Below are 60,948 nucleotides of genomic sequence, written 5' to 3' on the forward strand. Positions count from 1 at the left end.
ACCAACCAATAAAACAACTTAAGTTTCAAACCAATCAGTTTAAACGTAGGGTTTAGTGCGGACTTTACACTTAAACACCAGAATACGACAAAGCTGGTGCAACAGGCCACATAGCTGTTTTCATTTGACAAATTAGTAATGCCTTGTTGCTACTTATATGTAACCTTTTGCATGGTTAGAGAAAAACACAAAGGAGTAGTCTGAAGAGTTTCATCCTCTCTTCTCTGGCATCTCCTTTTTGTGTGCACTTTAAGAGGAGGAGCGGTTAGGAGGACAAGCCTTTTCAAAGTGGTCTCATTTCTCAGAGAGCTGTCTGACATTTGAGAGAGATGCTATACCTGAGGGATGTGATGACAAAAACACAGACGATCAATTATCCAAACTGCTTCTCGGAACCCCATTTGAACAACCCCGACAAATCCCTGCCTGTCCTCCTGAGGTCCGGCTTGTACTTTAATTCCAGCTCAGCGGCAGTGAGAAGAATCGGAGCTGACACACAGCATACTCTTGGGGATAATGTACACAAGGTGATCCAGTCAGATGTATCTCCTCCCCAGCCTTCACCGCTCTCGAATAGTGGGTGCATTACTGTTCTGTAGCAATATGACACATTTAAGAGATGACCTCCTGAGCCATTCAAGCCTGAGCTGCACTCTTGAATGGTCTTGACATTTTACGCTGGCACTTAGTGTGATTTACACACCTTGGATAAATTAAGGAACAGAAATGTCTCTGCCGCCTGCAGCCCTGAATCAGTCTGTTTGATGAGCTCTAAATCAGCAGAGTGGAAAGGAGCATGTCAGGAAAAACATGTTACTGTGATGCCTACATACCCGAAGAATTAGTTCAAGTCGAGTTACCTAAACGGACAGAGACTGCAGAGACAGAGCCTGCAGAGACTTAATTGCAGACAAACTTGACTTATTCAAAGAAGACATACAAACATTTTAGAGTCAAGGGAAACAATTTACCATCTAACATCACAAAATGTGCCAAAAGTAAGGCAAGCCCTTCAATGTCCACCTGGTGCTCATGTTAAATCATGTTTTTATCAGTGTGTCTCAGGCTGTGCTGCTATAAATCATTACCACAGGTGACAGCGTTCTCTATCTGTGAATAAACATGTCTTGTGTCACAACAATGGATCCGCAGATAATTGGACTCCAAAGCACAACTCGAGACAGGATATGCAAACAAATTCAAGAAGGGACACGGAGGAGACAAACAAACGGGCAGAAAGAGTAGGGGAAAGATTAAATACTGGAAAGGTTAGACATTGAGACAGAGCTGGAAAAAGTCTGGCAGAAGATGCATAAAGGCGGGATCTGAAATGAGAGGCAATGTGTGCAAAACAAAGTCAGGAAATAAGGAATATAGTATATGCCTACTTGACATCTGTAAATTGTCTTTGCTCTTTCTGCCCCTCCGGCTTCTTTTCACTGTGACAGACATAGGCCGTTAAACAGTCTACTATATGATCAGGAGACTGTATGTATATATATTTTTGATGTTGACAGATGCTCTCTGTGTGTCCTTGTCTGACTTCCTGTCCTGTATTCTGTTTAGCTTGCAGAGGGCTCCGTTGAAAATAAACCCAGTGTGTATTGGAGTGGCTCTGCTGGTCCGCTCCAGAGACGGGCAGCAGCGTGTCGGGCATGGACTATGTGGAAAATGCAGGTAACACTGTTTATCGAATATCAATCTACATGCAACATGCAGAGCAAAAAGCGGCTTCTTGCAAGTTATGACAGCACACATATCACACAGAGGAGAACTAGACCAACATCACCAAACTCTCGTGTCCAGAGTTTGAATCAGAATTACATCAAACATAAGGTATAACCTCTATCATTTTGTTACCCTTCAAAGAGAATAGCATCAAAAGCTTTCTTTTGTGTCACCCTGTTTTACTTCTGTCATGTGGCTGCCATAAAAGCCCCTTAACTCTCAAGGTCCAGCACTTACAAAGCACTCCATCTCCAATGCTTTTACCTGAATAATGCCTGTCAGAGGATGTCTTGAAAGAAAACTTAACTAATCAAAGTGCTGAGTCACTCTGTCGTATTAAATCCTGCCTAATCTGGATTTTGCTGTGATTTTCACACACCTCATTTAAATGCAAGACTAGCTTCTGCACAGCATGCAGCGTCCATGTCGGATTTAGAGCCCAAGAGCGGAGGCAGACTTCAGATATGACATAAGTAATGGGGATCACAGGAGCCTTTTGATCATTGTTAGTTTTCTTAAAAGCTGTGTTAGGGGGATTCAACTCTTTGACCCAAGATTCACAATAGAAAGAGAAACAAGATAAGATGACATAGATCCCGAGGGAAATTCAAAAAGAGTCTCTAATGAGGGACACTTTTTTCAAAATATGGCTTCAAACATGGAGACTAATTGTCCTCCCTTATTTGTTGTTTCCTTAAGATAATCAAAAGTTATCAATGTAATATGTGTCACGTCTGTCTACAAACCCCCCAATTATGAGGAAATTCCATCCTCTCTGTCTTTTGCCTGCTCCACTTTTCAGATAATGTGTGCTTAAAGAGGCCATTTGGATAGTTCCCCTTCATGGCATCACAAAGGGCAGTAACCCCTCCCCCAGGTGGGTGACACTCCCACAGCTAGGTGTTTGTGCTGCCCTCTGAGTCTGCCTTCTCAACGTAAACAATAGGACATGGAGCGAGAAAGCCCGAGACGCCGAAGCCCTTCCAGAGAGGGGGCGTGGTCAGACACAGCTCATTTACATATTTAAAGGTACAGACACAGAAACAGTCTGTTGTGAGCAGGGCTGAAATAGAGGGGTTTATAGGCATGATCAAATGTAGGATCAGAGTGGATTTAGAACAAGAAACTGGTTGAAAAGGAGGAGACTATGTGACCGTTAGATTAAAGATTAAGTTCATTCATTTCCACATTTGCAAACTTTTTTTATAGGCTACATGAGCTTATTGTGCACCAATGTCAAAGTTTTGATGGTGAAATATGAAACTATGCTAAATATATATACATAGGGTACATAAACTATGCTTAACTAAGCATCATGCTGCTCTGTCTGACAAGATAATCAGACATTTTTTATTACTTGGATTATGTTTAACGCCTCTGAAACACCTCAATGAGTGGACAAAGCTCTGACATTCATGTTATCACTCTGCAGGAAATATGTTAGAGACTTCTAGAGTACACAAATCTAACACACATATCAGTAATAGGTGTCAGAGAATGTTCTGAATCTATGCACTTTAATTTATTCTGTGTCAAAGTCCCAAATTATCAGGAAACATTCATTAGGTTTTGATTGTACATAAAGTTCTCGACAAAAAATAGTAATGAATTTCAAAAACGATGAGGATGCTGACGTTCTGCTCTGAACAGAATCCATTGGGGAGAGGCATTTAGTGAAAACAGCCTTCTGGAGTCATGAAAAGAATATGTAATGAATAACTTCTAAAGCAATTATATTAAAAGCATGTTCACGACTTTGCAGACAACAAAAAGCATGAAAATCAGGGTCAGGTTTAGAAGCTTGCCTTTATCATTCATTGGTAATGATTTTTCAGAATCTCAGCCTTTCATCCGTCAAAGGAAATTGAAATAAATGTCACAGAATGGCACTTTAAAGTGCACTGAAATTAAGTGTTTATTGTTTTATTACCAAACAACACATCCATGCTGCATCAGATCGTCTGTGTGCATGCTCACCTCTGATATTTATTTTTCTTGCTCTATCTTTTGTGTTTTAATCAAGAACCAGAAGGTTTTCTACAGAGGCCTGCTGGTTAAAAATGATTGAAGAGACAAAGCAGGAAAGTGTGTAAAGGTGCTTAAGACAAAAGAGTAATGTACCAGCCCACTCCAAAGACTGAAATGGCTCTTTAACGGCCTGTCAGCAGGACCACAGTGGAGAAGATAAGATCATTTAATCAGAGTCCTGTCTGCGAGGGATTTTAGCTGAACAGCGGGGATTCAGGGGTGATGGGTTCAACAGGGGACAGAGAGTAGAAGAGATTGGCAGTTCAAGGGCAGTGCAGCTGTACAGCACAGAGAAGAGAAACACTTCTTTACAATCATAACGTTGAAAAGGTTGAAAACTAAAGGTTCAAATTCGCCTTGGGGCTAGAAAGTCTTGCTTTTGATGCACTTCAGAGTTCACGTCCAAACAATCATTCATATTTGTAGACTGGCTCCTTTAAAGCTCCTGGAGGTGTAGCTTTGAAGAGTAAAGATCAGTGTTGCCAACTCCTCAGTAAGGAAAGTAACTATTGGCTGTCCTAAAAGTCATCCCAAAAGTCTAAATAACGTCATCGACTGCAGCTGGGACTGCTGCGTGAGGCTACTGTGAGACTGACCGCCTGTGAGTGGTTGGGCGGGAGGAGGGGCTCAAGGCAGCACCCACTGCTCGTCGAGGACAGTAACTGCAGAGCGTTACTTGCGTTCACGTCAGAGTCTCCAAAACACCGGAAAAAAGTCATTAGATTTGTAACTAGTAGCTTTTGAGTATAAAACTCGGCAAGAGGATTTGGAAAGTTGCCAGATTTAGCAAGAAAGTTGCCAAGTTGGCAAAACTGGTAACTATGTATATAAATTATAGTCAGAGAGAGAAAGAGATTTACAAAACATCCCCAAGATGTGCTTTATAATAAATAATATAGGTAACACGATCAGGTATTGATTGGCACCCCCCTCAAATCCTAAGAATACACTTATTTTGTAGCATTACTTATTTATAGCATTTATTTATATTTATAGCATCCCATTAATCCAGCCATCCAGATATACCTAATAATTCACTTTTTTTAGTCTACATCTGTAAATGTTGTAATTACTGTACATAGCACTGACTCTTGCACTTTCTGCTTATTTGCACTTCTGGTGAGATGCCAAACCTCATTTCGTTACTCTATACTTGTATATGTGTAATGACAATAAAGTTGAATCTCATCTCATCTCATCTCTGCTCTGCACACAGAGGGTAGAATTCAATTGGAGCTCCACCATTTGTAAATCAACTGGCACATTTACCACTTTTTTTACTTTAAACGCAAAAGGCTGTGTGTGCCTCCATTTGTGAATTAGACAAGTTTCCTCGTTTCCATAGCAAGAGGCCAAGTTTTCCTAAAGTCAATGCACAATTGCTCACTGAAGTACAATTAAAGCACCATAGCACAGACATTCAAAGTAAAAGTTTTAAGCTTTTAAAGCAGTGTTGCTTAACCAAAGAATGTTGTTTTTTTTAACTGTAAAATACTTTAAATAGTTGAAAGACTGCTGTGGTGTTTGGGTTCCAGTGGCTTTAGCATCATGTCCATCCTGCTCCTGTGATGCTTCAAGCTTAAAGCGTGTCTCCATAGAAGCATCTGAGAAGAAACAAAGCGACAATGTTAAAGTGCCCACTGCAGGTTTTATTCATAGACTGGATACAACATACTCCAAAGAACATAGACAGAGTGTAAATGACGTCACCCACTGAGACTGTTTCTGAGATGGAGTCTTTAAGTCAAACAACTGCAGTTGCCATATTGGAAATGCGGACTTAAACTTTGGGTCAATGGAGACACAGGCAGAGAGGAGCGGAGGCCATCCTTTAGCCATCAGCCTCCTGGCAAACATCTATCTGTCAATCTCAATCAATCTTTATTTAGCGCCAATAAATAACAAATGATTTCTCAAGACACTTTACAAGAGCAGGTCAAAGACCTTATTCAATGCTTTATTATCTACCAAACATGAATCCATCATGAGCACTAAGCAACATTTAGAAAGGTTTAGTGACAGTGTTGAGAAAAAACTTCCAGCTACAATGTGTCCACCTATTAGTCTCCTCAGCCACGCCCCTATTTTATGCACAAGACTTGACATAAATATAATCAAAACAGATGAGTTATAAGAAAAAAACGGTACAGTGTGCGCCAATTAAGGCATACCCTATTCAGGGCAAAAAGTGTTGTTTTTTGTACCAGGCTGTAAACACATTCATTTCTGTTGTCAAAATGAGCATTTTGGTATGAGTGTAAATGGGACTTAATTTGCTTTTGGAGCCAGTCTCTGGTAGTGAGTCAAGAACCTGCAGGTTTCAGCACTTCTGCACTGGCTTCATTATTAAACCGGAGGTTGCAGCTCGTTTTTTTTTTTAATTCTTAATTTTTCCAGATTTCTGCTTTATGTCGTGTAGAGCTCTGTTTGCTGTCAGTTCCCTTTGACTCTATTTTTCAGCATGTTTCCCAAAGTCTGTTTTATATGAATAAAATATATTTCTAACACACTGATATTGACTAATAATTCATTTTCTTCAAAGAAACTGCAAACTTGCATATTGCTGTTTTAAATAAAAATGATGTACAGCAGCAGTGTGACGAATGGTTTGAGCTTTGCAGCAGTGTCAGCACTTTTCTGCAGAGACGGAGACAAAATTTGTCACAGTGCAAAGACTCCTGACTGCCTGTGACCGTTCCTGTAGTCACCATTCTCCTGAGCCACTCTGAGGGTGAGAAATGTACTGAACCGATGCAGCTCAATAAGATATGCATTGTGGGAGAAGCCATATTAAAATCTAGTGCATACACATACAATTAATGTATGAGAATACCCCCCCCCCTCCTCTGCCACTGCTCTGGGCGTTTGGCTGTGGTCAGAGTCAATCTGTGCAGGAAGTGGACCATAGCCCCGGGTCTTAGAGTAGAGCCAATAATGAAGTCCCTTAACTCTGAGTTAGTTCTTTGATTTTCCTAATGAGGTTGCTGTTTCCCACTCGGTCACTATAAGTTTCACGCTTAGTCTTATTCTCCATTATAGATTAATGTTCATATACCAGGGTCAAATATGCAACCTTATATTTTATGTTAATCTGAGAGGATTTTGGGACTCCATGATTAACTTGTCTTGTGGTTTGCAACCCCTCCTTCCTTCTTTTCTTTACGTTATTCTTTCAGATGTTATTTGTGCCCCCTCCCCTTTCCTCTAGCAGATGATTCCCTGTCGGCGAGCATTGTTTTGTCAAAGATTGTATTCATCCTTCCTCGTATTTCTATTGCTTTATGTGCATTTTGTACTCCACAATGTTTAGAGTCTTCTTCTAACTGTGAAAGTGAATGACTTATTTAAATATGCTGCATAAATGTTCATTTTATTAGTCATAGCAGCAAGCTTGTTGTGCACTGCAGTTAAAGCTTGATTATGTGGACGGAAAAGCTTATTTTTTCTGTATTTTTATTAAGTCTGTGGATAACCAGAGCAGGCTGGGTATGGAGGTTTTCAGCCGTGCTTATCTCTGCCAGAGAATGAATTATGTCCAGTGAAGAGAATGCTGCTGTCACAGCAGAACTATCACAACAAAAAGCAGAAGACCACTGGTTACATTCATTTGGTAAATTATAGTCCAGAACATATTCAATATAGGAAATAGCAGATTACGAAATATGACTTTGCTAATTTGTAACTGAAAAGTTTTCTTCTTCTTTTTTTTGCTATTTCTGCTACCTTCGTGTAGTAGTAAGATGTTTTTAAAATATGGTGGACTTGCTATTGTTTGTAGCCTGATGTTGTAGTATGTTCAAGTGCCGCTGATCACAGGAAAAATGAATTGTTTACATATGGTTATGAATGAGAGCGCTGAATACAAGCTCTGTAATCTAATGATCAAGCTAACTGTATTAAATATAGGTTAATCTGAATAAGATGACAAATTATTTGGTGTTAAATTTGTTTATTGAAAAGAATGTGACATACAGTGTGTTTTACATTGTATTTCATCTGAGTCCTTTGTCATAGATGACAAACGCTGTTGATATTTAATGTGTAATTTAAAGTTCAAGCATTAATTAGGCTTTTAACTGTTTTTGTTAATGCCGGGGTTTTTTTTGTGAGTTGGAGAAGAAAGATTCCATGATCCCTAGTTGTCTGCAACCTGCTCATCCTCCCTGGAGTGCTGTGGTCGTTTGCAGTCTGGAGAGCCATCCATCCATTTTCGAACCCTGAAAGGAAGGAACAAAGACAAAGATAAGATAGCCAAAGACTACCTGGGGTCTGGGTAGATCGTCTATACAGACAACTTCTACACCAGTCCCCTCCTCTACAGACACCTGAGCCAGCAGGGATTTGGAGCGTAGAGCAGTCGGAGATTTTAGAATGGATTGAAGAATGCATTCACATCCTGGCGAAGAACATGGAGGATAAACATGAAGACATGGACAGGTTAAGCTTGAACTGTTCGGAAACGTCTTCTGAAACTGACAGCATCCCCTCAAAATATGAACAGGTAATGTGCAATAGCTGCCCACTGCTCCTAGTGATGTGTATCATATATAGGATGGGTCAAATGCAGAGAATACATTTTGTTTCAGTGTACGAAAGTACTATGAAATGACAATGACAACATCTTCTTATTCAGGCAAGGAAGAGTTGATGTCCCCTTTTGCCCTCACCAAAAGATCCCCACGAGGCAGTATCCGCTGGATCAGGGACAGGGACCTTCTATTTGTGAAGTGGATGGACACTAGAGAGGTCTCACTGTGCTCCACCATCCACCCAGTGTACATTGGGGACACGGTGCAGCGCTGGCAGAAGATAGGTGATGGGCCAAAACAAAAGATCTCTGTCCCCAGACTCACCACTGTTACAGAGTACAACAAGTACATGGGGGGAGTGGACACCACCGGAAAACCAGGAGATGGCCAACCATCTGGTTGACATCGCCGTGACAAACTCCTTTGTCATCCACAAGACTGGCTCCTTTGTCAGACCCCTGGTAGTAAACACCTACCTGTCCCCACAAGCAGCGACCAGACCAAAGGTCAGAGACCCAGCATGGGGCGACGGCGCTGCAAACTCTGCAAGAGGAGCACTGCCTGGAAGTGTGAGGACTGTGATGTGGGCCTGTGTCTGCAGCCAAACAGGAACCTGTCACTGGCAGTACCACCAAGGCCTTTGAATGTAAAGGGACTGTCAGAGAGGAGAGCATTACCATGTGTGGGGCAAAAAGAATATACTGTATATAGTTTCCATTATATGGCCCCTGTTTTTGCACATAGTAGAGAATAAGAATCATACATTTTATTGTAAATAGTCTTATACATTTTAAAATGTCAAATTAACTTGCAAAATCTGTTATTCATGGACAATTCCAATGTTTCTTATCACTAAAACTGTCAAATCAAAATCCGTTTTTTGTGTTTTTCTTCATTTAAAACTGTTATTACATTCTTATAACATACAGTAAATTGTAAATAACTGCCAGATATTAAAAGTTCCAGTTATGCTGAAAAAAGGGGCAAAGGCTCTTACTCACAGGACATTTTCTCCGACAAAATCTTCGACTGCTCTATTTGTTTATCTATCAGATTAGCAATGATCTCCGTTATATTATAGCTGGTCTCCTCACCACTTGAATCATTCAGCAAACTTTTGGAGCTTTACTCTGGTTCATATTTTGAGGGGATGCTGTCGGTTTCAGAGGATGTTTCCAAACAGTTCAAGCTTAACCTGTCCATGTCTTTATGTTTGTCCTCCATGTTCTTCGCCAGGATGTGTATGCATTCTTTCATCCATTCTAAAATCAGACTCCAGACCCCACAGGTCACTGGATCTGAACCAAACAGAGGCTGAAGAGGGACGCCTTACAGAGCAGCTGCAGGAGGAGAGTGTGCCCTCCAGTGGCCTTAGCAACACACATGAAGAAGAGGAATCTGATCAAGACAATGATGGCTGTGAGTAACATTGTGCCCTTCATGTCTGACACTGAATACACTATTCTGATGCATGTGCCTTGAGAGAAACGTTAGATTATTGATAACACTTTAATGTGATGAATTGCAGGACATGGCGATACGGCAAAGAAAAAAAGCGTTCATGACAAGGTAATGCTGCTGACCAGACTGAAAGAAGAGGAGGTTATTGTAGTTTGTGAAGTCAAGCAGCACTGGGAGTACATGAGGAGTATGATTGACGAGCTTTCATCCCAGCTTTCTGAAGGTATCACCCAGCAAAGTAAGTACAATAAATATTTTTGGGAAATTGCTTGTAGCTTTTTTTTTTTCTTATTTTAAATTCAATTTAATGTCTTATTGTCAGGCAGCACCGAGGAGTTGACGGAGAGAGGACGTGAGGGGCTACTCTGTCTGCTAAAGAGAAGATTGTCCGTAGTTCAAGCGCAGCAGGGTGCAGCACGTACAATATACCTAAGTGTTTTGGGACTTTGTGTTTTCAGTCTCTATGGATGACTCGTCCGCTGATGAAGAAGAAAACTTGGAAAATAGCTCCTCCTCTGATGAAGAACTTTGACTTCCCCCAAAAGGAGTCTACTCTCTCTCTCTTTCTCTGTCGCTCACTGAGTATTTCTCCTCTCTTGATCTCCTTCTCCCCTTGGTTGATCGTTTTTAAGATCAACTTCAGCAGAAAAAGTGGTTCTGTTCTGGTGGGTTGAGTTAAAACTGCACGTGGGTTTCTACAAACTGTCAATTATGCAGAGGTGTTGTTTTTTTTTTGTCTTTTAAAAATAAAATATGTATGGGAATTGTGGACTTGTCTTATGTATCTCAATAATATTATAATAGAAAGCTTTTATGGTCAGTATATAACTGTACAATGAAATTAGAAATGCTTCACCTCAAAGTGCACAAACATAAAGATATCCACAACAAACAACCTGTATTTAGGAGAGACTTACAAAAAATATTTTAGAGCAGATAATGTACATTGCACATGGCATTAATTAGGCTTTGTGCACAGAACATTTAGGTGACTGAAATTGTGCAAAATTTGAAAGTCAACTGAGTAATTAATCAATCTACAACCATAAATATATTTTCTGCTGCAAAAAAAAAAACTGGACAACCATAGACTGTAAATATTACTGGACGAACCCTGACCCGTCTGTGACATAGGCAGAAAATGAGTCCAATCGACGGCCGCATCCATATTGGATTTGCAGTCTCAACCTAACTTCGGATCAACCTAACAACAGCAGTAAGGCGGGACCGGCGGGACTTAACTCCGCCCATTCAGCTCGACGTTAGCAGTCCACTTGACAGCATAGCTAACAGCTAGGCTGCTATCATCCCCTATTCCTGCTCGTCCTGAGAAAACTCTACAAACAGTAAGTTAACATTTAACTTTTCTACAACACAGTTAAAATTAATTATATTCAACACAAATATTTAATTAAAGTCTTAAAACTACACTTTTTTAAATATACAATCATGGTTATTAGTTATTTGTCAGAGAAGTTAGACTTTGTCAGTGTTAGCAGAGCAATACATGAACAAAGTTTTATCCATAGACTGACATCCAGAAGAAATGAATATTACAAAGCATACAGTTCATGTTACTGTTCTGACAAAAAGAGGAATGTCTGTGTCTTATATTTACTGATGTCAACAGCGATGACGGTGAACATGACAATTGAAAAATAATTATTTAGTCTTTATTATAAGACATTTGTTTTCTATTGAACCCCGTGAAGTCATGGAGTCTGTGGACAGTGTCAGCTTCACACCAAAAACTTTAAGTATTAGAAAAAATAGTGTTTAAGACTGGCATCTATTATGATGAGTTGCAGCTACCTTGTTCAATATTATTCCTGCAGATGTGGCTAATAACAAAAAAACAGCCTGAGCTGTCACATGTAGTTAACTGTACATTTTGTCTTGTCTGAGGCATTAATTGAACACCTTTGTATTTCTCCTGTAGACACAGTGTGGATTATTGGTGACTTGTCCGTCGAGGTGCCCAGAGAGCTGCAGAGACAGAGGAAGAAACCTGAGCCTCAACAACATCTGCATTTGTTGGTTCTTCTGGGGTGGACTTCAGTTGCTTCTCTTCAACAGCTCGCTGTGAGGGAGGTCTCCCCCGGATGGACTGAGTGATGACACCCACAGGCTGAGAGCTGGAGCTGAGACGGGTTTTAAACCTCTTGACAAACCGTTACACCCCTGTCAAGCTGGTCAGCTACACGCCTTATTGTGAATAACTCTTATCCTTCATCAAATCAAAACTGATGAGTCATCAAAACATTCACCCCCCGTACAGTATGTGTCCATCGAGACATGAGCTAATCACACCTATTTGTTTGTTTTGTACCAAGCTGTAAACATGTTAATCTCTGCTGTAAAAACAGACTTTTTTTAATGTTGTTTTTCAGATTAAATAAATATTTCTATATAAATGCACTCCTTTATGTCTACTCATGTGTATACATTTCAGATTTGAAATGACAAGACTAAAATGTGCATTAATGCTCAACTCAATAGCTTAGGGAAGGAAGTCTACTTTTACGCAACCTTTTATTCTTTTGATAAATACTAATGTAGTTCATTTCTGAAAGTGGGATGGAACAGAGTCATTGCAAAATGATGACCTTAAACACAGCCCCATTCTTAAATCAAGATACATGGAGAGTAAATAAGATCAATAGCTTGTGAATAAAAACACAGTTAAAAATGATTTAGAAATGTAGTCTTCCCAGATCAATATCACATAATATCAACTTCTCCCATCTAAACTGGACAAAGGTTTTCAAAAAGGAAAGAAAATAGTTTGATTGCAAGTTGTTTGGAGGAGATCTATTTTTATTTGAACAGCTGAAGCATGAATACAGTCTTTCAAGGTGCAAACCCTCCTCCTCCTCCTGAAGCTTGTGGAGCTCGTTGATGTACTGCTGTCTTATCTGCTGGCCATCTTCTCTCACCAGAACTTCGACTGTTGAAATATCATTCAGAAGAAGCTTGAGCATGTGACATGGATCCAGGAGAACATGGACTTTTAGTGAGAGGTCTTCAGGATGACAAAGAAAGAGAGAAAATATCAGTTATTCATTAAATCATTTTGTTTGTTCTCATCTATTTTTCTGTAATCATCTGTGTGTAAGAGCACATTTATAAATCCAACAGTGTACTACCCAGACAACAAAGGTACAGTATTCAGGTAATCAACATCTATTCAAAGTTAAGAAGATAAACATTATTGTAATCATGCTGTTTTCAGCTCTCTCACTCACACAATGATATTCCACATCAAATGGTCTCAGATTTTGTGAGGAAAAATTAAGCAGTTTATTGTGAATAGTACTTCATCTTAACATGAAACAAATACAACCTGAATTATTTAAATCATTAACAGGTCCCAACTCTCTGTGCTTTAGTACAGAACATACAGTAACTCATTTATTATTAACATGAGCTCGGTACATGGCTGTATTCTTCAAACTATTTCTTATACTTTATATCTATGTGCTTTATATCTTATTTTCATACATATTTCATATGTTATTGATATTTCTACGGCTATATTCTGTGTATGAGTTCAGTGAAAATTAATCTGGTTATTAATATAGTTCTTAATGGTTACAGATGCTCTTACAAAGTGCTTTTTTTTATTTGTTAACAGTTTGCACAAATCTTAAGACACTACATCAACCATGTAACATTAATGTCATCCTCTATAACCTACACAGCAGATTAGGTTCAGTTCAGTTTATGTTACTGACGGATAATTACTACACAGTTTGTTTTTTAATGTCGACATTTACGTGGAGTATAACATTCATCATAACGTCAGATAACCACCGAGGTGAACCTTTAGCTTCTAACATCACACAAACTCACTATTTTCAACAACAACATCTTAACAACAAACATTTCTAAACCATTGACCGTAAATAATGAGCTACACAGTTAGCCGACTGGTTTACAAGCTAACGCTAAACAAGCTAGGTCTGTAAATATAAATACCGACACATGAGTATGCAGTAAATATAACACTACTATATCACTTACCGAAAAAAACTGAAGCATCAACTTCTTGGATGGTCTGTTAACCGCACAGCAAGCCATGTATGTTGTCAGATATGTGTTAAACAAACTCTCCAAACGAAGTAAGAAAGAGGAGAAATCAGACGGATCAAGCTGTTAGCCTCCTGACCTGCTGACCTCACAGACAGATGCAGCGCGCAGAGCTGTCAATCAAATCTGACACAACCAAATATGGGCATAGTCGTTTTCCTTAATAGAATAAAATCCGATGAGTTATAAAAAAATTCACCCCCCCCCCACAGTGTGAGGAGAAGGGGCCGTCAACTTCTCAGATATATCTCGTTTTTTGAACCAGGCTGTAAACATGTTGATTCCTGTGGTAAAAATGGGCTTTTTTGGCTGTGGGCTTATGGCACTTCCGGCGCTTCTGCAGCCAGCCTCAAGCGGAACATCGAGGAACTGCAGTTTTTTGTACTTCCGCATAGGCTTCATTTTTCGAGACCGGAGGTTTCCCCTTGTGGACAACCAACAAATGTAAGCTCACAACCATATGGTATGTGCCTTGATTGTATAGAATTGCCCTATTCATAGATAAGCGCCATAAAAATAGCTATCAATATACATTTACATCGGCATGTAAATCTTGTACATCTCCCCATCAGTGAGTCAATGACGTAATGCGGAAGCTGTAATCCACGGCATATTGGACTCCTCATTTGTCTAAATTATATTAAATAAAAAAATCATCTTTACTGTCTCTTACCTATTTTCGCAGATATTCCACGTTACTACTACTTCGGCTGTAGTATAAATATGATATATTTAGAAGATAAATGTATATTTATGTATGAAAAGTTGAAACCGTAAGAATTCCCAAAACAAAACGCAATTTCCACAAAAATCGCTAAATTGTGTGAAATAAACCAGCACCATCACTTTTTACAATATATATAGTCTAGATTATGTCACAAAACCCATTCAGCTTTAGTAAATATTTGATATAGTGGGTAGACATTTTTTACAACCCTAATTATGTTCCCACTTTGCTACTACTGCTTCCTGGTCTGCTTCTAATTTAAACAGCACTCCACTGAGTGTCACAGTCTCCAGTACTTTATGGGGAGCCAAAGAGATAATGCATCCTACACATAGACTTTAATCAATAGAGGGACATGTCAATCAAAGCTTGATCTACCACGGCGACACAGTCCGCGGAGATATTCCAAGCAACAAATTAGGTGTTTTTTTATATTAAGACTCCTTTTTTCACTCAGTTTTTTTTGTGAATGTTACTGATACCCTCACATTTATCAAAGATGCTTTTTTACTGTTTTGATATAAATTTTCCTTTTTTAGGGTAATGTAAAAAAAAACAACCTGTTCTTAGATTTCAAAGTAAAGATCACTGGAAAAAGTTTGGAACACCAAATAGAAATCAAAGTCTTTTTCACCTCATTGTATCTTATAAAATCTATATTTCCTCGAGTAATTTGGTCCTTGGCATTTACCCTCACACTTCCTAACTGCAGCATATACACTACAACACTCCACCATCATGAAAGTGAGCAGACCACATATTTGTCCCACTTTGTATGTCAGCTGCTGTTTGATAAGAATGATTATAGCCGATACCAGTGGGTCCAGTCGCCTCTGCACGTTTGACACCAGAGTGGGAGTAAACGTTGCAGCTGCTCACTTTAAATAAAGCTAAAATCATTTGATCGTAAAAGTCAGAGAGGAGCGATGCTCCCATCGTCCAGTCACAGTGAATCGATTTCTGCAAGTTGTGACAGATAGCCTGAAAAACTTAAATGATGATGGTGTTTTTATGTATTGATGTAGGTAGAGCATCACATTATACAACTGCATTAATATTTCTCTTAATTATACACAATTATAATTTACGGTGCATCCTACACATAGACTTTAAGCACATGTATTTAGTCTCCCACACGCGCTCTTCACATGTGACCTGAATGCCAGTAAAAGTATGCCAGTAAAAGTAATTCATGATAATGAGTTTCTTGGCTGCTCGGGTGGTATTTTATAATTGTATCTCAAGGAAATTGCTCATAAACTGGACTTTACAACAAAGACAGGTTCACTGAATTATTGTGTTGTGTCTTAATGGGTGAAAGCATCAGTGTCACTTAAGTAATCACTTTCTTTTACAGTCTTTGACACAGTTTGTGGGCAGAAAAGTAATGCAGAGCGTCTGTCCATAACAAGAAGAGTGTAAAAATAAATATTGAAGTGAAAGATCTGTAAATCGACATGAGAGAACCAGAACAGGTTTTAGCTTTAGAGTGTTGTCAAAGAATTCTCAGGATAAGAGAGTTTTTTGAAAGCAGCTTTCTGGACCGGAAACTCAGAAAAACTCAAAAGCATATACACATTTTATAATGATAAATGTTCATAGTAAAAATAAATATTATTGAATCACATATATGTATAGCATGCATATAAAAAAAAGTAAATAAGAAAACAGGCTTTTATTTGAAGAACAAGCTTTTTTCCAACTTTTTAAATGATTCACAAAAGAAAAAAAAGAAAAAATATCATCTTCAGTATTAATTAATTACTAATTAAGTGATTAGCTGTTTTCTGACCAAATAGTTCTGGGGACTTTTTGAATCTTAACTATTCACAAAGGAGTTCCCTGAGAACTACACACTATTGGGACTTAGCAATGGCTGATGTGAACCTTAATGTGACGTAGAAGACCATTGAATGCTAGAGCAATGTCCCTCATTAATGCCTGGAATTTGCTGTCGGCCCATTTGTCCATGTTTAGTTCCCATTTTAATAAATAAGAGCTTTTACCGACTGTTATTTACTGTTATTTGCTAATGGTTACAGTGGGATTTTTAAATAGACTGTTGTTGGTACCAGATTGTGTTGGACCAATCAAGGTAATCTGACATATGGACCAATCCCTGTGCAATCATTTTTCCAGGTTGACCTTTAGAAAGGGTCAACAGCACTTTCACTTAAGAGCAGGCCGTTCTGAGAATACACACTGCCATGCTTACATAGTGCTCAAAAGAACACAGTCTAATAATAATGAGAGATACTGATCCCATGTGAAATGAAGGTATAAAGGTCGAAGTCTTAATGAGGACTTGAGTGAAAGTCGTGGTGCTATAACAAGCTCAGTGGAGGTGTGTGCACGTGTCAATCCCTCCTGATCACCTGCTTGCACAGTGTCACTTAATGTTTCATCACTGAGTCTCGACTAAGTCATGCTGAAAAGCAATGAAAAATGTGTTTTTATACAAAAGAAAACTGTTTTATTAACCACCAAGCTATATTTCAATAAAAGAAAATAGCCAAGTATATTCAAATTAAGTTTGAAGATCATGAAAAATTAAGCAGTATCTCTGTACTGGGATGCTGTGAGTGTACTGGTATGGTACTGGTAAAACCACGACTATTTGCAAACTTGACCCAACAATGTTGGGTTCACCTGGCCACCATTGGACCTGTCTAGCCCTATATGTTTAATCAACCAGAGCCAGAATCTAATTTTGAACCTGGGGTCACCGACCTTCTATACTTATATTCATCAGGGAATTTAAATAAACAGACCACGCTTCTGTCATTGAGCCCCCCATTTGGCCTCACCCAAAGAAAGCTGAACCTGAAAGTGATAAATACTTTCTAAAGGTCTAAATCCAGAATAGTCAAACATTGTTATTTTCATGTTTTGGGACATTGTGTGTTTAGAGACCATTTTCTGATTTTTCTTTACACAGACTTTAAGAGACTTTGAGTGTATCTTAAACTTTACTGACTATGACATAAGCTGTAACTTACAGTATATTTTATTATTTAGTGGACCTCAGGGAGATTTTGAGAATTGTTAGCCTCAGGCAGACTGTTGTTGGCAATAAACACCAATGATTGCTACCTGTTTACCTCAGGTGTTGTGAAAGTTCAGCCTGTTCGGTAACAATTGATTGTTAGCGCAGATGTTTAAGCCTCTGTTAGACCCAGGTGGTCCGACAGGTGTGCCATAAATGATAACATTAGCCGCCCGTTTATCCACCAGGGTTTGCCAGCTACTTACGCTGCTAACACTAGTTAGAACCACATTTTAAGTCTGAGTCTCCTGAATCATTCTTGTGTAATAACGATTAAAGTGTGGCCAGCGGGGACAGACTCTGTACTTCAGGACAAGTTCCATCACACAGACTGGAGTATGATTGCTTCGCAGGCTACCTTGGGCTCTCACACAGACATTGACACCTACACTTCTTCTGTGCTGGATTATATCAATACCACCATCGACAGTGTTACAACATGGAAGCAGATCACCACGTACCCAAATCAGAAGCCATGGATGAACAAGGAGGTGCGTCTCCTGCTGAAGGCCCGCAACACCGCCTTCAGATCAGATGATGCAATGGCCTACAGCGTATCCAGGGCAAACCTGAGGAGGGGCATCATCAAGGCCAAGCACTGCTACAAGCTGAAGGTAGAGGAACACTTCTCCAACTCCGACCCCAGACGCATGTGGCAGGGCATCCAGGCCATCAGTGACTATAAACCCAGAAACTCCACCCCGATAACCACAGATGTCTCCTTCCTGAACGAGCTAAATCACTTTTATGCTCGTTTCGATAGAGACAACAGAGAGACACAGACCACGACCAGACCTCCTGCAGACAACCAGCCCCTCTCACTCACCTCCACAGACGTCCACGCTGCACTGAGCCGGATCAACGCTCGAAAGGCTGCTGGTCCAGACGGCACCCCCGGGCGCGTGCTTAGGGCATGTGCAGAGCAGCTCACTGGGGTTTTTACGGACATCTTCAACCTGTCCCTCGCCCAAGCAGCTGTGCCAGCATGCTTCAAAGCCACCTCCATTGTCCCAGTGCCGAAACACTCCAGCCCGACAGGCCTGAACGACTACCGCCCTGTGGCACTCACACCCATCATAATGAAGTGCTTTGAGCGACTGGTCCTAGCACACCTGAAAAACTGCCTCCCACCCACACTGGACCCATTCCAGTTTGCCTACCGCAGCAATAGGAGTACAGAGGATGCAGTCTCCACTGCGCTGCACTCTGTGCTCACTCATCTGGACAATAACAACACATACGCATGAATGCTGTTTGTTGATTTTAGCTCAGCATTCAACTCTGTCATCCCCTCCAAGTTGAACACTAAACTCGGAGACCTGGGCTTCAACTCCTCCCTCCGTCACTGGATAATGGACTTTCTGACCAACAGACCCCAGTATGTTAGGTCAGGACACACCTGCTCCACCACCATCACACTCAACACAGGCGTACCACAGGGCTGTGTGCTGAGCCCATTCCTCTACTCCCTCTTCACCCACGACTGCAGACCTGTACATGGATCCAACACCATCATCAAGTTTGCGGACGATACAGCGGTGATTGGCCTCATCAGTAACAACGATGACATGGCCTACAGGGAGGAGGTACAGCATCTGGCCGCCTGGTGTGCTGACAACAACCTGCTCCTCAACACCAGCAAGACGAAGGAGATCATCGTGGACTTCAGGAGAGAAAGAGGAAGCACGCACAACCCCATTCACATCAACGGGATGGCTGTTGAACGTGTCTCCAGCTTCAAGTTCCTGGGGACCCACATCACAGAGGACCTCTCCTGGTCCACTAACACCTCCAGTCTGGTTAAGAAGGCTCATCAACGCCTCTTTTTCCTGAGGACACTGAAGAGACACCACCTGTCTTCAGCTGTACTGATGAACTTCTACCGCTGTGTGATCGAGAGCATCCTGACCAGCAGTGTCTCAGTCTGGTACGGAAACTGCTCTGTCGCAGACCGTAAGGCGCTACAGCGGGTGGTAAAAACCGCCCAGCGCATCACAAGGTGTCCACTTCCTGCCATTGAGGATGTCCAAAAAAAACGCTGTCTGCGGCGAGCTCATGGCATCCTTAAAGACTCCTCCCACCCTGCCCACAGACTGTTTACCCTCCTGCCCTCCGGCAGGCGCTTCAGAAGCCTCCGGACCAGAACCAGCAGACTGAGGAACAGCTTTTTCCCCAGAGCTGTTTCTCTACTGAACTCTACCCCCCGAACTCTGAACTCTGTCTCTCTCTCTCTCTCCCTCTCTCTCTCCGCACCCTGCTGACCCCCCTTTCCCCTCCATATCACCTCACACCCCGAACTCTGTATTCTGTCTCTCTCTCTCTCTCCCTCTCTCTCTCCGCACCCTGCTGACCCCCCTTTCCCCTCCATATCACCTCACACCCATCATCCCCCCACCTCTCCTCCTGGTCACACACACACTCATCTCTCATCCATCTGTATTATTGTATTATAGTATGTTCATATTCTTTAAATTATCTGTAAACTTGTATAACATGCTCACTGCATCTTAATCTGTATATTATTAGTATAGCATGCTCACTGCATCTTAATCTGTATATTATTAGTATAGCATGCTCACTGCATCTTAATGTGTATATTATAATCCTAAAAACACACTTATTTTGTAGCATTACTTATTTATAGCATTTATTTATATTTATTGCATCCCATTAATCCAGCCATCCAGATTTACCTAATAATTCACTTTTTTTGGCTACATCTGTAAATTTTGCAATTACTGTACATAGCACAGAATTACTGTACATAGCACAGACTCTTGCACTCAATTACTGTACATAGCACAGACTATTGCACTTTCTGCTTATTTGCACTTCTGGTGAGATGCCAAACCTCATTTCGTTACTCTATACTTGTATATGTGTAATGACAATAAAGTTGAATCTCATCTCATCTCATCTCATCTAATGTCAAGTATTTACAAAAGTCCTTAGCAGAGATAATATTGCTGGTTGCTTGCTGCCTTTTCAAGGCATTTAATGTATATTGGGTCATTCCATGCCAACTCACCCTCCCAGTTTATGTCAGGGATTGTCTTTAAAAACATCTCTTTTTTTTTAAACTTCTATGAAATGAATGGAACCTAGTAAAATCCTGTATTTACTTTGAATACTACTAACGTTATGATTTGGTTGTAAAGAAAGACAGTTGGTGACATGTTTTCATTTAGAAATGTATTGCTGAATGGTTACAGAAATTAAGTTATTAATGACATACGTTCTACAGATCATACTAAAGCAAACAAGTAGATTTCCCAAGAAGGATTCTTAAATGTCCTTTACGATAAACAAGCCAGTCTTTTTACCTATTTTTTTTGTGTGTACTTAACTCTATTCACTTTTTTTGTTTATCTTTTTTTTTAGAATCAAAAATAAATCTCTCACAGCTTTCTTCCACATTTAAATACATAACATATGAAGGACTTTGAACTAGATACATTGACAAAGAATGATCTACCTGGAGGCTCCTCACTCACTTAAAAGCTATTTATTTAGTTCAATCAAGATATCAATAATAATCAAAACTTTGGTAAATATTTATCATACAAATGGAGAGGGTTTAGATAGCCTGTTGCACCTGTTCTGGTCAATGATGCCAAGAAATTCTTAGAAATCTTTAGCAAACTGGAACTAACACAATTCACACATTTGTTTTTTTCACACTCAAAAATTGAATAATTTCACACTTCTTTGTTTTTTAGGTGAACAAAAGTGTGAGATTGTCACTGCTGCATAGGAACAAAACATTGTACAGATTAATTTGATATAATATGAGACACTTCTTCATGTAAGAGTTAATATATTCATTGGAAATTATGGATGTATGAATGTTTGGAGTCCTATGAAAGGAGTGATAATACATGGAACAAATCATATGGATGGATTGCTTGGTATATTCATATATTATTAATTGGATGATGGATTAGGGGAATGATGGATGTATTGATGGACAGGAAGTGGTGATTTAATGCATGGATGGAGAAATGAAACAAACTAATTTTTGCATAAGTCAAAGGTTGGACAAATGGATAATGTACGGACTAAAAGATAGATGGATGCATGCAATGATGCATACAAATGTAATAGTCAGTTGGCAGGATAGGTGCATGGTTGGATGGTCTTTTTCGATTGATGGTTATGTGGATGAATGGATAAATGGATGGTCTGGTCGATGGACAGAAAAAATGGATGGTGTGTTGGATGGATGGTCAGGTGGATGGATGGATAAATGGATGGTCTGTTGGATGGATAGAAAAAATGGATGGTCTGTTGGATGGATGGATAAATGGATTGTCTGGTGGATGGATGAATAAATGGATGGTCTAGTGGATGGATGGATAAATGGATGGTCTGGTAGATGGATGGAAAAATGGATGGTCTGGTGGATGGATGGATGGATAAATGGATGGTCTGGTGGATGGATGATTCTGTGGATAGTCTGTTGGATGGATTTATCCATCGTTTATCCTTCAGCTAGCTTTCATTCTCCTGATAGAACATGACAGACTGTTGCAGCCCTTTAGATTATTCATTTTCTCTATTGTCATTGATTCTGAGCAGCAATCAAGCTGTGCAACATCTGCTATGGTAATTACACTGTAAAAACTAGGTTCAATCTCTTTGTAGGTTATATGATGAAAGAAGTGGGAGGGAATCGTTGATGATGTGATTTAATACTGGAACATTATGATGTTATATTATATATTTTGACTTTTTCACAATTTTCTACTTTGAGATTTTAAGAAAATATTTGGCTCTTAGGCTGAGAAATAAACCTCTAAGGGACGAATTAAACTCTTCTCCCAACATTTTATTCTGCTTTTACAAGAACTAATGGATATCCAAGGTCAAAGAAAAACAAGTTGCTCCATGATTTCCTTAATGTTGAACTGTGCTGCCTGAACAACATTAATTCTTTATGTGAGCAGAAAGAAAATAACTCACCCCTGTATAGATTTCCTCATTCATCGAGCCGTGACTCTGACAGTCAGCAGGGTGTAAATTCTCTTCTGCACAAACTCCAAGTCACAGCGAGATGCAAACACCTGCTGTTTGAGAAAATGCCATTTCCACAGCATGCAATGCCTTTTATGCAAAACGAAATAACCCTGGTGCACTGATATATGTCACCTCATTAAGAGTCTGTTTGAAAATAATTTCAATCAGGAGAGACAACTGAATAAAGAAAATTATTTATTACAGTGAAATATGGAAATGTTTCTTGACAGAAATATTTTTGGCGATTGGACTCTATGGGGTGGGCGATGTGTAGGAGAATTACATTTCTGAGCGACGGCAGAATAGATCCCCATGGAGTCCAGACACTGGTGGTGGTGAAGCTGATGACTTGATGAGACCAGATGGGATGAGAAATGATGGATGATGATTCTGCGAGATGGCAGTGTTGGGGAGGTGGAGGGTTTGCACGAAACATCAGCATGAAGGAACTAAGGGAGAGAAAGAATCATATTTAAAAGGGGAGCAGAACGATGATAGGTTGAAAATAAGGGCGGAACACCATGCCATTGGTTAGATGAGTACCACTGACACTGATTAACCAATGACAGCCCCAGAAAATGACAGCTCAAGAATGACAGAGGAAACGAGAGTAAGTGTGCAAAAAAAAAGATGAATGAGAATGACCCAATTGTGAAGGTAGTTATATAGTCTTCCTGACTGAACCTACACTAAAGCTTAATTTTTCAGCAGTAAGAGACAAGGCCATTTTCTGTGTTGTTGAGACTTATCTATATCTTTCTATATCTCCAAAGTGACAATTTTATTTTAATATATTTTAGTTTGCATACCAACCAATAGTACACACCAAAGCATTTATAGGCCATCATGATTTGCAATGGCTGCTCATTGATTGGCTTTCAATCACCTGAAGCTTGACACAACAAAAAACCAAGAGACAGTACAAAACAAAAAGACTAAATAATCACATTAAGATCACAGAACTCAACAATCATACAAACAGAACAATACGAGAAAAACTAAATAAAAGTAAGCATGGCTCTTCAGATCAGGACTAAGACTCAACTGAAATACCATATTGGTGGGATCATCTTATATTTGAGGTCCACACTTTCAAATGCCAGTATATCCACACAACAATAGAGGAAGCCACTTATCTCTATGGCAAGTGTAATGCACCTGACTGAGACCAGATGGAGAGACAGTGATCATGATAAGGTGTTAATTCTTGAAAAGGGAGGGTTGTCTTATAATCAGGGTCATCTTATATTCAGAACTGTACAGTAATCCCATTTCAACAAAACATTGCAAAAGGCAATTACTAAAACATCCCCCCACTTGCAGACCCACAATAATGTTGATCTCTTGAGAAAAAATGCAAAATGTGAAGCATCCAAAGCCACTACTTTTCCTTTCCCTCCATCTGTTATTTCTGTAGGTACATTCAGACGCTTGAACACTTGACTATTTTCTGGGTACAACCCAGGTAAGTATCAAAGGAAGGTTTGATGTTTGCTTTTTTTCTAATCCAAGATGCATGTTCTGGTTTCCCTTCTTGCTATTACTGTGATCGACACTTGCAAAGCTATGATGTGTTTGGATGCTGTGATGCTGTTTGTAATGGAGCTAAAGTACAATTATTAAAATCACCCTCCAGCTGTGGCAGGACAAGTGCCACTGATTGCTAGTTGCAAGAAAATGCGTGTCACTTAATGGAAATGTCAGACAGCCCGCAGCAAGCTTTCAGCTGTGATCACGTGGATGAAAGAGCCCCCACCATCACAAAGAGGAAGGAAGGTAAAAAAGACAAAAGGGTGGACTTAGAAATGAGCTGAGTGGAAGTGGAAGTGGAGGAGACTTTTTTTATCCTTTAGATTTCATGAAAGAGACTTCAACTGCTGTGCTTGAGGGTTTCTGTGAATGAGTTGAGAGATAGATTGACAGTGGACCACGAAACATACAATCCATCGCTGCATCTTAACCTCCTCCTGTTAGGGTCTTACTCTCGAAAGACGAGCAGAAGACAAGACCTCATCTCCCATCAGAAAACCACTTCCTAATGAGGTTAAGAGACTTCAAACAGGTCTCTGACTCAGACCGGCTCCCTTCAAGATGATGAGTCATGTATTAAAGATGAGACAAGCTGATCCTCTTATACCTGCAGCTCCACACTCACACCTCTGAACCACATCTTTGTTTCATTGATAAGATTTCTGAGACGACGTTTCTGATAGTGACTCTCAGTCACCTCTGGTTTGTAGGCTTTAAGTACCTGAGGACCGGTTAAAGAGGGACAGACATGACCTGTGTTTACATCAGACAGAGGGAGATGACTGGATTGTCGTTGATTTCCTCATTGGAATTCTTATTCTAGTCTTTCCCCCCTGAGTTAAACAAAAAGTGTTCAACCTGCTTGTTTGACTTCTGATGGTCAAATTAAGTGGTCAAGTCCCAAGATGAGCTTCATCTTGTGAGCAGTTTGGCATCTGTCGACTTTTATGTGTTTATGGCAAAAGACGGGAATGGGTCTTTAGAATTTTAAACTTTTGTGAAGGAATAATACATTAATGCGTAGATCCACTTAATTGATGATATGTTGTAAACTATATTTACATTACTTTGATTTGCCCTCGACATCACACCAAGTGTTGGAATCTTACATTTTCTTCTAAAAGGTTAATGTCACACTGTCTTCCAGGTTACAAATCCAATCAAATCTGAAAAATTCAGTCAAACAAAATGTATCGTGTTGCCACATTAGACAAATGAAAAGACATGAGCGTCAATGCAATTGGCAGTTTTAATGAATATCATGGATGCAGCATAAAATACGTAAAGGATTGTTTAAGGTTTGAGATAGCAATAGGTTATATCCATTTCTGTAAAATCCAAATTATAAATTACACCGGTACATAAGATGCAGTTTCTGTACAGCTGAGTAGCTCTTTCTAGAACCATCTGTTTACAATCCTGCTAGCTTCTGGTGCGTTAGTTGAGCTCTTTCAGCCTAAGCCTGAGTAATGTCACCCATCTGCAGGGGGCTTTGGAGTCCCATGGTTGGTGTTTGCCATACTGGAAATGCTTCCTTCAGTCAACCTAAGACAGGCTGAGAGCTGGAGCTGAGGCCGGTTTTAAACCTCTTTACAAACCTTTACACTGTGCCTGCCTGTCAATCAGGTCAGCTACACGCCTTATTGTGAATAAAGGTAATCCTTCATAAAATAAAAGCAGATGAGTGGTCGAAAAGAATTCAACCCCCGTACAGTTTGTGCTGATCGAGACATGAGCTAATCAGACCTATTTGGGGATTTGAACCAGGCTGTTTACATGTTAACTTCTGCTGTAAAAACAGGCTTTGTGGAAAGGGGTCTGTATATGACCTCTGGTGCTCCTGCAGTCAGCCTCTAGTGGACACTTGAAGAATTGCATAATTTTGCACTTCTGCATTTGCTTCATTTTTCAACACCAGAGGTTGCCACTTGCCCAGAGCCTGCGACTAATTTGCCTGAAAGGTCAAGCTGCCTACCTCTGCTGGTCACTTCGTCTTTGAGGATTCTTTTCAATCAAACCAGCACTCAACAAGTTTTATCTACTGAACAACATACCACAGTTTTCATTAAATGCATGATTATGACCTAACAAGGGAGAAAAGCTGTCAAAAAAGTTGTGCCACCAGCCAGGAAGCAGCTGCTTGCAATGCACAACAAATGGAGGAATTCACAGGTGTGTGTGGCCGCTCCTCTTGTGGTCATAATGGCACATGCCTCAGCATTTCATACTGATATATTGGTCGCATCGGTATTAAAAGTGTACCTGACACACTTGATTTTATTGTAATTGAAACTAAACTGATAATTTTCCAAAACATAACAAATAGGTTTTTATAAAGTATAAAACTTTTTATGCCTTAACCTTACCAAACCATTACACAATAATAAGCCAACGTGTTGTTGTGGTTCCCAGCACACTTTTTTAAAAGTCTAACCAGAAGCTGCATATTTATTGTGCTATCCTTTCTTCTGAGCCCTGCAGACAAAGATTGATACCAATCTCATCACATATTGAACCGACCAGGCCGGTGTATCAGACAAGCTGGGAGCGTGAACCTGTCTGATGGAGATTTGTTTCATGTCATCCCTACAAGAGTTCTATTGTAATACGCTGTGAATCAATGTCCCACAAAGTAAAACTGATCTTTACTCTGCTGTGTGAATTTTTATTTCGCAGAATTTCCCTTAGATAGAATCGAAAGTCTTACCTCTTTCACCTTGCTGATCCATTTTCAAAGCATATTTGGAAGGCAGCAGTGATTCCTTGAAGAAAAAGAAAAACTTTCAATCTCAGGTTTCGTATGCTGTTCAATAAAGAAACTTCATCAGATATACTCTCGGATCCTGCTGCATTTGGAGCTGAGCTACTGTTTCCCTCATGCTGTACTGTACATCTACTTCAGATGTGACTCATCAAAACCAACTTCAGATATACTGAACTTCTGGATGCATCTGTGTAGACATGTCCCTACTTTTTTCTTCCCTGGATCACCCGTAACTTATCACTGATCTGATACCTGTGGGATAACTGAATGCAGTGATTCCAAAGTGTGGCCCAGGACCCCTAGGAGTGGCCCGGAGTTATGACAGGGGGGTCCCAGCAATGTTTAACTAAAACAACCGCACACCATTTTTCACTGCTGGCAAAGTATGGGAAATGCGGACTTCCAAACAGGGCCTGAAACTGGCATACATACACCATTTCCCGCACATCAGGTAAGCCAACAATGAACAACGAGTAAGAACATTTTAGGGAAATCGGCCACACAGATGGTGAGGCAGAGAATTGAAGCAAGGTTGTCTATCGATGCATCTGAAGCTGTTATGGTTCAACCCATAGCAGCCCCTCCTTTCCTCTTGTACGTTGGTAGTTTCCCTCTCTTTGTCTCAACCCTGTTTCTCCTCCCCTGTGCATTCTGAGTGCATGGTTGTGTGTGTGATTGAGTGTGTGGGTTTCTCTGCAGGCAGCCCAGGTGCTCCCCCTCATCATCGGCAGTATATCTACTCTGGTCTCGCCACCACTCGTCGCCTGAGTATCCCGTATTGCACTGTATTATATCGCTCGTGTTGGCTCATTTATTGCTTATAGTTCGGTGTAAACTTGAGCTCTTATGTTTTAGTCTAATGCTATCCTCTGTGTCACTCTGCCTCACATTCTGTGTTCCATGCTCGTGCCTGCCTGCTCCCTCAGCTTCACCTATCAATACCCTTTATTCCCCTGGACCGTCACCACACTCCTTCACCTCACCACTCGGACCTGGGATCCCTGGACTGACTCCCCCTCGCCCCTTTTGCACAATTATTCGTTGTTTCACAATGAAGTTACTGTTAAATTGTTCCTCTGTGTCCGGAGTTTGCTTTTGGGTCCATTGAATTCCATATCAAACACTATCGGGAGATCCACGTCATCCTAGAAATGAATTCTGTACAAACATCTGTTCAAACTCTGCCCACTTTTTCAACTTCAAACTTTCAAATCCTCCATTGACATTTCATAAAGTCCTTATGTCAACATTTTTTATCCTGTAACCAAGCTAAACGGCTACCCGAAACTCATGACTATAAATTATTTGGTTCAGTGCAAACAAATGGAGAATGGAAAAAATTGAGAAAAAGCCAAAGTTACAAAACAGTGTACTCTTTTTCTGGGAGGGAAGGAACTACGCATCCCACAATTCATTGCCATTCAAGCAAGACCCAACAAAAGGTGGTTTAGCGCGCTTTAGTGTTATATAGTTAACAATATTGTTGTAATATATTATTGTAGTTTTTGAGTTAATCAGATTTTTGCTCTCAGAACCAAACTCTTGAGCTCTATACTTTCCACAAGCACTTTAACTTTTTTGTTTGCTATTGTCACCTAATACAGTACTAGAAATATGTTCTTTATGGGTCTGAAGAAAAAGTAATTTTCAGTTGCACATAAAGAAAATCCATGGTGACAGCAACTGGATATCTAAACCGTCTCTGGCAGCAAAAAGCAACTTGCTTTGCAGTCTACTGTTGTGGGACATTAAGAAATAATTGATTTTTGATCAAGTAAGTTGAGGTTTTTGGTGCATTGACTGGGGTACTCGCCAAAATCCTGAATTGCAGGCTGTATGAAATCTTTGCTCTTGTCTCTCTGGCTGACCAAATAAAGCACACTGCCTGGGCAGAGGTGTGGAGGAGGAACAGGGATTCAAGTTTGTTTGATGGGTTGGAGGAACCATAAGATACTCTTCACTCAATAAATATTGTCACACACTGGGCCTTGTTGGAGCACACCCACACACTCTGTGCAGCATCAGGAGGATGTGTTCTTGTTTCAGGTGGGTAATGATAACTAAAGCCATGCGCTTGGAACAGACTCAGTCTTCTGACAGGATGTAGTAACAGACAAATTCATACGTGCTGCAAAGTTGGTGTGACCAGCATGAAACCTTGCTCATCACTGCTGCAGCGCGTGATTCATTTGGGACAAATGAAATTGAATTTGAAGTTTGATTAAGAAGCGGCCATGCAGGGAAAAGTAATGATTTAAAACATGCCTCTGTATCTGTACTCTTTTTTTCAACATTTGCTTTGAAACAAATTATCTGTTTATCTAACTAACAGAGGGTGTGCAAATCTGGAAAAGATGCGAGAAGCAAAACAAGCATGTCAACTGACAGGGTTTCAGTAATGTTACCAGATTTTGCACAAATATGACTGTAAGCATTAACAGCCTGTTGTTTGCAAACTGTTTTCATGTGGAATATGTGTATAATGTGTTTACCTATATGATATATGGGCTGTATTAAATGGCTTAATTGGAGAGGGTAATTTATTATGCTAGTTAAGGTAGGTTTGTAAGGTTCCAAAAGTATCAAACTAACTTGAAGATCAACGAGGACAGAGACAACTTTTTGGTATAATATAGATTGATTTGTATGCAAGCTTGAGACATACTGTAACTTAGTTAGATGACTTTCTGCATCAGATAAAGCTGCTAAACATGAGATAACCATGACAACAAACAATACAGCCTTTACATTACATCACAAACTATTGAGAATAATACCTGTAGGGATGTATCTCTGCCGTTGGATTGTTGATAATAATGCTCTCTTTTTCTCTTCTTAGCTTCATTCGTCAACATCCTCTTCCTCCAAGCCTTAGCCATTGTATCAAAGCGTACAGAAATGGAGACAGGCTAACTGGCTTCTTTTCCTATCTTAGGGGCTTGTGTGTGAACTAATTCAATGAAGCTGCACACACTTTTCGCAATATTACCTCAAAAAGAGTGCTCATGTCCACCGTGCTGTGGACCTTAGAGAGACACCATTTTCCCTGTTGAAAATTATTGGCCCATTAAATCGACATTTGAAACGGTTATTTTACGGTGTAAAAGTTCTATACTGTTGCTTAACATTGACTTTTTGTCACTTAAAGCATTGGCTATTTAAAAAGTGGACATAGCCTTAGAGAAGTTGCCCAATGGTTTGTGTACTACCATTTTCAAGGATTTATGCTGACTCAATCTCGTTTTTATTTTAACCAGATTTGAGCAGCAATTGTGAATCAAACCTCGGCTTACAACAGAACAGGCTTTAAACAGAACTGACAGTGGACACCTCACATTGTCGTAACAGTGGGGACTTGATGATCACACACACCTTAAAGGATGTGCTGCTTTATTTATCAGTTTTACTTAAAATGGAACCATAGTTTATACAGTAGATGTTTTTCAGTATTGAAGAGAACTTGAAACGTGATCGAGACCAAAAACTGTGATCTGATGAGATTAATCAATTCGGATGGGATCTCTTTGGTGACATTTCTATCACAAGGGACACACAGGGGCTGGTACTTCCACAATAAAACAGGATTTCTTTACCTACGCTATTATCTGATTGGCAGTAATGATGGGATCTGAGTCTCTGTGCACCCTCCTGGGTTAGGTGGAGGTAACGGATATCTCAGTGTTTGGGCTCCATGGCAGTCACTCACTTCACTGCTCACTGGTGTGAAGTCTGTAACACAGTCTTGCTTTTGCTCTGTACTTGCTTCCTGAAATAAATGATTTTGCTCAAGGTTAAACGGAAAGTGCAACGCCACATTGTCCTTGAAACTAAATCACTGCAGATACTGAAAATCCTGTTCTCAGATTGAAATGGTCACTGTGCTGTGCAAACATGAGCACTCAGCTTCACAGTGACAGAGTTCTTTTAAAACCTTTTAATATCACCCAAGCTTTGTTAGGTGTGAAGACCGAATCACCTTGTTGCAGTCCCTGATCTTCTCCCCTGAGCAGTCCATTCAGGGGAGAAGATCACCAGCAACAAGTAGAACATTTTGTTTATTTCTGTCTCTTTCAACCACAAAATAATGTTTTAAGAGAAAGAAGGATCATCAGTTACCTGCTTACTTCTTAAAAAACAATTATTTTATTAATATGATTTCACTGTTGGTCGGCCTAACTTGAACCATATTCACCCTTACTTTTATCAACATCAATAAAATGTCTCAATCTAAAACTGTAGCTTCTTGTGCCGTCGTTTTCATATTTGGCTGCAGCTGTGGTGATTGCTGTGATATGCATCATCATCATCATCATCATCAATAAGCGCAGATCCCCTGATGTTATAACGATATATCGAGTGAAACATTTCACAAAGAGAGCCAACTCCAAACCAATACCCAGGTACAACATCATTCTATGGGAAATACTGCAGTACAGAGAATGGAAATAAAGATGTGCTATGGCGCAATGTCCAACAAATGGATGAATGGAGGAGCACTTAAGGGCTGCTCTGAATTTATATTTTTATGCTTTATTTTAATTTTCTGACTAGATATTTTCATTTTATTTGTACTCATATGCATGCTCTTCTTCTTGTCGTTTATTGCTGCAACACTTGCATTTCCCCACTGGGAATTAAAACAGGATTATCTTATCTTAAATGGTAAATGGACTTGAGCTTGTTTAGTGCTTTTCTTTTCTTCTATTCAAAGCACTCTTAGACCACGTGTCACACCTACACATTCACACACTGATGGCAGATGTTAAGTGACGGTCAGTAGTAACTAATCCCATTCATACACATTCATACGCCGCAGACGAAGCAGTGGGAGCAACTTGGGGTTAAGTGTCTTGCCCAAGGACACATCAAATTTTTGGCAGCAGGAGATTGGGATCAAACTCTCGACCTTTCCAATGAGAGACTCTACCAACTGCTCACAATCTTAACCAACAGATCTCAAACATCCCTCAACCAACGCCTGACGCCCAGCCACCAATATTGGACTCATTCATGCACGGCCTGCTCCGACCTCCACCTCAACGGCAAGGAAGTGTGGACAACAGGAAGGCGAGGAATACAAAGGAGAACATATAATCTCATATAGTCTTTGTAAAGCGTCTGGAGATAACACTTGTTATGAATTGGCGCTATAACCGGTCCTACCCTGCTACCAGAGACAAGCCTCCACTGTAACTTGCTCCACCTTAAACAAAACCTTAGTCGACCTTTTACCAGAGCGGTAGAGAGCTGCATATCTGTTCTCAGGACGTGGAGATTAGCTGGACAGTGATGGGGACACAGAGAGGATCAGATCGCTTTCAAACTGTCACCATCCCCTGGTTATGTGATCTGGTTTCACCCCCTCTTGTGTATGAGTTTTCAGCCTCTCAGGGGGGCTCTGCTGAGTCTTCTTCACAAACTTTCCAGAGGGACAGCACATCATATCTGATGGCAGACTGCCTCAGTGAATGTTTACTGTGAAATGAAAATAAATCTAAGAACAGTGTTTCAACTTGAGAACAGTTTAAGGTGCAAGCAACAAAAACGTTATAAAAATGGAGTTGCTTCTTAGGAATTTGCAGGAGTGTGAGTAAAAGAGGTGTGACGTGTTACAGGTAACACCTCTAAATAAGAGCAGAAAAAGAAGACATGAGTCACCATCAGCAGAGCAGACTGCCTACTTTCCAAAAAGTAGGAATATCCTGCACCCCTTGTTGGTTTAATACAATAATGTATCAGTGGTCTGTCATCTATCTTCATGAATAAAACATTTCCAAAATGTGTTTTTACAAATTGCTTCCTGAATGTGAGATTCTTCTGTGTTTCTGTAAAGCTGTTTTTACATATACACTCTTGAACATTTTAATAAACTGTAATTGAAATCTTCCAGAGATGGTTGTTGTTCTGGAGATGGTTGTTGACACATGCACCTCACATCATCTGTGACTATCTCTGTTGGACAGGAGGAGGCATCACAGGAAGCATACATGATGTGAAAAGAACAATATTGAAAGAGGTGATGATAGGTTTGTTTTTGCTTTTATATCAATTCTAGGTGTAGTTGGACATATTCATAAAATCAACAAAAGAGCACGTGCAAACAGAAATCATAATGAAGCAGTTTCATTATGTGCCTCCCACTCGAGCTCAATACATTTTTCCTGAATATTTCCAGTTGCGTTCTGACATCGGCTCATCTTCACTTCACTCTGAAAAATATACCAGGGATCTAGCAGAAAAATAAAAAAGTTGACTGAATAATTCGGCTGTTTGCGTTCACACATGCAGCTCACTAAGCAAATGTCACGCAGATTTTAGGAGTTTTGTGCATGTGTGAAATCAACATCACTTTTTTAAGGTAGGGTAATTACTAAGTTTTCAGGGTGCATTGTCCTTCATGAAGTGCATGCATGACAACACTCACAAATCATTACATAGTACATAATTAACCTTGTGTTTCACATTGAGGTGCTGCATGATAATATTTAATAAAGAATACAGAGAGCACATGTACACATAAAAAACAGACATGTAATAAGATATTCTGTGAGCAGCGTCTGAGTCTATACCTGCCCTGCTTCTGACATTTACCTGGCTTTCACAGCTTGCTGCTTTCACATCAACATTCACTTTTGTTTCCAGGTCGTCTGCTTCCTGATTGAACATCAAAATAAAAGCACTGCACTGTTTGTCTAATCCCTGCGCTCTGCTGTTCTCAGATCTCCTGTTCAGACTTTTCATCTTTCCATTTTTCTGAGCTGCATCGACTATATGGTCCGATGGCGAGAATGGTGACTTCTATAAAACATGCAGTGAAACACCATATGAGTATTCCTGTTTGCAATAACTGAACCTATAGTAGAGCTACTGTACAACAGCATTACACAACTTTTACACGACAGCGTTTGGATTCTTAAAGAGCCCATATTCTGCCCTTTTTGGGGTTCGTATATTTAATCTATGTACCTACTTTTGTACGTTCACAATAGCTAAAGTTTGAAAAAAGTGTCTGTTTTCATGTACTGCTCCTCCTTGCTCCCTCTACGCTCTGAGTCCGTCAGCTACACTCTGCTGAGCCCACACTGTTAGACCCCACGTGGGCCAAGTCTGCTCTGATTGGTCTGCCGATCCGCTCTGTCGTTATTGGTCAGTTGCTTGGAAATTTCAACATGAGCTGCAGGGCTTGCCACAACGAGCCAATGGGCTTAGATCAGTGATCTTACACTGACAATGACGTCAAGGGGGGCTAGAACCGAGCGTTACATGCAGCTAATGCTACAGCTAACAGGAGGAGGTAGGAGAAGCCGCGTTTCTGCGGACTTTGAATTTTTGCAAATAGATGTGCCTAAACATGCACAGGACACCTGGAAAACACACTAAAGAGCATATAAAACCAGAAAAATCATAATATGGGACCTTTAAACTTGAGGAAAACACTCGCCGCCCTTTATGATTAAAAATAAATGCCTCTCAGCATGTAAACATGACAAAGCCTGCTTTCTAAATGCCAACCTTTTCATCATAATAAGAGCTGCTGTTGCAAAGTGTTGTCTTTGCATTGAAGTGTGATTGGGGCTTGAAATTCATTCATCCTTGTCCTTCTCTTGTTTAAACATCAGCACATTATATAATAATCCCCTAAAGGGATACAGTACGAGCTGCTTTAAAGTAAAAATTAGCAAACACCCACTCATGTGTCAGTGAGATGTTTACTGCTGCATGTAAATGCATGTTCCTCCTGCACATTACAAGCTAGGTAAAGTCGACCAAAAATAGCTTTACGCTTAATGATGGTAACAATCAGTCCAGATGGGAAAAAAGCTACAGAATCACGAGGCATTGTTCTAGACATCACAACTCTGCTACATGCTAATCACCTCTCTTATGTTATCAAGGGCAATTTAAAGCCGCTGTGTTTTTATTAGAATACCATTTTTATGAAGATGAATGTGCATCTGAAGTCCTGATTTACGCTTCCAACCACCAGATACAAGTCGGCAGAGGTGAACACGAGAATGCTACTATGCACATGAAAAAAAGATTTCAGACAGGAGACTCAGGCTGAACGTGGCTTTCAGTTCACTTAATCTAACTCTGAGAGAAAAGGAATAATTATTACAAGTCAGAAAATAGAACAAAGAAGCGGACACTTGAGGGAGATTAGATTTAATTTGTGAGAATGTGTCAGCGGGGGAGGAGAGAGAGTGCATCTCCTCAGACTAATCTGTTCTGACTGCAGAGCCAGCGATAAAGGCCGGAGCAGGAGGTGAAACGCAGAGAGCGGGAGGTGAAACTGAGAGGGGAGGAGACGGCAGCAGGAGGAAGGAAGAAAACATGGGAGCGAAAATGAACAAAGCTCTTGGCGATAACGATTGCTGGACCGTCAGACCTCTATTTGGTGTACAGAGTTAAACAAAAGGATCCCAAAGCCAGTCCACCATTCATCGAGTACAGGGGGATTACATTAGACAAGGATGAATGGATGGATGGTTTTTATTTATTCATCCATCAGGGTAAAATGTGGAATCTTTATCTTCTCTCAGGATCATGCTTACACTTCTTTAGTACCCTCAAAATGTTTTTATCTGCATGACTAACCTTCGCAGGATTTACACCAGCTTTAAACAAAAAATAATTACCTGCAGCAGGGGCGTGTCCAGAGATGTGGCCATGCAGGGGTGGCAGCTACCTCCGGTGCTGAAAAATGAAGCCAATGCGGAAGAGCAAAAAACTGCAGGGGTCAGAATAGCTCATGTTTTTTTTTTTTTCAGCAGACTGTTGAATGTTAAGTTTTTAAGGATAAGAGTTGTGCATAATTAGTGTTGTCCCTCATGACTGATCCGACTGCATATTCGGTGCGGTGTGGCTGTTTACCAGGAGTCTTCAGGCCCGCCTCAGCATCAGCTCTTTGCCTTTCACTTGATTGACCAAAAGTTTGGTTGAGACAGCATTTTCAATTTGGCATCTGCCATCGAGGGGCTTTAAAAAATGCGCTTCAGAACCCAGTGGGTGATGTCACTAAGACTCTATTCATGTTTTATACACTCTCTGCATAGGCCCCCTTTGAAATCTGGTCAGCCAGCAGAGGTGCCATCCCAAATCCTTAACTTTGATTTTCCATTTGCCTTATCAACAGCGGGACTAATATTAAAATCAAATATTTAGGCTGTGTTAGGACAGGATGCTAATAGCTCTCTTTGCATTTCAATTCAGCACATTTCATTTTTTTTAGATGAATGACTCCATAAAAAAATCATCTTTACTGAAACATTGTCAATAAGACAGTGTGAAGGAGTTTGCTTGAAATGTTTTAAGTACTTTAATTTGTGTCACTGCACACACATTTATTTTAGAGTGCTGCTTGGAATAAGATGAGATGATGAGTATTTTAAACATAGGACTGCAACATCTGTATTGTAAGTAATTCAAAGTAGAAAAGATTAGTGGCAATAGAAAGGATGAATGAATGGTTTCAGTCATGTGTGCATGCAGGAGTAATCCATTCCACCCCTGCAGACGTCAGGGCCCCAGTTGGGCCACCCCAGTCAAAAAGTCTGGACACGGCCCTGCTCTGCAGGAAAGAATAATAAGCACAAATTAGACAAAGAGTGCATTGTTTGTTTGATAAAATGGCAACAATCCAAACAAACTTACAGTGCAGTGGCAGCATGGTCAACCAGGAAAGGAGTTTCAGTGTCTGAAACTGACCTGACCAAGGATTTATTTTTTTAAATCTCAGAGCTGCTGCTGGGCAGTGAGGACTAAAGGAGCAGGATAAATCCTGTTAGTGTGCACAGCAGCAGGAGGTCATAAATGATGGAAACAAATAAAGTGCACTGAAGCAGAGTGTGGAGGCGGTTACACCCTTTATGTTTGCTTGTAGTATGTGAGGATTTTACTTCACTCAGCTCAGACCCAGAACAGAGGGTACACAGCTCTGATATCCTGCATGCTTTGCACACAGTTTACACATTCATTATTTAATTGTCCTTGAAAGACTCTGGGATTAAATCGTATCTGAGTGAAACAGTGACAACCATATCTTCAAACACTGTTTCACTTTTGTTGAAGATAAAAGCCAATGGCACTCTTTTTTCCAGCTGGAGAAATAAGGATTTCATGCTTTGCAAATGAATTTGTCCATCTTCATTTTACCCTGTTGACACGAGGAGTCTTAATATAGAGATGAGGAGAAGAACTACAAAGTGAATATATTGTTTTAACAGACTGTTCATTGTCTTAAGTGTTGTTTGTGTTTTTTAACTTCAGAACCTTAGGCGAATGCTGGAGATAATCCGTACTGTACTTTCTGTCTCTGAGCGACCACAGCCTTGAGCTGTTCTCAGTTTGCTCGCTATATAATGAGAATACTCTGCCTCATATCAATGCCATATGTAGTTTGCCAGAATCACAATATGAACAAAAGAGTGGAGAAAACAGAGAACATAAAGCAGCAGTTTAATTATGTGCTCTCGTTAATACAATCCATGGTCTTGCACAAATTGCAGAGAGTAAACGTCACCCTCCTCTCCCTCTCGCTCCAGGGGAATTCTCCTGATTGTATCCTGCTGCGTTCCCACATCAGCTCACTCATACTGTCTGCTGAAAAAAATACAAGGAGGGCTGGCAACAAACCTGTGTGTTATGTAAGTTTAAGAGAGTCGACATCCTGAGCTCCTTCATCTCGTAGGTTCCTCTGGATAGCTGCTGCAGACGACCTGCTGCTGTGAATCTGTCCGACTCCAACGGTTACATCAATATCAGTCCTACTTTTATTATCAGCAGGGCCTCCGACAAGGACACAGGGGTCGGTGGGACTGTCTTAAGGGAACCAGGGGTCAGCCAAACCGCTGGCAGGAAACCAGGATGTAACCCCCTCCCACACACACACACACAAACACACACACTCACTCACACACACACACACACACACACACACACACACACACACACACACACACACACTCCGCAACTGGGTCCCGGAGGCAGCGCTCAAAAGGCAGAAATTACAAAATAAAAAAAGAGGAAACATTAAAATAAAGAAACACACAAGGGAAACAACAACACCAGGGAAGAATGAGACAAAATTAAACAAGAAAGGAAATCTAAACTCTCGAAATATACAAAATAAGAAAGACCAAATCATGACACAACTACAGATATAAGTCTTACTTCTATTATCAATATTTATAACAGTTCATGTGAATCTAACAGCTGCTTGATTTGAACTGCTATAGTTATCATTAATGTTGTTAATGTTTGTATTTTAACAATATTTTTATTGAAATTTGACATAAACAGTGCTTAACAAAGTTGTTAGACCACTACTTCTGCCACAGCTATTTTTTTTTTATCTTTTCAGTAGTGGTTAATACATCAGTATGTAGAAGCTCTTTAACCAACATGATATTTCAATGCTAAAATAATAAATCATTATTATTGTTATCCATGAATTTTCAAATTTACTGTTTTACAAAATAAAAAAGTGTACCACTGATTATCTCGACTGAAGCCTCCAAGTCCCAACAGGGGAATAGAACTGGAACTGAATTGTGCAAAATCATTTTATGGAGGTAATATTTTTACTTTTTCCCTCTAATGTCCTATTTTAGCCGACTGTCCGGTGCGGGAGCACAGAGCAGGGGGAGTGTTGGCATCTATACAAGAGCTTTGGACCACCTGGACGCCAACGTTTGCAGGCTGGAGACATTGGGGAAATTTACAGCGATAACTGTATCTCATCTATTCCTCTTTTGGTGATTGATGTGGAATGTATTGCATCTGTAAAAGGAAAAGCTCAGCAAAAAATGCACCCCTGGGGCACCATGGTGGCCAATATTAAGTGTAACTTGTAACTCTCTAAACACTGCTATTTAAAAGTAGATTCAATGCTGATTATTAGCAAATTAATATTTATTTAATAAGATGTCAAATTATAGTTATTTACTTGCATTCCTGAGCAGAAAAATGTGTTTTAGTGGTTGAACGTTATGTTTAATTCATTTCTGACTTCTCAGAGAAGCCCTGTGAGCCGGCCACAATTTTGATTTAAAAAGGGGAATTCATTTTAAATTGGCTTCATATACCAACAAGACAATGAGCCCAAGCATAATTCAAAGCTGTGCAGAAATTATCTGACCAAGAAAAAGGAATAGGGAGTACCGGAAGTGATGGACTGGATTTGAATCCTATTGAAAACATTTGGGATTTATTAGATTCAAAGATTAATCCCTGAACAGAGTCAGGCTTAGTAAGTCTTCCTGAACAGACTAAAGACCCTGACACACCAAGCAGACTGCCAAGAACTAGTAGCGACAAAGGCCACCTGTGGCGTCAGCGGGCGACGCCTTTTGTCTTGGCCAAAAAGTTGCACTAGAACACACCGCAAAGACTGCAGTCAACGGCCAAAGAACCATGGACGTTCTGTGCACGCGCGAGAGGCAATAACTCTTCATGCCAGTAGGTGGCAGTAGTCTGTAATCGTAATTCCAAAAAGGGGGAAACCGGAAGAATGTGGATAAATAAACCGTTGTGATACGAGAAGACAATTTTCTCACCGCTGTTGCACAACACTCGTAATATAGGTACTTCTAATGGAGAATAATGTCTGATAAAAAATGTAAAATTGTAAGCCCTTGGTATTTTAATAGTGGAAAAAAAGTAGAGGAGGCACTTCCGTATTTCTTCCCGTGCACTGGCTCCCCTGTTTCGCTTAGATGAACAGCCAATCAGGGAGATTCCTACCCCACTACCGCTATGGCACCTCAGATTCAACATGTAGAGTCGGCCAAAAAAAGGCCAACTGGGGCCGATATTGGGCCAACCGGTAGCGACGGAGCTGGACACACCGCAAAGGCATAAGGGGGGGGGGGGGGCGACCGCTCACCGACAGACCGACGTCCGACAGTCTCCTTGGTGTGTCAGGGCCTTAAGGTTTAGTAAGTCTCCCTGAACAGAGTAAGGTTTAGTAAGTGAGTGAGTGGAGTGCTGCTGGCGGAGCTTTAGATGCAAATCAGCACATCGGATGTAATGGCTCGGATGCAGAGATTGGGAAAGCTGTTTAGATTGACATTAATTAATTAAATTAATTGTGAAATTGCAGTGAATTAGTTTTTAATAGCTACAATTTCTCAGGGGAGCCTCAAGTGTGGACATTTGATTTTTGGCCTCCTTCCAAACCACCCACCACTCTTAAATCCACAAATGACTTTGTGCTGATGAGGTCTTGAGGAGATGCTGATTATAATCATTTGCACACGACTGTGTGTGTTGGAGGCATCATTTCTGTGAATGATCAGAGTGACAGGAGAGGACACTGAAGATGACATGGAGGGTTTCTTGCAGTGTGTGATTCATCGAGAGGTGAGGGAACTTTAAAGATGACCACTGAAGAGAAATTATACACACCCTTTCACTCGCATGGCAGATTTGTAAAGCATTCAATTGACTTGCATGAGCGTGCTGAGCACAGAGGGGAGCAGAGAGGCTGATTGAGCTGAGCAGAAAATAGACAGCTGACACCGACGGGTCCCACTGGGTGTCTGAACGCTGTTATTGTCCATGGGAACATCAAACCTGCGTCTGGGGAGTGCATCAGCAAAAACAACAAACAGCAAAGATAAAAACCAGCATCATGGCATCCACTGGTGCAGGAGTCAGCGGTCTTTCTGAACGAGCAGGTGTGTGATGTTATTTTCTATTGACTTCAAACATTTTTCAGTATCAAGCCTAAAAAAAAAACTCTAGAGATGTCAGTTGCATCAGAGAGAAAGGTGGAAAAACATTAGAGTGGTCGGGAGCCAACATCAGAGATGAAAAATAGCTTCAATCTGTGAGGAGAGATGTAGGGCACGAGGACTGTGTGTGTGTGTGTGCAGAAAACAAACAAGTAAAAATCTATTCCATTACTTTGAAACACTATCTGTCTCAAGGCCGAAGAAATCACTCAACAACAAGCTGGGAAAATAAAGCTAAGGATACGTACACAGATACCTCTGAGACCAAACGACCTCTCCCTTCTGCTCCTGCAACAACATTGATTATAAATGTTTTAATGAGGGAAATATTTAACCATCACAAGGAGAAAAAAAAAGTACTTTCATAGAATTTCAATTTACAAAAAATAGCTTATGCTATTGTAACGTTCTGACAGTTTATCTATCAGATAATGTGCAGCGTGCAGGTCATTATAGTGAAATTAACTCAGAAAGTGTCTTATCTCAGCCTGAAGGCTTATTTATTTTACATCATATCACATCATTCTAAAATAATAATAACAATTCAATGTTTTCCTCAGTTGTGCAATAGGTTGTTACTACAGAGTAAGGCTGGAGATACTTGTTTTTAATGCTGTGTCAGAAATAAGAAAACCTCTTCTCTGACTCAGTCATTGGTTTACTGCATTTAATCGATATGACACAACAGATAAACATTGGATACTGACATAAGTTCATGCTACATTATTTGCCAGTAGGCAGATGTCTGTCAACAGGGCCGATGTCAGACAATACAAATGTTAAACCGATGTATTTGTACATCCCCAATTTTGACAGACATGTTTGTCGCTGCAGTGGCAATGACACATACAGATGTGGATAATTCTGGACTTAAGTCATCAGCTTGTTATGATAATGCATTAGGAGGATTCACTTCAGTGTCTTTAGCGGTAGGCGTGGTTGGTAGGAGGAGAAGCAGGATCAGTTCTGATGACACACCTGAGGCGGGTGTGGTGGCTCTGTCTCTGTAACCTTCATTAGCAGCACCCCTCAAACAGACAGGACAGTTTCACACACATTCAGGTAAGGCAGGATACACATTCACATTTACGCAACACATAAGGAGAGGCATTAAGTTACAGGCTCACTGGCCTTAGCGTAGGCGCAAGGATCGCATTTAGCTGTGGGGTTGTGTAGCGGCGTAACAAGCTTGTCTTCAAAACTTTCTACCTTGTTGTCCCTGCTGCTGAGACTCTGTCACATGTTCCTCCACACTGCCCCCTACTGCTCATGTGCATACTGCATATTACGGCTGCATTGCTATAATTTTTGAGGACAGACATGTACGTTTAGTTTAAGGCGAGTATTTCTGAGGCCTGAAAGTCCACTGTAGGTCCATTGCAACCACTTTCACTTACAAAAACTTTTTTCATATGAAAAATATTAAAAGATTGAGGAGTCTAGCTTCATTTTTCTTCAAAAATAACTTCTGCATCCCTCTGACTGACAACACTGGCCAGGCTCCTAAAGTCTAGTAGAAACTGAGAACCAGACACCAGCCTGACAACAAAATCCCTTCTTGATGCCTCCAGAGGAGAGAAACCTCCGCGGGAGAGCTGAAGCATCCAATAACCAGCCTCTACTGCTGTCTCTGTTTGGCTCTGATGACAGTACACCGGGGAGTCGATAATAACTTCTTAATAAGAGACTGGATATGTTGTAGATTACATCTGTGACACTTCTGCTCTGCAGCAATACTTACACAAAGAAGTTACTGCTTCGGTAAGACATGCTCCACTCTAATGAATTATTCATGAATGGATAAGTACGTAGCACAAAGGTTAGCATGTTAATCTGGAATGTGCTGCTCTGAATCCCTCTGACAGATTATATCTTGATTTCAGCTGACATGGCTGCTCACTGTAATAACGTTTTCTTTTTAGCGAGGGCAGAATTGGGCCACAGATCTGAGGCTCTCTGTGATTACTGTTTAATTCTGGGTGACATTGGAGCTCCACCAGGGTCACATGAAACATTACAGATTAAAACGTTTGGATACCTGATATTGTCTCACTGCAATCTCACCATCCACATGTGCAGGTCATTTACATTTACAACATTTATCCCTATTCTTTCTTGTGCATTTTTTTTTGTAACCTGCAATAATAACCTTGAGTGTTTCCTTTTACATCTCCGAGACAAAACTGCTGCAGGATAAAAACTAAAACATTCACACATCTGTCAGTCCGCAGACAGACAGTTGAGCTCCTTTGGCCAGTTCTTGAGCTGCTCCTCAGTGACAGTGAGAAGGACTGATGATGATACGAAACGATGAACGTCTCCATCGCTGAACACTAAACCCGTCGTGTGTGATCATCACAATGACAGCCGCTATCCGAAGAGAGAAGAGAAGACTTCTACAGCTTAAATTAAATATTCAGAAAATGCACAAACAAAAGAGGAAGAATGGATGTGAAAAGCTAAAATCAAACTGTGTGTCTACAGCAGTCTCTCTGTCCTCGACTTTCAGGTTCATATTCTCATTTATGTTAATCTGTTTTATGAGAGATGGGATTATGTGACACCGCTATTTCAGACAAGCTGGTTCTTGGCAAATGCACTATTTTTATAAAGCAAGTGCCAGCTGTTAGAGCAACAACTGTGAACTAAATGTAAGACTACTTTGGTGCTCTGAGACTAAAACCAGAGCCATAGTTCATAACAATCAACATGAAGAGAATTTTAAATATAAAAAGTGTATTTAATAACAAACATGCAGTTGGATGTCTATATCCGAGGGAGTTCTTTGTAAAAAATAAATAAATTGACTATAAATAAATGTTGACGAGGCCTGATTGACACAAGCCATTGGTTACTGCAGGGGGCTTTGGAAGCTTGCGATGGTGGTGCCATGTTGGAAACGTTGTCTCAACCTAACTTTCAGCCAACCTAACACCAGGCTAAGACCTGGAGCTGAGGCCAGCATTAAAGATCCCATATTCTTATTCTCACCTTTCATGTTGTCAGTCTGTGAAACCTTTGCATAAATTGCAGCTAAAAAAAAAACCGTATTCATCTTTTAATGGAGCCAGTAAAATCCCTCATTTAGCATATGCCTGAAACCGTTTGTTTCAGCTACTGTCTCTTTAAGGCCCCCTCCCCACGTGCCCACTTTCCTCTGATTGGCCAGCTCTGCTGAGGCCTTCCAGTGGGCAGAATGCTGCAGGGTTGCCAGGGGAGGGCTGCCCATGTGCTTGTAGAGCAGAAAACTTTAGGCCTCCTGACAAACAGCTGCAACACGCTCAACCTCGATAATAACTCAATCTGACAAGTTAAACCCCCCTCCCCCTCCCCCACTCTGGAGGTTGCCACTTGGCTTACGAAAAAGAAGGTGGATTCTGCTGGCTTCACAGAGTCAACACTTTACAGACAAACAGCTAGACTGTGCTGTGATTGGCTAGTTTTTGTTGCCTCAAAGTTTTCCTACAGTGCCAAGGATCATTTACAATCAGAACCTCTAAACCCACAGTATCTTCCCTCCAGTTTGTTTTCACACATACACAGAAAAAACTATAACTTTAAGCCCACACTGTTAGACCCCACGTGGGCCAATTCTGCTCTGATTGGTCTGCTGATCCGCTCTGTCGTTATTGGTCAGTTTCTCAGCACGCGTCTCGGAAATTTAAACATGAGCTGCAGGGCTTGTCACAACGAGCCAATGGGCTTAGATCAGTGATCTCACACTGACAATGAAGCCGCACTGACAAATTTTTATCGAGGGGGGCTAGAACCGAGCGTTACATGCAGCTAATGCTACAGCTAACAGGAGGAGGTAGGAGAAGCTGCGTTTCCGCGGACTTTGAATTTTTGCACATAGATGTGCCTAAACATGCACAGGACACTTGGAAAACACACTAAAGAGCATATACAACCAGAAAATGCATAATATGGGACCTTTTAACCAGTTCATTAGCCTCTGCTGCTGACGCAAGAATGCATAAGCATAAGTCCCCTTATGCTTTTTATCTCTGATCAGGGTTTCAGTAACTAGGTCAAACATCCAATCAAAGCATCCATTCCCTCCCTTCCTCTCTCTCTCCTCCAATTTTGCTCTCTCTCTCTCTCTCTCTCTCTCTCTCTCTCTCTCTCTCTCTCTCTCTCTCTCTCTCTCTCATTTAAATTAGTAACAATGAACATGATAGGATCTGTTGAGTGGAGTCTTATTAAAGGTAATCTCTGAGCATATGCCGTCCCTGAGATATAATTACCACAGCTTTGATTGTAATTAGTGTTTAAGTGGCCTTTTTCTGTCACAAACATAATCACATAGCTTTGTATAAGCTGTATCACAACATGAACACTATTCTAATATTATAACATCTAATAATGCTGGGACTGCTTTACAAAATCAAAGAAAACATTTTCTGCCAAGGCAGTAATAAATGTTGGAAAGACAATGGTTTGAGTTAAATCTATACAGGTTTACTTCATCTCAATATAGATCGATATATAGATTTTTTGCCAATAAAGAGATTACCTATTCAGACAAAAATATTTTTTTTCTGCTGTAATTTGTTCTTCTACTCATTGTATCATCAAAACCGTTTACTGTTTGTGTCTGCACTGCGTTTGAGTGCCTCTCTTTCTTTGCCCTCAAAGTCACTTTTTCTCCTCTTATGTTATATCATCACCAATAAAACAAAACAAAAATCAATAAATAAAACTGTACCAAGCTGTAGTCTAAGCATGTTCATTTCCACTGTCAAAGTGGGCATTGTAACATGGGTGTGTATGTGCCTTTCATGGCTTTTAGAGCCAGACCTAGGCCCCGTGTCCACCTAGCGTTTTTCCCGGCAACAAAAGCACTGGCTGTCTGTCCTGTCTCTATGACAACATTCTGATTTACTGACACTGCTGCGTCACTAATAGAGAATTTAGCCATAGAGTCCAAAACTGTTTTTTGGTCTGGACATGTTTTTACTTTGGTGTAAAGTTTTGCATTGGGCTCTATTAAGACTCACTCACTTTTAGAGCCAGCCCCAAATGGCTGCAAGAGGAACTGCAGGTCTTTGGCCCTTCTGCTCTTGCTCCTGGTGGTTGCTGTTTGTGTGCACAGAAATATACAGACTTCGATTTAGAGGATTGCTTGTCAATAAAACATGTAGCATCCAAGACAGATCAATGTGGTGCAAATGCAACAATTTGTGCTTGCACTGAGATGTCAATATTAATCATAAGAAACTGATACAATGATGTGTGACGACATGTTCCAGGCAAATGAAACTAACGTGCTCATGGCGTCCTTTCACTATGCCTTTCAGAAAAACTGAGAACATTTATTTTCACTTATCCATACAGCAAGCATCAGACATTGCATTTATATCAACATGAGTCTTCAGCCATGAAATAAATACCTGACAACATCGCAAGTGCGTCAGTGGACGGGCGCCAGCAGAATGAACCATTCCTCAAGTGTGTGTGTGTGTGTGTGTGTGTGTGTATGTGTGTGTGTCATGCTCATCTCAAGCGCACACACTCATCTCTTGATTTGTTGGCGAGAGAGAGACCTGCTATTTTGGATCAACCTGAAGGCAATGAGAAATGAGGTCAGACACAAAAACAATGTCACTGCAGAAATCAGACATTTCAACAAAGTGACATTTCTGTCACTGAGCACCTCTAAATGTCACTGAGGGTGCAGACACACTACACCATCAGCTGCTGCTATCGTCATGTGGCGCCATTTGCATGTGAGGCTGAGCATCTGCTGAGTTGGGATGTGACTTGATGATTGCAAGGCATCTCTGAAGAGGAATTTAATGTAAACACTCTTGACATTTCAAACCTATGTTTCAGTCCTTCACTATCAGCCAAGCTGAGAGCTTGAGAAAGCAGCGAAAATGAACTAGTAACAGAAAACCCAACATATTAAGCAAGAAGTGCCCAGTTGCTCCCAATTCATGACCACAAATATATAATTTGGAGCCTCCAAACGCCCTGTTTAGGATTTTCAAAGTCAGAAAGAAAATAAATCTTCATAAGTGAAAGAATGACTTTCCTTTGAGACCCGAGAGCAGGAGGAGAGAAGTCTTTATGCAAGAAGTGCTCACTTGTTCAGGATTTCAGATAGGCCTACAGCTTGACATTAAAAGGTCCCGTAACTGATCAAATGTGCTCACTCTGCTCTCTGCTCTATTAGACTGAGGAACTCGTCTGTCCCCCTGGCCATAGCACGTGTAACACCTCTCTGTTATGGCAGGGGGGAAAGCAGTGGACCACACCTGATGGACAGAAAGCATTTTGCAGCTGCACTTCAGTTTCAAAGAGACAGCCTCGTGGTAGACACTTTAATGTTAGTCTTGATAAATAATACATTAGCAAAATTACACCTTTAATTATGCATGTTGTTTTTTTTATTATTCCTATTACTGCATAGGTTAGATTTTCTTTGTTTAGGTTTAATTTTGATCTCTGTGGGGGTAACATTTTGTGCAGGTTAATAAAGGTTATACATACCCTGGACCCCTCTGGACAGGTGCGTGGCCAGAGGGGTGGCCAGTGGTGGTATAGGATTATGGAATATTATTGGCCAGCCCAGGTGCTACCCAAAGTCCTTGACTATTATTGGCTATTTGCCTTGCAAGAGGTTTGACTTATGTTGAAATCTGTGTTGCAACAGGCAGCTCATAGTTTTCAGTGTGCAGATAATTGTTTGCAATTTTTGAAAGACTTGTTAACAGTTTTGACATTGGACGTACAAATTGTTTGAGTACTTGATTAATTAAGATCAGAAGATGCATACAGCAAATAAATGCTCTTCACTTATGTGTGTGTATAAGTGACCCCTGCACAAGTCAGTGCCCCAGTTGGGCCACCCCAGTCCCAAAAGTCTAGACACACTCCTGCATATGGGAGGGGGGACAGCGGGTGTTAGGTGTTATGTGGTGAAATGTTAGTCAAGGGCACAAATAACATAGGAAAGGGTTGAAACATAGTGAAAATATAATTACATTTGAACTATCAGCTGGCTACAGGAAACTGTAGCTCAGCTAATCCTTTAATCATATGTGGATCACAGCTCCAAAACAGGGTTCAAACAATTGTGGCTAATAATTTAGGATTTAGGTCAAAAAGTGTTTTATTCTGAAAGTGAAGTCGGAAATATGACGTGTATCGATCGTGGAGCTGACAGTGGTTCATTGACCCAGTTTGGAGAAACAGCAGTCGTAAGCTGGTTTGAATGAGCGGCGCGGGGAGCGCGTGGTGGAGTGGAAAGCTTGTGCAGACTGTCTCGTGTCCAGGACGCGCGCCCTCACTCCACGCGCAGAGCACAATGCCGGAGCCCAAGTTTTCATCCACGCAATGAATCCCGCAAACGAGAGCAGAGTCGGGAGAAGTGTGGACTCGGATCATCACCTTTTTGCAGCTGGAACCTACAAACTTCTGGCTCTGACCATCGGCACCATCGGAGTGTTCGGCTTCTGTAACAACGTGGTGGTCATCATCCTGTACTGTAAATTCAAGCGGCTCCGCACACCCACAAACCTGCTGCTGGTCAATATCAGTGTGAGCGACCTGCTCGTTTCTGTCATCGGAATAAACTTTACCTTTGCTGCGTGCGTCCAAGGCGGATGGAAGTGGAGCCCGGCGACATGCGTGTGGGACGGCTTCAGCAACAGCCTGTTCGGTGAGGACCCACAAACTCTATTTATTTATTAAAACCAACATTCATGTCAGATGTATTCATTCTTTATTTATTAAAGAAGCTTCACTGCCACATAAAAATGCTATAATATCGATTATACGACAGTAGCCTGTATGTTAAAATTGATTGAACAATTATAATGACTTTCTTTCTATTTAAATTTGCATAAACTTTCACTATTTATTAGAGGCTGCTTAATTTAATAAACCTACCTATACTGTCAGAGCAGTTAAACAGTTAAAGTGTCCTAATTAAATTCATACATCATACATCTCAAACATCAAATCATTACTCTGTTGTTGTTCATTTCACTAGACTATAAGTCATATTTATCATACATGTCTCAATTCATTATACTGGAGTTTCCTGTACAGTTATCTTCTTCTGCAGACTATAAAACTGTTTAATAAGCCCAAAGTAATTAATTTTTGACTAAAGATGAAAAATGTAAAGTCTCAGCCTTATTTAGAATAAAAGCATATCCATACAATTATGCAGAAAGCTTGGATGTGTAGATAACTGCATAACTGCATTCAAATGGAGGTAACAGTCGAACATCACTTTGTGCACACCTCTGTCCCTTTCTCCTGGTAAACTGTGACATCAAACAAACGACCTTGAATTCTTTTCCCATTACTGAACATTTTCTTCTCTCGTCTTTAAGTGTTTTTTTATTCAAAGTGAGGTCTTTCTGCAGGTATAGTTGCATTATGCAGAGAGTGGTTTTGTCACATTTTACTGTAAGATAATTGTCCTTTTTATTGTCAGCTTAACTGTGTAGAGCTGCAACGATGTGAATGAACAGTCAGGGTCACACTTCAGGTCCCACCCTGCAGGAAATAAAGCTCAGGAGGACGGGGGTGTGATAATGAGCTCATTAGAGTAAAACCCTCCAGGCGTTTGCTACTATATCAGCAAACTACACACATTAGAATGTCCCGTAATCATCTGTGGACATCATGATCTAAAGAACATGTATTCATGTACAGCATCACCACACTGCAACACTGACTGTGTTGATCAGGTTTCATTTCTACTGTGTTGATCTTTTTAATGTTGATCGAAAATTTATTTTAATCCAAAGACGTGGGAATGCCTTCTTTCTTTGTTTACATTGAGACTGAAAGGATGTGGTTTCTTGGCCCTCACTCTGATTAGCCTGGCAGATGATTTAGATTCCAATTTCAGTTTCTGCTCATCCTGAGGACTCTCCTGCCTCTCCCTCGTCGTTCATGGTGCTCTACAGCAGCTTAGATAATAAGCTCACATGTACTGTGTGACATTTTATATCCTGTTGAAACCCCCAAGGTCACACAGACCATGATGTCATGATTTGGGAAAGGGCCGAGTGCCTAAACAATCCAGATACGTAATGGTGAAAACACAGCAGCATTTGACAAAACTAAAGCCAGTCAGTCTGCAGTTTTTAGCTTTAATGCTCAACATTCAAACAGTTGCAACCAACTATTTTCTTACATTGCAAGTTTTGTCACCTTGACCCTTTAGATCTTAGTTTTTTGTAACTGTGTCTTGTAAACAGATGAAGGTTATATCCGTAAGTTAAGAAAGAACAGAAAAAGCTCATGTTAGCAGTAGCAGCTTGGTACGTAGCCCCTTAAAGCAACAATATGTAACTGTTACACCTTTAAATAATAGTTTCAAAGGTCAATTTAAAACAAAATAACTGTCAACAGGGAAAATGGCATCTCCCCCATGTCCACAGAGCGGCCCAATCACCTGTTTCCTTCAGTATGTAACTCTGGAGACCTTCGGTGGGTGCCAAAGCGCACCAAACCAAATTCCTAGTTCTTGTTGCTTTAAGCCCTGTCAGAGAACATGAATACTGGTTTGTTCATGATTTAATCTGCTTCAATTACAGGGCTAATTTATTGTAAACTAGGGGCACATCCAGCGCTACTTTTAAAGGTACTGAACGTAAATGTGGCCACCAGGCGACTCTCCAAACAATAACAAAAGATGACATCGAGGCTGGTGGGGGAATCATGGGAGTGATTTTTATTTGCTACTCCATCCCCATCCCGATGAAAACAAACTCTGAGTTGACCATTAGTCAAAATGAACGAGCAAAACCAACCTGAGGAAGAGAATATGTTTACCAACAAGCTAATGTATCAAATATATAATTTACATGATGTTTTTACCACAGCGGCACATACAGCAACAGTAAGGCAGCTTTCAGTAGCTTTTCACATTCCCTTATTCAGCGGTCTTTGGTGTAACATCATGTTTCCATGACTATGAAAAACATGTAGCGTATGTCATGGCCGCCACCACAAAAATGATTCATACTTGGAGTTAAAGCTAAAGGAATCCTGACCTTAAAGTTCAGCTAACATTGTTAATAACTCATTCTCCAGCTCTACCTGACCTCTGGGTCTTGAAAGATAAACACTGAAAGAATACATAGAAACTGAGCTAAAGACGTAAACTGCAGCTCAGCCCCCAGCCCCTCCTGACATCTTATATCCTGCATGAACTGCCAGAGAAAAAACGATTCTAAATGTTTAACAGCTTTATTTAGTGTTTCAGCAGTTTTAAACACCGGGTATCTTTTAATTAGAAGGGAGGAGACCTTTGTGAACAAGTTTGCTCCAGGTAGAAACCTTGTGGCAGCTCGGCTGGCAGCCCCTCTTGATATTCAATGTCTGCACAGGAGCATCGAAGAAAAAAACTTTTCAGTTCTTCACTTGATGTTTCTACAGGTTTTATTGATAATTTCTCCAAACAAATACAATCAAGTCTCATAAATATGTGATAAATAACTTAAGTGTTCATTAATAAATGTAGAGAGTTTAAATAATGTACAATCTGGTCTTCAGTCCTCTGTCGTAGTCAGGATACCCTTTAACTTAACAGCCTTATTGAATTAAATATCAAGATAAATATTGATGCAAATTGCTTAACTTTTTATGTTATAATACTCAGCTCATGTTCAGCTCCACAGCTTGACAGTGTAAAAAAAAGAATCCCATAGCTCTTATCTGTGTCCTCTAGTCCTCTGCAGGGATGTGTCGTCATCCTGTTATATGTATTACTCAGAGGAGGTTGGTGTCAGTGTGCCCGACACGCTGGCCACAGGGACTGCAGCAACGAGCCCTGGCAGTTCTGTCAATGCCTGTCCGTCCTCGTGAAACCCGAGCAGGGGAGCTAAAACGAGTCACTGCACAGAGTCTGTTCAGAGGCCCTTTTGTTTCTCCCTCTAATCAAGAGAAGAATGAATTAAGGGTATTGGATGATTGTCGTTGGATGAATCGATAGGATACGAGATGCAAAATTGATTTTGGGCGGTGTAACATGACTCAGGCTTGCAAATGTGATCTTTGATGCACTAGAAGAACATAAAAAATGCAAATACTTTAATATAAATTGCATTCGCCATTAGTTTATAAACACTTAACTTGAGTGCAGAAAAGCATGATGCAGGTCTCAGAAGTGTGTGTGTGTGTGTGTGTGTGTGTGTGTGTGTGTGTGTTTGTGTGGGTGTAAAGTGTCTCAAAGGTTTCAAGGATTCATGACAAAATGCTTTAATGCGATGTTCAGAATGCATGATGAAGCTCATTGAGTCCAAATAGATGCTGAGTAGCCACTGACCCAGATCCTGCACTTATCGCTCTGCATTACTCAGCGTGTCTGTGTGTCCGTCTCCCCCCACCTCTCCTGTTGCCAGGCATTGTTTCCATCATGACTCTGGCGGCCCTGGCCTATGAGCGCTACATCCGGGTGGTCCATGCGCAGGTGGTGGACTTCCCCTGGGCGTGGCGGGCCATGGCCCACATCTGGCTGTACTCCCTGGCCTGGACGGGGGCTCCGCTGCTGGGGTGGAACCGCTACAAGCTGGAGATCCATCGGCTGGGCTGCTCGCTGGACTGGGCATCTAAAGACCCAAATGATGCCTCCTTCATCCTCCTCTTCCTCCTGGCCTGCTTCTTTGTGCCTGTGGGAATCATGATCTACTGCTATGGGAACATCCTCTACACTGTGCAAATGGTAAGACATGCTTTTTCTTCTGTTTTTGCATACTTTACAAGTTATGAGTTAGACGAATAAACAGAATGAATCACACAGATTCATGAATGGAGGGCGGCTGCTGCTGATGCAAATCTGGAAAGTAAACAAGGATGACAAGGAAAACTGAATGTTGTGTTCCTACTACGAGCAAAAACTGAATAAATACATAAATGTCTGAGCTTCTCAGGAGGTAGTACATGACGTATAAAGAACAATGGGAAAATTGGTGGATGACACAACACGCTATGATACGTATAGATTGACATATTCCTATTACCAACATAAATGCAGAATATATTAAAAGCAAAAACAAAGTAATGAGTAAAACTGCGTGCTGTGCATCAAGCTGAGTTTAGTTTTTCTTGAAATAACATGTATATACTTAAAAAAGATAACACAACTCATTTCCAGACACTTAACAAGTTTTTCTTTGGTTTACTTTGTATAAAGCTGTGGCTCAGAGGTCGAGTCAGTCGTCTGTCAACAAGAGGGTCAGGGGTTTGATCCCCAGCTCCTCCACATGTCTAATGTGTCCTTGGGCAAGACACTTAACTCCAAATTGCTCCTGCTGCTTCATCAGCGTGTGAATGTGTATAAATGGATTAGTTTAGTTAATGATGGCACTTCAAACAGCAGCCTCTGCCATCAGTGTGTGAATTTAGTGTGAATGGATGGATATGAGCTGAAGTTTAAGTCTGAACACTAGAAAGGGACTATAGAAGCTCAAGTCCATTTACCCTTTACCTTAAAATAAGATGTTTACCAGGACTCATCAGGTGAATGTGGCTTATAAAAAGTGAAGTCTTGTTTGACAAGAAAGACGCGTGCACACTTTCTAAGATTTGAGTTTTAGCAGATAATAGCTTTTGATAAATCACCGGCTGGATACTTTCAAATACTATCTTACATTTTCTGCTTCCTCCAAAGGTCATAAAAACAGCTTTAAACGACAATTCACACCCTCTCAGGTCTCAGCTCACACTCACGCTCTGACTGCCTTTATCTTTTATAGTTGAAAAGTGGCATCAATTTATTTCCACTCCAGCTAACTTCCAGTTCAGTTTACTTATCACCTCACTCTGAACTGCTTTCAGCACTTTGACTTGTCTTTAGCACCGAGCCCTTGAACATATTCTTTCAGAAAATGTAATCTTACCTCATTACAGTTGTGAAATAAAGTACAAGATGTGAGTAGAATAGACTCTGGATCTTGTTACTTTGGACAAAAGACGGTGTAGATTCAGAGGCCTCTGGGTGTTTCATTTTAATGAAACATCCTTGACCCTCTCTGGCAAAGTGCTAACCTTCACTCCTTTTTTATTTGGCCCTCCATTATCATGATATACTTCCGCACCTTTAGTGCTCATTATGTAAAGTGGGAATAATTGGAAAGCTCATTGTAGTTTGTGTCTGTACTGAGCCTCAGACGTGCAGCCTTTTAAAACGTCATCAGCTGCAGAAACAGTCTGGTCGTATTGACTAAATGTATACAGGCTTGTGTTAATGATTTCTGCAACGAACACAGATGAAAGTTTATCTTCAGCCAAAAAAATGCTCTAATCTGTTTGTGGCTGTGGAGCAGATGGCCACTCAAATGTTTGGACAGGATAGTATGTGAGCAAATGTGTGAATGAGAAAAAAAATACACACAATTTTAAACCAATGACCCAGATTTCTGTCTTCATCAGTTTGGAGAAGCTACAATCATTCCTTCAACAAGTAAGTACATTTTATTTATAAAGCACATGGACTAATGTACTAGGCTCACAAAGTGCTTTACAGCAACAAAAAACAACAAATCTTTAATAAAACAGGAACAAACGAGTAGTTCATGGACCAACATTATAAAACCAGCTATGACCAGGAACAATAATTGGCACAGTAAAACATGGATCAACTGGTAGACTGAATGGACATGATTACCCATAGGCCTGTCTAAACATCAACATTTTAGCTGCTTTTTGAAAGACTCAACAGAGTCCGAAGAATGTAACAAGATGGGCAGGGAATGATGCATTTTAGGGCTGTAAATCTTTGGGTGATCATGATTCGATTTCTTGGGGTCAAGATTCGATTCAGAATCTATTAACGATTTTAAACGATTCTGGATTCATGATTCAAAGTCTATTTTTGAATGAGTACATATACTTCAGGATCTACTCCAGTCATCTGTGAGACTGGCTGAATTTCTTGCTGCTCCATTTGGCATTCTACTGAGTTAAATAGCTAGCATTAGCACTTAGCAGGAAGTGACTGATTAGTCCAAAAACATTTTTTGGGAAGTTTTAAATCGATTTAAAATCTCAGAAGATAAGAATCTTGATTTTTACGTAAATCAATTTTTCTTCCCACCTCTAATGCATATACACTGAAAATTTCCCTCAAGATTTCAGACAGGCTGCCCCTTAAATCTTCCTGAATTGCTTGTTCACACATGCGTTTCAGAGCAGGAGGCTGTGTGTGTGGGGGTGGGAGGGGGGGTTTCAGGAGGCCGTACATGACCTAAAAAGAACAGTGCGAAAGTGGTGGACACTTTAATGACCGTTTTTTTCCATCATTGCTTCGTGTAGTTCCCCGAAAGAGCGGAGAAGAATAAACTGGAGGACAGAGAACAAATGATTACACCAGTCGGCTCTAAACAGACCACCAGATGCACCCGATGCAGCATATATTTGGCCTGCCGCTCTGAAATCGGGTAACCCTGATAGATGTCAGTGGAAAATGTGTGTGTTTGCGTTCACATGCAGCTCAACTTGAAATTTAGGGACGTTTTGGTGCCAGCTTTGTACATGTTTGAGCTCACCAAAGGAAAACTTTGGTGCATGTTAATAAACTAACCACTAAAGTTTAACTAAATCTGGTTGTTTTAGACTTCCATAGTTATCAGGATGATCCTCAAACTGGCAACATAATTAAATAATGCAAAATGAAAAATATCAATATTGATCAATAAAGAGAAGAGCTGTAGTATGATACTGCCCTGGCTGAAAATCTAACTGTGGACCAGTTTGAACCTGAAAAAAGTGGAACACTAAAATGGAAAGTATTTCATAAGGACTGTAGCACATCAATAAAAAAAGAACCTGTGACTTCTTGAATACAAATAAAAACTTTCATTGATTCAGTCAGCTGCTGTAGACTGTCCTGAGGGAGTCTAGGAAACTGAAATAGAAACTTTATCATCTCATCACTTCAGCTGAAGGATATGAGCTTACCTACAGAGTCTGTTGTCGAGGTATTACTGCATTGTTCTACGAGACTTTCACAAACCAAGGCTAAGAAAATAATTAAATATAAAACTTTACCTTCAAAGCTTAATACATTATAAACACATTCAAGGTCTTAGAAACATTCTTAATGAATAGTCTCCCTGTTTCACAAAAGCTACTTTAAAAGTCCAATCAGTAAGACATGTCCTGATTTAAATGGGTTAGGGTTAGGGTGACCTCACACATAAATAACCTTACTGACAACAACAATGCAGCAGCCAGTATGTCCTCCTTCTAACTTTAGATTCTGGTCCTGAATGCTCTGGATTTGTTTGGACCAGAGAAGGTAGGTGGTTGGTAGGGTACTCCACACGGCCATTTTGGATGCCCCTCGGTTTTCCAGGCCAATGGCAAACCAACAGGTGTTGCAGCGATGGAAGCGGGTAAGAGAAGTGGTTCAGCTCCACGAGCAGAAACGTGCTCAAACTAGGATCAATGTTGGAGATGCTTTTGAAAAATGGAGAAAGGTTAGAACACAGAAAGTTTTACAGACCGATGCAGAGCTGGATAAACACTGAAGCTTCAGTGTCCACCACATGGTGACCTGCGTGATCATTGACTCTAGAGAGGAGGGGGCAGGGGGAGACAGCTCTCTACAATGTTTTGTAGTTGGACTGCAGTACCTATTTTAAACGCTAGGTGTCAGAGTTACATATTGCTCTTTTAAACAAGGGTCTTAAGTGTTACTATATAAGGACTGCAACAGAAAATTGTGACCTTTTTTCAACTGAAAATATGAATTTCTAATTGCCCTAACCTTGATGCGTTAACAGTCCCTCTATTCTTTGCGTTGCCTTTCAAATTTAAATGAATATTATTGAGCTTTGTGGTACCCCTGTGTAGCATGACATTTGTTTTGATGGTGTTGGCAGCAACACACAAGCTTCTTCCATTTTTTGTAAGACTGAATTTTTACGTCTTGTTAGTTGTTTCCGTCTTCGACAATCACTGGTTTTAATGACAGTCTAAAAGCCTGTCTTTGTCAGCCCAGTTTCCCGCTCATGGTTACAAATTTCTCTCTCCTGTTTCTTGCAGCTGCGTTCCATTCAGGACCTGCAGACGGTCCAGATCATCAAGATCCTGCGGTACGAGAAGAAGATAGCTGTCATGTTTTTCCTGATGATCTCCTGCTTTCTGGTGTGCTGGACGCCCTATGCTGTCGTCTCCATGATGGAGGCCTTCGGCAGGAAGAGCATGGTCTCTCCCACCCTGGCCATCATCCCCTCTTTCTTTGCCAAGTCCAGCACGTTCTACAACCCGCTCATCTACGTGTTCATGAGCAGAAAGGTTTGTAGCCCTGTGGCTCTGTACATAACTTTAAAGTTTGATGAACTTTCAGTGAAGGATGAGGTTGGCATTAGTTTAAGCATCGCCGGGCTAAAGTTTTGCTGCAGTCTAAAGCACAATATATTTCATTGGGGAGTCGTAATTGGCCTCATCCTGGGGTTCAGTCGATTTCTTTCCCCTCCAGTGGCCAAAGCTGAACTCTCTGTGGACAAATAGGGCAAATCAATGACTTCTCAATCGTGGGCCATGGTTTTGTGCTGCTGCATTTTGAGCAGGAGGAGTGCCTCAGTATTTGTCAATGAAAGATGGTTTCTTTATTGGCATTTTGGGGATCTGTCCTACACAGAGATGTTCAGAACTTAATTTCCCAAAAGCCCAATTTCTTCATAAATATAGGATCTATTTCAAACTGAGAGTACCATCCTCATCTTAGTATTTTTTTACTTCAATTTTCAGCACCTTAATATGTGCAGTTTTCATGTGTGTAGGAGGATGGTTGTCCCTGGCACCCTCAGAGGCTGGTGCCGTGTGTGTGTGTGTGTGTGTGTGTGTGTGTGTGTGTGTGTGTGTGTGTGTGTGTGTGTGTGTGTGTGTGTGTGTGTGTGTGTGTGTGTGTGTGTGTGTGTGTGTGTGTGTGTGTGTGTGTGTGGTACAGTAGAGCGATTAAACAAAAGGTGATATTTCATCCCTTGTATCCTCTTTCTTTTGTTTTTCACAGTTCCGCCGCTGCTTGTCGCAGCTGCTCTGCTCGCGGTTCTCTTGGTTGCAGCGCAGCCTCAAAGAGCGCCCCCTAGCTCCTGTCGAGCGTCCCATCCGACCCATCGTGGTGTCGAGGCAGTACGGCAGCAGGGACCGACCCAAAAAGAGGGTGACTTTCAGCTCCTCCTCCATCGTCTTCATCATCACCAGCCATGACTTCGATCAGATGGATGTAACCTCCAAGGCTGCAGAGTCCAGCAAGGTTAATGTCATCCAAGTGAGGCCGTTGTGATCCACAAAGACTGGACCGCCCACCCAAACCTCCACCACTCTGTTTGCCTTAGGACCTTACATACAGTTCCAAGCCAAAATGACCTTACGTGACCTCTCTGGACATTTCTGCGTCTACACATGTGTAGGTGATTGTTAAGATGCATTCAGACAAAAAGCAAAGAGAATTTTTGAAGCATGAAATGACGTACACAGTTGTTCATGCTAACAATATTTGGGCTAACAGAAGTAGCATTGAGAGCGCTGTAATTTTAACTTAAGAAACTATCTTTTTTTTAGTCCATTTGGTAGCATCTCGAAGGTCTGCACAGCTATAGTTGTGTCTGGTCAAAAGTCGGTGGGCTTAACAAATGAAGCACAAATGATCATCAATCCAAGCGGTCGTTCCATGACACCAGTCACTCATTTCCACCACAGGAGTGAATGGGAGAGGATGCTACAGTGTTTAGGCGGTAAATTATTAGTGATATTGTGTGTGCTTTTTGTTAAAATAGCAGAGGAGTTACCAACACAGAAATTCACCTGTGCTAAAAAGCCACAAAAAGGTGAATAAAAATAGAATCTTCAGTTTCAGTTCTTGACTATAATCCCTGCTGCAAGGACTGAGACGTTTGATCATGTTTTTATTCTCCTTTTTGCCTGTACATCACATGGAAAGACTGAAAATCTTCAGTGTTTCAGCACCTTCAATTAGACCAGTCTAATTGAAATGTTATTATCAGTCATAATGACTGCGATAAGTTATGACAACCAACTAACTATTACTGTTTTGACGACTTGTGTCTTAATTAAAGAGGCTATTTTGCATTTATCTCAGTCTGTGGACTTTTTGTGGATTTTTAACCCAGTCAAAATTGTTGTGCAGGTATCTCCTCTGCCATTTTTTCTTCGAAATTTCCTCCAGTACCAAATCACAGTCATGTTTTTGATGCTGTTAGTAGGCACAGTTTCACAGCACCTCTGAGTATTTAATTATTTTTATTTAACATTAGGTGTGGTTAAACTTTAAAACCACCTGTTGTAAGTTATTTGAATATATTGTTTTCTTCTGTATTGTATAAGAAAGGGAGGGCTTAGCCCTGCTGGCCTGTTTATATCATCCGTACCTGATAATGATGTTGATTCAGCATCCCCTCTGTCTGATAATTGCTAAGAAAACACAACATCTGTTTCCTTTGGGTTCATAATGCCCTGTTAGAGGGATTTTAGCGGTCATGTGACTTGCTTCATACAATGAACTGCCTGAATTTAAATGGACAGGTGTTCTCCAGCCTTTTATGATAAATTGACTTGGACTTGTATAGCACTTTTCTTGTCTTCTGACTACTCAAAGCACTTCACACAACACTTAAAATTCACCCACTGATGGAGGAGGCTGCTACGTAAAGTGACCAACCGGCCAACAATATTACTCCATTCACACACCGCTGCAGCGGGAACAATTCGAGGTTCAGTGTCTTTACCCAGCTCTTGAAGTCTGAATATGGATCACTCAGGCGGTCTACGGAGGATTTTCCTTTTGGTCCCTAAGAGCCGCTCCTGTCGCCTAGCAACCACAAAAGCTGCACCAGAACTAGCTAACATAACTGACTAATCTATCAATTTAAATATAATTTAAAGTTTCACGGCCTTGTCTGTTTTTATCATTTGTTTTGGTTGATTTTTGACTAAACTTAAATAATTAATTGACATATAAAAGTGTAATATTCTGCCGTTTGATGGTCAGACTTTTAAAAAAAAAAACATTTAATTGGCATGGAAGGCGTCTCTGGATGTTTGGTTCACAAGGATTGCACAGGATGCATCCTCGTGGCCCCAGCAGAAGTAGGAGTTGAAATGTGCAAGCCTCTTTGACACAACCGGTCTTCAAATGCACCCTTACCAAGGATGCAGCCGCTGCTTTGAGACGCAGCTACAGTTACTGGAAATGGCCATAAGAATTTAGCGAGCTGTGTGCAGAATATTATGAAACCAGTCATGACTCTTTTCAGTTATCCAACACATTTAAAAGGTTATTGTTGGTTGTTTTTAAATCGAGGCAAATAAATATAATTTAACCCTCAAGCAAGTAGAAAGAAAATTTACTTCGCTTTGGTCTGATCGCAGCTTCAGCACCAACAGTCAATAATCGACTGTCAACCCAGGATCTCCACTAAACCTTTTTCCTGACAGTGTTTTATGTAAGCAGGTAGTATGAGGGTGACATACCTTCCAACATCAGCTGTGGTGATACAAGTATATGATGCTGTGGTAACAACTCATATGTTTCTCTTAGAAAAAGGATCACACTTATGTGTTATTATACCACACAGGACATCTGCACAGCTGCGTCTTTAGAGGCCAGCTGTGATATGGATCAGACGATTTTGGTTGGTACCCAACTGTAAAATAAAGCCTTAGCTCCTTAGCCATACACCATGATACACAAACTGACCTGATCATGTATGGATTCAATAAAGAGAAGCTATTTTAAGGTATCTGTCTTGTGTGTTTATCCCACTTCCATCTTTGTGTGCAGTGTGACGAGCAGTCGGTGTGGAAAGACATTTGGTGGATTTATATGTATGAGGACGAGCAGAGTGTAATTAGATAAGAGGAGATGAGAAAGGGACCTCGGGAGGCTCCTGTGAGACACTCCTCTCATAACCTCCTGGGCTGTCAGCTCTGAATAGATGTGATGAATTGATTTCCATGCTGATAAAACCCTCATTCAGTGACCATGTGACCCGGCACACCTTGTATTAATATCACTTGGTCACTGCATAGTTTGGTGTTATGGAAAATACTCTTATTTGCTTCCTTCCAAGGCAAAATGCTCCAAAGTCCCTAGAGACTTTTAGTTTAGCATAGTATGAACACTGGAAATAGTGCCTTGCTTTGAATCAGGGTTCTTAGAGATTCTTTAGGTACCGTTTTTTATAAAAAAAGGCTTTTAATCAGCAAATGTACGCCAAAACCTTTTCATAAAGTTAATGTGTTTTTCTTTGCTCAGAAAAAGTGGATGTAGCCACTGATTTTGTTGAATTGGCCTTTGC

General features: G+C 40.6%; 1 protein-coding gene and 1 long non-coding RNA gene across 2 annotated transcripts; both read left to right on the forward strand.

The window, feature by feature from the left end:
- Positions 1-5,274: 5,274 nt before the first annotated feature.
- Positions 5,275-10,559, forward strand: LOC136180369 (uncharacterized). The gene is made up of 4 exons (XR_010667057.1): positions 5,275-8,257; positions 8,390-9,704; positions 9,814-9,984; positions 10,069-10,559. It is a non-coding gene; the product is annotated as an uncharacterized lncRNA (long non-coding RNA).
- A 37,107-nt stretch (positions 10,560-47,666) lies between these two features.
- opn3 (opsin 3) lies at positions 47,667-60,386 on the forward strand. Its single transcript, XM_020653283.3, has 4 exons — positions 47,667-48,320; positions 52,027-52,346; positions 56,672-56,923; positions 57,642-60,386. Exons 1-4 carry the CDS (start codon positions 47,996-47,998, stop codon positions 57,912-57,914), a joined length of 1,170 nt encoding a protein of 389 aa, XP_020508939.1. The 5' UTR covers positions 47,667-47,995; the 3' UTR covers positions 57,915-60,386.
- Positions 60,387-60,948: the final 562 nt, after the last annotated feature.

The sequence above is a fragment of the Labrus bergylta genome, chromosome 10 (assembly GCF_963930695.1).
Source record: "Labrus bergylta chromosome 10, fLabBer1.1, whole genome shotgun sequence".
NCBI lineage: Eukaryota > Metazoa > Chordata > Actinopteri > Labriformes > Labridae > Labrus > Labrus bergylta.

What these genes read in the sequence shown, in the direction of transcription:
- opn3 (XM_020653283.3), top strand. Translation starts at nt 47,996, where the DNA reads ATGAATCCCGCAAACGAGAGCAGAGTCGGGAGAAGTGTGGACTCGGAT. An exon ending in CTTCAGCAACAGCCTGTTCG is followed by an intron (nt 48,321 to 52,026) that starts GTGAGGACCCAC and finishes TCCTGTTGCCAG; the next exon opens with GCATTGTTTCCATCATGACT. An exon ending in TCCTCTACACTGTGCAAATG is followed by an intron (nt 52,347 to 56,671) that starts GTAAGACATGCT and finishes TGTTTCTTGCAG; the next exon opens with CTGCGTTCCATTCAGGACCT.